At 38.4% G+C, this 71,779-nt stretch overlaps 10 protein-coding genes across 10 annotated transcripts; 3 read left to right on the plus strand and 7 right to left on the minus strand.

The window, feature by feature from the left end:
• Window positions 1-19,544: 19,544 nt before the first annotated feature.
• Window positions 19,545-20,665, minus strand: LOC139430588 (histone H1-like). The gene has a single exon (XM_071197763.1). The coding sequence runs from the start codon at window positions 20,593-20,595 to the stop codon at window positions 19,813-19,815; it is 783 nt and encodes a 260-aa protein (XP_071053864.1). The 5' UTR covers window positions 20,596-20,665; the 3' UTR covers window positions 19,545-19,812.
• Window positions 20,666-24,941: 4,276 nt separating this feature from the next.
• LOC139430520 (histone H3) lies at window positions 24,942-25,494 on the minus strand. Its single transcript, XM_071197616.1, has one exon. The coding sequence runs from the start codon at window positions 25,414-25,416 to the stop codon at window positions 25,006-25,008; it is 411 nt and encodes a 136-aa protein (XP_071053717.1). The 5' UTR covers window positions 25,417-25,494; the 3' UTR covers window positions 24,942-25,005.
• A 4,858-nt stretch (window positions 25,495-30,352) lies between these two features.
• On the minus strand, window positions 30,353-30,979 carry LOC139430566 (histone H2A-like). The gene has a single exon (XM_071197725.1). The coding sequence runs from the start codon at window positions 30,899-30,901 to the stop codon at window positions 30,527-30,529; it is 375 nt and encodes a 124-aa protein (XP_071053826.1). The 5' UTR covers window positions 30,902-30,979; the 3' UTR covers window positions 30,353-30,526.
• Window positions 30,980-31,138: 159 nt separating this feature from the next.
• Window positions 31,139-31,661, plus strand: LOC139430567 (histone H2B). Its single transcript, XM_071197726.1, has one exon. The coding sequence runs from the start codon at window positions 31,236-31,238 to the stop codon at window positions 31,605-31,607; it is 372 nt and encodes a 123-aa protein (XP_071053827.1). The 5' UTR covers window positions 31,139-31,235; the 3' UTR covers window positions 31,608-31,661.
• Window positions 31,662-50,702: 19,041 nt separating this feature from the next.
• LOC139430565 (histone H1-like) lies at window positions 50,703-51,594 on the minus strand. Its single transcript, XM_071197724.1, has one exon. It carries the CDS (start codon window positions 51,520-51,522, stop codon window positions 50,737-50,739), a length of 786 nt encoding a protein of 261 aa, XP_071053825.1. The 5' UTR covers window positions 51,523-51,594; the 3' UTR covers window positions 50,703-50,736.
• A 1,378-nt stretch (window positions 51,595-52,972) lies between these two features.
• Window positions 52,973-54,883, minus strand: LOC139430471 (zinc finger BED domain-containing protein 5-like). The gene has a single exon (XM_071197523.1). It carries the CDS (start codon window positions 54,881-54,883, stop codon window positions 52,973-52,975), a length of 1,911 nt encoding a protein of 636 aa, XP_071053624.1.
• A 3,690-nt stretch (window positions 54,884-58,573) lies between these two features.
• On the minus strand, window positions 58,574-59,125 carry LOC139430801 (histone H3). The gene has a single exon (XM_071198106.1). It carries the CDS (start codon window positions 59,046-59,048, stop codon window positions 58,638-58,640), a length of 411 nt encoding a protein of 136 aa, XP_071054207.1. The 5' UTR covers window positions 59,049-59,125; the 3' UTR covers window positions 58,574-58,637.
• A 166-nt stretch (window positions 59,126-59,291) lies between these two features.
• On the plus strand, window positions 59,292-60,556 carry LOC139430557 (histone H4). The gene has a single exon (XM_071197708.1). It carries the CDS (start codon window positions 59,339-59,341, stop codon window positions 59,648-59,650), a length of 312 nt encoding a protein of 103 aa, XP_071053809.1. The 5' UTR covers window positions 59,292-59,338; the 3' UTR covers window positions 59,651-60,556.
• A 926-nt stretch (window positions 60,557-61,482) lies between these two features.
• Window positions 61,483-62,009, minus strand: LOC111421013 (histone H2A-like). The gene has a single exon (XM_023054117.2). The coding sequence runs from the start codon at window positions 61,911-61,913 to the stop codon at window positions 61,539-61,541; it is 375 nt and encodes a 124-aa protein (XP_022909885.1). The 5' UTR covers window positions 61,914-62,009; the 3' UTR covers window positions 61,483-61,538.
• A 3,385-nt stretch (window positions 62,010-65,394) lies between these two features.
• LOC139430598 (histone H2B) lies at window positions 65,395-65,851 on the plus strand. Its single transcript, XM_071197775.1, has one exon. It carries the CDS (start codon window positions 65,395-65,397, stop codon window positions 65,764-65,766), a length of 372 nt encoding a protein of 123 aa, XP_071053876.1. The 3' UTR covers window positions 65,767-65,851.
• Window positions 65,852-71,779: the final 5,928 nt, after the last annotated feature.

Below are 71,779 nucleotides of genomic sequence, written 5' to 3' on the forward strand. Positions count from 1 at the left end.
AAAGGCGTAATCCAGAGCAGATAAGTTTCTTTTGAAATTAAGAGCGCCCTTTTTAGGGTTGGGTTGGGTTTTCCAAACCGTTTTGAGGTGGCAGAAATGCCTCTTAAAATGGAGAAGAAAACTTTATCCGCATCGTGTGTAGACTTTCGCTTGTTTGCAAGCGTGGTCGACACACACATCGATAAGAACGGGACATTGAGACCCGTTCCACCAAGCCGTCCGCCTTCCCCGTTGAAAGCGGCGACTAAATCTACGCGTAAGGTCAGACCCGCCATCCCCGTGAAGGCGGCAACCAACGCTACCCCCGTTCTTGGCAAGACTGCCTCCCCTGTGGCGGCGGCAGCCAAATCATCAGGCCGCACCGCCTCCCTCGTGAAGGCGGCGACCAAGAAACCAGTCATTGGCAGAACTGCCTCCCCAGCGGAGGCGGCAGCCAAGGCTGGTATACTAGGCCGTACTGCTTCCTTAGAGGATGCGACGACCAGCGCGGCAGGCCGCACCGCCTCCCTCGAGCAGGTGGCGACCAAATGCACACCTAAGGTTAGTACCGCCATCCCCGAGAAGGCGACAACCGAAACAACCCCCGTCCTTGGCAGCACTGCCTCCCCAGTGGAGGCGAAAGCCATAGCACCATCAGGCCGTACTGCTTCCCTCGAGGATGCGACGACCAGCGCGGCAGGCCGCACCGCCTCCCTCGAGGAGGCGGCGACCACCTCCACTCCGAGGTCATTCGCCGAGGCGTTGGCTTCCATCCCGGCGGGTAAAATGGATGTCGACGTGGCAGTCGGTCCATCCAACGGGAAAAGGAAGGCCAGCAGCGACCTGGAGGACGAGTACTCGGAAGCCGTGCGTCCTCGATTGGAACGCGTTTCCAAGCGGGTCCCCCCGGTAATCCTCCATGCGAAGGAAAACTGGGATTCCATTTCGGCGGAGATGGCGAGACTTCGGATCGCCTTTTCGAAAGCCAGAGCGGTTCCGCAAGGAATCAAGATTGAGCTCCCCACCGCGGAAGCCTATCGCGCCCTGGTGAAGATGTTGATGGCTGGTAAACACCAGTACCACACATTCTCTCTACCGGAGGAAAAGCCGTTAAAGGTGGTTTTTCGAGGCGTCCCTACCAGTATCGGGGAGGACAGCATTGCTGCCGACCTGAGAAAACAGGGATTCTGGCCCGATACGGTAAAACGTATGCGCCAGGGCTCTGAAAGGAGGCCGATCCCGTTAGTCCTGTGCGTTTTGAAAAAGACCGCGGACGCCAAACGGATCTTTGACCTCAAGACGGTCATGGCTTTAACCATAACTGTCGAGAGCGCCAAGAAGAAGACGGAAGTCGGCCAGTGTCATCGCTGTCAGCGTTACGGCCACTCCCAACGAATGTGCAACGGTGCACCTCGTTGCGTGAAGTGCGCTGGTGACCATCCGACGGCTTCCTGTGCCAAAGCAAAGGATGCGCCCGCCAAGTGCGTCCTTTGCGGTGGCCCTCATACCGCCAACTACAAAGGATGCCCAAAACACCCGAAGGCGGCGGAAACGAGGGCGCCGGCGGCAGCCCCAAAGGTCAAAGCGACCGTTCCCCCGAAAGCACCTATTCAGGCGCAAAAGGGGGACAAAAAGGCTCCAGTAGTCGCGGCGAAACCCGTGAAAGCGGTTAGTAGTCAGGCGAAAAAGCCGAAAGGCAACGCTAACGTTGCCCCCAAAGCGAACGCTCCAGCTACCAAGGTAGTTCGGAAAGAGGTCGCGGCGCCCAAAGCTAAGCTCAACGAGCCGAAGCAAAAGGCGACCGACGACCCCCCGAAGCTGTCGAGGTCGCAGAGGAGGCGTCACAATAGGAGGCTTCGTAAAAGCGGGTCGATCGCGGTGGCTGAAACACCATTCCCGGTCAATGTTGCGGCACAGGCGGCGGTTGAACCCCCAACCGACCCCCTCGTCAACATACTGGCGATGATGAGCGAGGTCATCCAAATCGACAAATCCGATAGGGACGCGCGAGTTAAGTTGTGCGTCCAAATCATGTCCGAGATGATGAAACTCTTATGATGACTCATCGAAGACCGAGAGTACCGCATTCGCTTGAGTTGGCTTATTGGAACGCCAACGGCCTTGTCTGTAAACAGAATGAACTTCGCGAGTTCGCCGAAAGGTACGACCTTGACGCGATACTCATTTGCGAAACCCATCTGCGAGCGGGCGACAGGCCACGGCTGCCCAATTATCGCTTCTATCGAAACGATAGAGTTGGTGCAAGAGGCGGCGGGACAGCCATCTTTGTAAGGACCAGTTTGGATCATTACGAAGATCTGACTCCCCCTCTTCAACATCTCGAAGCTACTACGATTGTGGTACGAACACTATCGGGGTGCGTCCGCTTGGTCGCCGCCTACAATCCGCCGAATCGGCGGTTGTTGGAAGACGATCTAACGGGTGTCTTGGATACGGACAAAGGCGTGGTTATCGCCGGCGACCTAAACGCTAAGCACCCATCGTGGAACAGTCGGATCGCAAACGCGAACGGTAAAATACTGCGGAGTTTTACCGACGAGACGGGCATTGTCACCGATGCCCCCGCCGACCACACGTATTACCCGTCGAACGAAGGGCAACGATCTGACGTTTTGGACGTGGTTGTAATCAAAGATGTCCGACTAGTTCATAGAGTTACCACGCTCAACGAACTTAGTTCCGATCATCTCCCTGTGCTGCTGCAGCTAGGAGACGTCCCGGACGTTCGCGTCCCGGTTGAACGTTCCACTGTATCGTGGCCGGCTTTTAGCGACCACTTGCACCACAATATGGGACAAATACGACCGATCCACAACGCTCAGGAACTGGATGAGGCTGTTGAACGACTCACGGTCGCAATCGAGGATTCTCTTCGATACGCGACCAACACGATTCCCGTAAAGGACCATCGATGGGTGCTTCCGGCGCACATCAGGGAACTTATGCGGGAGCGTGATCGCGTCAGGCGGACTTATCAGCGCAATTGGGATCCCGATCTCAAGCGTCGCTATAACCGTCTGCGCGGTGATGTGAGAAGGGAACTCGCGGAGTTCCGATACGCGTCTTTCGACGCCAAACTCGACGCCCTGAACACCGAAGACGATCACTCCTGTTGGAAGATGGTCAAGGTGCTGAAGGGGAACACGACGCGCATGCCGCCCATTCACGGTGAAACCGGAATGGCTTTCACTCTCGAAGAGAAAGCAGAGGCTCATGCCGATAACTTCGAAAACCAGTGCAGCCCGCTATGCGACGATGACGAAGATGAAGATTTCATCGATCGAGTCGAACGCGTAGTGAGTAGGCGGCTGGCCGTAGAAGATCGTCGGCATATCGAGCACGCTTCTCCGACCGAGGTGAAAGAGGCAATCGCGAGATGTAAGTCGAAGAAGGCATCGGGGCCGGACGGGATAGAAAACGCTGCTTTAAAGGCCATGCCTTTAAAAGCGGTCGTTTCGCTGACGGGAATCATCAATGCGGCGTTCCGGCTGCGGCATTTCCCTACCAAGTGGAAATGCGCGGACGTCGTCGTGTTGCCGAAACCCGGGGCGAACCTAACGTTCCCGCAAAGCTACAGGCCCATCAGTTTGCTTTCTTGTCTCGGCAAGGTATGCGAGAGGATCGTCCAGACGAGGCTACAAAGATCAGTTCAAGATCTTAAGCTCATTCAGGACGAACAGTTTGGTTTCCGACCCAAACATTCGACCGTACACCAGGTACTGCGACTTGTCGAATACATAACCGAAGGCTTCAATCGAAAGCAAAGCACTTGTGCGGCGCTTTTCGATGTTGCCAAGGCATTCGACAAAGTATGGCATGAAGGACTTTTGTTCAAAATGCTAGAAGCGGGCGTGCCCCTGGCGTTGGTTCAATTGATCGCGTCCTATCTTGGCGGTAGGAAGGCGCGCATCAAATTGAACGGTACGCGTTCGACAGAGCGAATCCTAACTGCTGGCGTCCCTCAGGGGTCGTTGCTTTCACCGATACTCTTTTGTATCTTTGTTAGCGACCTACCCCGGTGCGAGGGCACTCAGTTAGCGATGTACGCCGACGATGTATGCATCTACAGCAGATCTTGGTCCCCCGAGATCGCCGCTCGTAGACTGCAGACAGCATCGGATCAGCTGCAAGACTACTTCGCAAAGTGGCGGGTCAAAATCAACGCTGATAAAAGTACCGCAGTACTCTTTACTCGGCGTAGACAGAGACCCCCCGATGCGTTGGTACTGCGAGGGAACGAGCTTCCCTGGCATTCCGAAACCAGGTATTTGGGTGTCATTCTGGACTCTAAACTAACTTGGAAAAGTCACATCGAGGCCATGGCGAACCGGGCGAAGGTAGCTCTGGTCAATCTGTACGCTCTGATAAATCGCCGAAGTAAGTTGGATCCTCTCCGGAAGATTCGACTCTACAAAGCGGTTATCAGACCTGCGATGACATACGCTTCTTCAGTCTGGGGTTACGCCGCGCACTCGCACGTGCAAAAACTCCAAGTGGTTCAGAACAAGGTCCTAAGGATGGCATTCGATGCTCCTTGGTTTGTCAGTAATGCGACACTGCACAATGATTCCCAGATGGTGACCATCGAGGAATTCATTCGGAACAAAGCCAGTACCGAGTTTACGCGGCTCGAAGACCACCCAAATCCCCTCCTAGCGGGATTAACGGATTACGACGTTGAACACCTTCGCCATAAACGGCCAAGGCTGCTTCTCGTCTGACGATCCGGGAACCCGACTGTCCTTTCCAAATCCACTTCCGATATCGCTAATTTAGCGAATATTAACTAATATATTTTCCGTCTGTTTTAGATCCGATGAAGAGGGTTAAGGAAGATTCCAGGAACCTCAAGAGGCCCGTCAAGTTCACCGTTCACCGTTCACCGAGGTGAAAGAGGCAATCGCGAGATGTAAGTCGAAGAAGGCATCGGGACCGGACGGGATAGGAAACGCTGCTTTAAAGGCCATGCCTTTAAAGGCGGTCGTTTCGCTGACGGGAATCATCAATGCGGCGTTCCGGCTGCGGCATTTCCCTACCAAGTGGAAATGCGCGGACGTCGTCGTGTTACCGAAACCCGGGGCGAACCTAACGTTCCCGCAAAGCTACAGGCCCATCAGTTTGCTTTCTTGTCTCGGCAAGGTATGCGAGAGGATCGTCCAGACGAGGCTACAAAGATCAGTTCAAGATCTTAAGCTCATTCAGGACGAACAGTTTGGTTTCCGACCCAAACATTCGACCGTACACCAGGTACTGCGACTTGTCGAATACATAACCGAAGGCTTCAATCGAAAGCAAAGCACTTGTGCGGCGCTTTTCGATGTTGCCAAGGCGTTCGACAAAGTATGGCATGAAGGACTTTTGTTCAAAATGCTAGAAGCGGGCGTGCCCCTGGCGTTGGTTCAATTGATCGCGTCCTATCTTGGCGGTAGGAAGGCGCGCATCAAATTGAACGGTACGCGTTCGACAGAGCGAATCCTAACTGCTGGCGTCCCTCAGGGGTCGTTGCTTTCACCGATACTCTTTTGTATCTTTGTTAGCGACCTACCCCGGTGCGAGGGCACTCAGTTAGCGATGTACGCCGACGATGTGTGCATCTACAGCAGATCTTGGTCCCCCGAGATCGCCGCTCGTAGACTGCAGACAGCATCGGATCAGCTGCAAGACTACTTCGCAAAGTGGCGGGTCAAAATCAACGCTGATAAAAGTACCGCAGTACTCTTTACTCGGCGTAGACAGAGACCCCCCGATGCGTTGGTACTGCGAGGGAACGAGCTTCCCTGGCATTCCGAAACCAGGTATTTGGGTGTCATTCTGGACTCTAAACTAACTTGGAAAAGTCACATCGAGGCCATGGCGAACCGGGCGAAGGTAGCTCTGGTCAATCTGTACGCTCTGATAAATCGCCGAAGTAAGTTGGATCCTCTCCGGAAGATTCGACTCTACAAAGCGGTTATCAGACCTGCGATGACATACGCTTCTTCAGTCTGGGGTTACGCCGCGCACTCGCACGTGCAAAAACTCCAAGTGGTTCAGAACAAGGTCCTAAGGATGGCATTCGATGCTCCTTGGTTTGTCAGTAATGCGACACTGCACAATGATTCCCAGATGGTGACCATCGAGGAATTCATTCGGAACAAAGCCAGTACCGAGTTTACGCGGCTCGAAGACCACCCAAATCCCCTCCTAGCGGGATTAACGGATTACGACGTTGAACACCTTCGCCATAAACGGCCAAGGCTGCTTCTCGTCTGACGATCCGGGAACCCGACTGTCCTTTCCAAATCCACTTCCGATATCGCTAATTTAGCGAATATTAACTAATATATTTTCCGTCTGTTTTAGATCCGATGAAGAGGGTTAAGGAAGATTCCAGGAACCTCAAGAGGCCCGTCAAGTTCACCGTTCACCGTTCACCAACGAACGCTCAATGACCTTTAATAATAAAAAAATATATACCCCACGAGTGTATTAATAAAAATTGGATATCCATTAAAATCATAATAAACCAATTAAGGAAAGAAAATCAAATGAAAGTAATTACATATGAAATCACATACAGTATGTCCGTAAGTAGCGGATATAGGCGATAAAATTATTATAAACGGTTTATGGAAAAATCCTTGAAACGGGAGTTATGCAGCTGCATCCCGATAGCATACATAGAGACTCGAAATGAAACGGTATACCGAGAATTTAATGATAAACGAAAAAGTATAAAGGGACAAGAGCAGCCGATTTCCAGCCGATTTCCAGCCAATTCTTAGTCCATCGATCACATTTTCAGGACAGCAAGAAAAGCACGAAAAAAGAAGAACAAATGAACCTCATACAGTGAGTAATTTTAAGATTAACGTGTTAAACCTTTTCCAAAAATTATTTTAAACCATACAAACTTTGTAAACTCCGATTTATCAATTATTGGCACTTGGACAGAATTGATGGCAGTCAAAATTCAAATTAACCCGACGATCAGAATATGTTCCATTCAAGAGGTCAACTCAACTTACTAAATCATTTTTAGACACTTAGGACATTGTTTAAAATAATTGATTACCATAGTAAGTCATGGCTACCGCTATTTTTATTATGTCATCAAATTTGTAGAGTTAAACTTTAAAGTAGATTTCGTAAGAGTACGTCATGATGAATCATATCGAATGCCTTAGAAAAATCAGTGTATACGACATCCACCTGACCGCCCCTATCCAAAGAGTCACAAATCACCACAGTAACCACCCCGAGATTGGTAATCGTTGAACGACGCTTGATATATTGATATGGTGACACAAATGATTGAATCTGCAGAGAAATCAGATCATCATGTAAATAATCCGTTGAAGTACCTTAGCGAAATTGGACAATAACGATATCGATCGATAATCAGTAATGTTGGTACGTTCGCCATGTTTGAATATAGAAACAATGCGCGAGCGCTTCCAAAGTTTAAGAAATGAGCAACTGCTTAAGGGTAGGTTAATTATTAAATGAAGCGGAACTGCAAAAACTGTACAGCAATCACGAATGAAAAATGCAGGAAGATCATCATCACCACCATATAATCACCATCAGTAAGTTTATCAGGTAACCTTTCTAGGAAATGAAGAACTTGTGCTTCGGTGACATCAGCAATAAATACTGGAGCATACGTAGAGTGTACATCAACCATGTTGTCAGCAGACACCAGTATATACTTTAGAAAATTGATCTGTAAAAGCATTAACTATTTTATCAGGATCAGTGTAGGTGGACTTATCATACATCATTTTGCCAGGAAGTCCGGAGGTCGTTGCTTTCTCTCTTATATAACTCCAAAAGTTACGAGGATTAGAACTAAGCGATTTTTCAGCATTAATAGTAAAGGAACTATACGCATCAGAGATTTTCTGTTTAGTCAAACATCTCAGTCTTTTATATTCCGCTGGTAAATAGGGTATGAGGATCTACGACACAATCTCTTAGGAACAACTAAATCCAAAATCTCATACAACTTTGTATAGAAAGCTGACAAAGGCATTAACCTGCACATTTAGAAAAGACCAATCCGTATAATGTAGTTCATCATACAAACCAGGAAAGTTGGTTCTTCGCAAATTATAGCGACCACTCAAAGACGGAAACTTCGGCAAACCATCATTTGCCATCAGTAAGTTCAATGTAATATCTAAGGCGGGATGGTACTGACCCTCGTAAACGAAGGGACAATCATCATGAACAAGATCAAACCGATGATCAGTATTTGTCAGAACCAAATCCAATAGACGATTGTCACAGTTTAATGCATGATTGAGTTGACAAAGGTCCAGAAAGTCACAAAAATTACGAAATAACTCCATTTTTTCACATATGATTGATATGCCAGGTGCCTTAATATATTCAGGCAAATTAAAATCACCAAGGCTAAGGACAAGAAAATTTAAATCTTTATGTTCTAAGGCGTCCAAGAAACATAGCAACTCAGGTTGTGGATTATCAGGAGGTATCTACAACCAGGATATATAAGATCACTGACCATAAAGAACACTTGCAAATCAACACATCGACAAGTGGTACTAAAGACTGAATATCTGTAGATTCAACCGATTCAACATCATGATGACTAGATACAGCAAGCAGAAGTCCTCCACCTCTATTATGTCCAACCAAATCAAGCTTACGATCAGCTCCCACGACGCTGTACTTATCCAAGAATAATTCATTGGATCCAAAATCCGAATTTAAATTAGTTTTTACCAAACCCTTTTCGCCAGACTCAGTTCTTGTTTTTAATTCAGTCGAGAGACATTGAGACAGAAATGTTCTTAAATTTATTATGGGATTTCAAATTCCTATTACGAAATATTACGAAAAACAGTCTTAAAAGAATTATAATCCGACAATTTTACTCGTATAGGCCTACATCTCGCGCTATTAGAAGCGTAAAATTTACCATAGCGAAAACGCTGAATAATAGGTTCAGTAACCCCAAGTGCGTAAATAGTTTGCCCAGAAAGGCAAAATGCTCATCACCTTGTTCCTTACGTGATAAGCCGTCGGATTCAGGAATATTATAAATCATCAGTTTATTCTTCCTACGCGCGCGTCCCATCACTTCGTGTATAATTTTTTCGGAATCAAAATCGTTTAAAGAATGTGAAGATGGCGAAGTAACATTTGATTTCAGAGCAGCAATATCCATCTGAAGAGAGATTATAGTGGCTTTCAGACTATTTAAGTCAAATTATAATCCACTATAATCTCTCTATAATCCCCTTACTAATTACGGCAACGCGAAGCTCCAACATAGACTCACACTTCGGTAACAAATATATATTAGAATAACTAGAATATGACACATGTCACAGAAGTGACTTAATGTTACTTTCTATTTTTAGGAACAAGAAAGAATTTTTTAATAACAAGATGTAGAAATTAGAAACATGAAACAGACATATCTGTTTGGATTGGATCTAATTAACAACAGCATCGGGTTAGAAGTTAAATTACGACAACCAGAAGACGTCGAAATCGCAGAAGCATATGCATTAGAAATTGCAAATTACAACACACAAAAGCAACGATTTCTTCAAAACATCCGACAGCCAATAACAAAAAATAGTTTCAGTCCTACTCCTATAGTAGCGCAAAAGCAGATTTCAACAGAAAGAAGACCAGTGATGTCGTCATATCAGACTCGTTTGATTACGCAAGTCAAGGTAGCTTTAGAATGTTAGATCTATTGCGTGGTGTGCGGGTCTGAACATTATTAACCTCATATGAACTTCATCACGAACCGTAACTGTCATTAAACGGTGTAGGCGTTGTAATAAACTCATCATTCAGTACTTGAACCTGACGTGAAGTACATTTCGTTAAAACACACGCTCGCGATTCAAATGGCTAATTTATCGTACGTCTACCTTTCAAAAGTTACCTCTAAGCCGCGGAGCGGGGCGTCATTCAAACTCATTCAAAAAAATTGCATTATAGAAGCAGTTGTAAACACTAAAACTTCAAATCAATGCAACACGCTGTTTTTTTTCTAACAACCTTGTCGAAACCGAGAACGAAAACAGACCGGATCACCGGCCGATTATCGCCCAGCACTCCCGAATATTGAATATTAATTTAGGTTTTAAAATTCATTATAAAGAGTAGTGAGAGTTTTTTTTTGCACCCTCATAAAACACCGTCATAAAACTAAATAAAGGAGGTGGGCGCATTTGCGTTTAAGCTTGAAATGAAATTTGCAAGCTCTTTGGATACGTCACTGGTTAAAATTTAAACAATTGACTAAGGTCAATTTTGTTTCATGACTTCTTTCAGTCGAATGGAACAAAGATTCACTAAAAATGAAAAACGTTCCTTATCATATCTCGATTTTATGCGCGAAGACGAGTCTCCCAACGCTCTATAATAGGATTACAGTTATACGGGCGTACGTAATTAATAAATATTTTGAATATTAAAGGTAAATGAACGCAATCGATGAGATGTAGGATATAATCACAAAAAGAAATTGCAGAAGACTTGCTCCTCGCGTACATAAATCAATAAAAAAGACGTGAACTGTAAAAATACTAACTTACCGTAAATAAAAACTGTCAGCAAAAGATAACACATAAACTAAAAAAATATATTTCAAGAATTAAAAAAAACCCTGTTTAAAAACACAAATACGGTCTCAAATAAGTTCACTCGGTAACTTCTGTTTAAACAACACAACACAGTTGCTAGAATAAGAATGAATATTTTAGCCTTCTCAACGGTCCAGGAAACATCTCTGCTAGGATGGAGTAGGGGTATTTACCCAACTCACATTTCTCCAAAACCGACCTCTTCTGTAAATTTTTTACATCTGTTTTAGGGTTTTACGAGTTGACCTATCCAAAACAATGATATTTTTCTTAATCTTTGTATCAATATCCTTTTTCACAACTGCTCTATTTAATGCTTCCTCTGACCGAAAATAAGAATCCCATTTAACACACAAATTTAATGGATTTGAAAAAGGGTATTTAACAGGAACGGTTATGGTTGGAAATGGTTTTATATTTATAAAGCGTAAATAGTTTGCGTAAATGGTTTATTTTGCTTGAATAATTTTATTTCAATAATAATATTTATTAAAGTAAATAAAGAAAAAAATATAGTTGATATAGAGCACAAAAAAATATAAATGGATGTAAATTGAAATGAATCAAAACTAATGATAATAATATTGCATAAGTAAAGTAAAAAAGTAATGTTTTTCTTTTAAGAAAAAGAGATAATGGAAATACAAGGTTCTAAGAAGATAACAAAAAAAATAAAGTAAAATAATATCGGGTGGCGAACAAGTGACTCACACAACAGACAAGTTTGAAATCGGAGATTTCGTGTATTTTAAATTTAAACGAAAATGGGAAGCTCGCCATTTGAAGAATTTTCGTTAGATTTGATTTTTACTAGAATTATTGCTCCACAATTAATCGAGTATGACAGCAAATAGGTATGATTGAAGAATTCTGCTGAGGTTGGTAATTTTATTTATTTACGGTTGGTATCATTGCTTTGATTTGTGTTGTCGCAAATGGATGACAGTTTTCTTTGTACAGGCTGTTCTACATAATTCAATTTTTCAAACATTTTTTTTAATCCTTTATTTTTCATTTAGAACCTCAAAGAGTATTTATAACTCCAAACACCGGAGAGGGAGGAATTCATTTTCTTTAAACCGCGTTTATTATTGTTTAATAAAATGGATCCAAATTGTGTTGAGGTGAGTACGCTTCTTACTGCGTAATTAATTACGTTAGATTTTATTACGTTTATTTAAAAGGAATTGGCCACTTCCATAATTGAGACGAGTGAATATGGATTGGACGAGAAAGCAGCTACTGCTGAAATGATACAGTTCTTTGCTGATGTACATACATATAATGTATGATAAAGAAATGTTGAGGTAATAATTTGTTTCTTTTAAATTATAACTCCATCTAATTATTTATGTTTAAAAGGATTCTGGTTATTTATTGATTAAGATGGATCTAGAAGATGACCTCAACTTTTACATAAATCCGAACAAAAAGGAAGAAAAAAGGATTTAAAAATATCTTCAAGCGATCATTATCCAACGCAACTTGAGAGTAAGATTGCAATATTCCAAGTTTCTATCATAAAGGTTTAATTATACATATATTTTAGGAATGTTTTTGTTGTTTTAGTAGCTTGCATTATCAAGGGATGAAACCGTATTATAAGTTATATGCAACAAGTGTATGTATTTCTGGAGATAATGCAGTGAAGAAAGGATTTTTATCCAGTTTTGCTTATTGTCAAGTATTTAATTATCAAGTGGTATGTATTAAATATAATTTTTCTTTTAATTTTTAATTTTCAGTATGCAATTTCTATAATGTTCTTATCTAGAATTTTCGATCAAGTAATTTTTTTATATCAATCCATAATTTAAATCAAAAGAAAAATGAAAATCAAAATCAGGCTACTAAAAACTAAGACAAACAAAAACAATACATACTTAAACAAAAACAAGCAATGCATAGGAATTGCAAAGTTTATATAAAAATTCGAATTTGCTCCCTTTTTTCATTTCCAATTTGTTGCTACTGAAGCTAAGCAGTACACAGCACATAAAAATTGTTTTAAAGTTGGGAGAAGGTTCTCCCTATCAGGCCATTGCAAAGTAGTAACATTGGATATAACTTCCTCAGAAAGCAAGATGATTCTCTTCTATCGTCAATTTATATTTTGTTATATGCTAAATTTTTAAATGATGAATGCGTTTCTTCAAGTACACTTCCTAATTCCTTTCACATTTTTATAGCATCAGATAGGGAAGCATTTTTTTACAATTAGTCAAGTCCCATGGATTTTGGCTTTAATATTAGGTATTTTTTGGTGGGTATATTGTAGGATAAATTTCCTTTTTATTTTCTTCACTTACTTTTAACAGTTTTTCCCATTAACTTACATACAGTATGTCCCCGGATCGAGTTACAAAGAGGAAAAAAATGTTTGTTACTGATTTTTCAAACTTGTCTCAGCATAAATAATGCGTCGGATATGTTCAAACTACTAAATCGCATGAATCTTATACTCTAACTATAAAAGTTAACTAATTATTTCAATTTTTATGTAAAAATTGGACTTTTTTCTATTTATGATATGTAACCATAGAAACCATAAAAGTTACAACTTATGTTGGTGAGATTAAGTCTTTTCATGTGATGTTAACCGTGAAAGAGAGAATTTATTTAGTACTGTGCTATGGTACTAGTGAATCATGTTTTCGTGTAGTTATACAAAAATTCCAGCAAAAATATCCGGACACAAAAATATCTCATGTTGGGGCTCGCAAACTTATCAAAAAATTTTTGGAAACGGGTTCTGTATTATCCATAAAGAGGCAGACAAAGAGACTAAATGAGGAAGACGCTGCTTTTCAGATAGCTTTTCAACAAATAACATTGTTTCTTCCCAGCATTGTAGTTATTGGAGCGATGTAAATCCAATTATCCTTAAATTTTATACGGTCACCAGCACATAGTCCTGATCTTACAATTATGGATTTTTATTTTTGGGGACGATTGAAACAAATTGTTTACAGTGAACCATTACAAGATGATGCAGAACTATTAAAACTAAGAATAATTAAAGCGATAGAAACTCTACCACTGGCGGAAATTCGTACTTCTTATAAAGAATTTAGAACTCGTCTTCAAATGTGTGCCAAATTGGGAGGGAATTTGTTTGAATGAGGATTTGTTCACTTACAAATAAATAATATTACTTACTATTTTATTCAATTAGCCATATTTTAATTTGATTTGTCCGTATATTTTTCACTAACATAAGTTGTAACTTTTATTTTATTTTATTGGTTTCTATTATTTTTACATAAAAATGGGAATAATTAGTTAACTTCTATAGTTAGAATATAAAGTTCGTGCGATTTAGTGGTTTGAACATATCCGACGCATTATGTATGCTGAGATAAGTTTGAAAAATCAGTAATAAATTTTTTTTTCCTCTTTGTAACTCGATCCGGGGACATACTGTATAATATGTATTTGCAGGCAATCCAGTATACTGTTAATTTTGATTAAAGAAAGGAAATTATAATTTTTTCTCGCCCTGGTTTAAAGTAACATTTAAGGTGATCCAGAATGCGTTTAAACACTTTCTGATAATTTTAGAATTTCATAGAAACGTCTAGGTAACTACGGAAAAGTTTTGTCTGGAGATTTTTTGACATCTGAGATCATTTCTGAGTATTAAGAAATTCTTAAAAATATCTGGATATTCGAGGAAAAGCATTGATAAGTTAGTTTTCGGAGACTTGTTGACATCTATTAGTGTCGTCTGGGAATCGCTAAAAGTACCTTCTCAGAAATCGTTTAGACACTTTTTGGCATATTTGGGTGCCTGAAAATCTACGTCAAATTCACGAAAAGTCCTTTTAATGTGACGTTTTAACGATGGGCAATGATGACGAACATTGCGTCAAATCTGGCGGTGCGGCGTCAGACTTTTGTTTTTGGGGCTTTTTGAAATCTTTTCCCGCAATAAACCTCGTCTTTCTCAAGGCCTACAACTTTTATCATTTTCATATAGAATTGCTGCGGATCAGTTATTAATTAAATTTCAATTTATTATTCATTCTTACATATTTCCAACAGTCTCAAAAAGTTGTACCTACTTAAAAATATTAAATTAAAGAACAAGGCTGCATGAACCACGTTGTACCACTTTTAGTTTTTTGTTTTAGTCCTTTTTGCATGAACTCTTTAAATCCCGCTCTTTACTCCCACCTCCCAACATCTCTTGACTAATAATCTTTCTTTAGTTTAATTCATTTTTTCTTTAGACCGATAAAATGTTTGTGCTCATTTTGATGATCTCTCTCCTACTTACATTTGAATCTAATATCTTTGATGTCATCAGGGTTAGCGAAACGTGGCTCAAGTCGACCTTACCTTCTACTTTATACCCTCTTCCTAATTACTATTTGTTAAGAAATGATCGTATATTCTCACGTGGTGGGGGAGTGGCTTTGTTTATTCGAAACACTTTGCATGCTACCATCGTAGAAACCTCCCATGGAACGTTGCCGAATGTGGAGTTTTTGCTTGTAGGGCTGAAAACTGATTATAATAAAGTATTACTCGGTGTTTTTACTGCCCTTCTTCTATGAACTATTTTGATCAGTTGGGGGAGATTTTGGAAAGGCATTCACTTATCTATGGGACTATCCTGTTAATGGGGGATTTTAATACCTGTCTGTTGAGAAATGATACTCGCGGTGAGAAACTTCAGTTCGTTACTTCTTCCTTAAACTTATCTATCTTACCCTCTCTGCCTACTCATCATCTTCCTACCTCACATTCTCTTCTTGTTCTTATTATTACATCCTGTCCAGACGGCATACTTACACATGGTCAGCTACCTGCCTTCCAATTTTCCATCCATGATTGATGACTAATCTATTGTGCTCTATGGGTGCAGCATCTGAGTCGTTCTCGGCGTGTTGGGACTTACCGTGATCTAGGGCGAGTTGAAACTAATTTGCTCTTGTCAGATGCACTGATGATTGATTGGCTTCCACTGTATCGTTTAGCAGATATTGATGCTAAAGTGGACTACTTTAATTCTAAAATCATTAATCTCTATGATAAACATGCCCCACTTAGGCAACGCAGGATGAGACACCCGCCTGCACCTTGGCTGAGTGATGAGATAAGATCTCTTATGCGACTGTCTAACCGTGCAAAGTCGGTATTTAAACGTACACCCTCTAGTACTAATCGGGAAAATTATCGAATTTTACGCAACCGCTGCGCTGTAATCATAAATGCAAGTATGCTAAGAGATCTTATTTCTACCAGAGGCTGTCTGGAGTCGCGCCGAGAACATTTTGGAGGACTATGAGATCTCTCGGAGCGATTGACTCTTCGTCTGTCCAAATGTATCTTGATTGTGAGTCGATGGCAAACTTTTTTGCAGAGCCTCTCCTGAGCATCGATGACGTAACTACGGCGGCTACAATTAATGAAATTCTTACCTCTCTTAAATCTTGCTCCTTATCTCTTACGCTTGTGACCGCGACCGAAGTAGGTGATGCTTAGACTTATTCGAAGGCAGTGTATTGGGTCCGGTACTTTTTTCTTTGTTCGTTAATAGTGTTACTAATAATATCTCGTGTAATTATCATTGGTATGCTGACGACCTCCAGATATATACTACTACAACTGTTGCTGACTTTCCGGAAGCTATTGTGCGACTTAGTAACGATCTACAGTGTATGATAAATGTTAATAATATCTAATTATCACTACTTGCCATATTCAGTAAATATTATTCTTGATTGTTCTGTTGGGTCATTTGGCATTTGTGCGATAAAATGATCCGTTTGCTGATACTGCTCATACTGCTTATACTGTTTAAGTTTATCCATTGTTCGACTAACAATCGACCATGGGATTTTATGTATATATATTTGTTCTTATTTTTTTTTCTCATTGTTTTTTCTTGTTGTGTACCTTATGTAATTTTATATTCTTATTTGTGGCAATAAATGGTAAATAATAATAATAAAATAACATTAGGTATTAACGTTATCATTAACAAAGATGTTAAAAGATGAACGAAATACATATAATGAAGTTGATAGTTCCGAGATAATCTTAAGATAGGGGCAAGTGCACTGAGAGCTTTAAGTGCAGTTACGGAACGGTAATTTTAATTTTATTTCTTTACTAACAAATCAATTTTAATTGTTTTCGTAGATACCATTTCCTATTCTTTCGTTTAGAACTCGGATCCAAATTATTTCTCATAATGTACTAGGTATAACAAGAATTGGGTTCTTGCTAAAGAAGCGATGATTTTTTATGCTTTCCCAGAGAAAAATCAACGTTCATGTTAGGGAATATTAATTGATATGGTAAATTATCTCATTTATTTACCATTGGTAAATGTTTAAGTAATTAGTTAATTCAAGATTATTTCAAATGTTCTTTTGCCGATGCGATTATCAGTAAAATGACTGGAACATCATTAAAACCAAGAGTTGATTCCAAAGAAATCACTTATAACCCGGAAGCGGTCGTTGAAATCCTTGATGAAATGGCAGTAGCCTTCTTTACGGAGTTGTGGATATAATAAACATCATAATAAACAAGGAAAAAGGAAATGTATTGAACAAGGGTATTATATGGACTTAAAGAGGCACCAAAGTGTTGGGATGAACAATTTGATCAATGGATTCAAAAGATCAAAGTATGATTTGTGTCTATACCCAAAGAAAGACGTGTACACAAGAAACAATAGAAAGGTTAAAACACGAATTTAAGGCAAAACATGTAGGAGAATTAAATAAGTTTTTGGGAATGGAAATAATAAGGGAAGAAAATACTTTGAGAAGAATATATTGATAAAATTTTGAAGAGATTTAATACGACAGACCGCAATGTTAAGAAAACGCCAATGGAAGTAGTAGCAACCATTTCAACAACCGACACAAAAACTTTAAAAACTCCCAAAATGTCGTAATAATTACCAAAATTACCCTCGTGATGTTTTCACTCCACTCGTCCCAAAATATATAAAAAAAAATCAAATGTTAAACCCATCATCTGCGACCTCTCGTAAGGAATGGGAAAAGTAAAAGGAGTAGGAATCTCGAGTTCCGTTACTGAATTAAAATTATTTAGTAGATATTAAGGTGATTAAAAAAAACGTAACAGAATGTTGTTTTGTTTTTAATTTAGTTTATAGTAGATATTAGATTTTCGTTTATGTTCAATGTTACAAAATATGTATGTTTGAAAACAACAATATTTTATTTATTTTAAAAGAAGACAATATCAGAGTGATAGGTTTTGAAATGAAATGTTTCTTTAATGTTGTTTTGTACTAAAATGTATCTTTTAGAGTAAAAGTTAGGTTAACTTTTATTAGAAGTAAGAACAAATAAAGCTAAGAACAATGGGAAGGTTCCATCAAAACTCGTTACTAACCATAGTAGATAAGTAAATAGTATGAAAGGGAGCAAATCTCTAAATCATTAATTCACTTTACTCTAAAGGTGCATACACATCAAACGAACGAATGCCGAACACCGAAAGCGAATTCGACCAATGTGTAATAGTTAATAGTAATAGTTAATACACAGGCGAATCAAACGTTTGGTTCGCCTTCGCATGCGTTCGCTCCGAGAGCGGTACGGTCATTGAGGTCTTATATATAATTTATATATAATAATAATTTATATAATTATATATAAAACCTCAATGGGTACGGTACATCAAAGAAAATCGGTTTTTGGTGTGGCCGGATTTGTTATTCGTGTGCTTAGTGTGTACAAACTTCCAAATGTTGAACAAACGAACAACAAACGTTCGTTGTTCGGAGTTCGCTATTCGTTCGCTTGATATGTATGCACCTTAAACATGCGAGCTGCATTTCGCCCGCGGCATGGCGTAGGCAGTGCAACGCAGTGTCGGTTGCTTGGCGTAGAGCGTAGAGGGAACGCCGCGCCGTATCTATAGTAATAATAGTAAAAATGGATGATAAAAGTGATCTAATGGTGTAATTTGTTCAATTAATTGAAAATTACCTATGTTTATGCAATCATACTTTACTAGAATACTCTATCGATCGTAGCGAAAAAGCTTAGTCTGCAATAGGCCCAAAAATGAAATATATTACTTCAATTCGATAAAAATTCCGGGGATATTCTTCCAAAAAAAAGGCTTGGACATCATCTGTGTTATATTTTTGAACGCGCATTTTTTGAGATAAAATTGATATGTACAGGTGTCCCAAAATTGAGATACCATGCCTAAGTTGACATTTTTAAATAGGAACCCCATCATTTTTTGTTGCATTTATGGCTTCTACGTAAAATTCTGAGTAATTTTCATGTTACACGATGATGTGTGTAATGTGCCATCTTTTTGCTCATGAAATTGTGTAAAACGCATGCAAATTATCGATATAATAGTTTCATATTTTCGGACTCGTATAGGCGTTAAAAAAATCTTAAATTTTTGAGTCATCATTCTAAACGTATATTCTGTAGGTTTTCTGTGTTAACTATGTCTGTAATTGACAATTCGCCTTTTATTATTAATATTTATTTCGAAGTATGGTCTCACAATATTTTGTCGTTTGGAAGTTCTGTTGGAGGTGGCAATGTATTATCGCTTACCAACCAGCAATCAAATGTGGAAACCAGAAAGAAGCCTCCATCACTATTTCGTCCAGCATATCCGCATTCTATTGTTGTGAACAGACCATAAACATCACAACAGCCAAACAAAATAACTGAATGATAGTTTTTATAATTAAAAAATATAATTAACGTTGGTAAAATAAATTTATAAAATTTTATATAAATTCGTTTGCAGAACTTTAGGCGTATAAGAAGCATCATGCACCGACGCGATGTTTCCATGTGCAGAAAGCCTAAGTAAATTTAATATTTTTTTAATCTATACGTATAACCCAATATAGACTTCAATTAACTGATTAGTAATTGAATTATGTAGTTACTTTGAACAATAAATAGTTTCTATTATATTTTCTAAATTTATTTTCGTTATGGCCCCTATTCTGGGTTATTCCAGAAATAAAATTATTTGAAATTTTCAATTACCACCGCACAAGTGGTAACTACTGCGAATAGAACTAATTGTAAGATGCATACTGTCGGAGTACATTATGTATAGATTAAAATTATGTTCGAATTCTTTTTCGTTATACCATTATTGGCCCTGAAAAGGGCCCTTGTGTGGCGGCTTGCGAGAAAGCCCTTAATTGTAACTGCAGAGCTCATTTTCTCTTTGGTAAGCTTCTCTTTTTCGTGGACGACGATTTCAATTGTGCAGCACCACCAGCGACTTTCTTGGCGGTTTTAGGTTTCGGCGCTTTCGGCTTTTTCGTCGGTCCCTTGGTAACTTTTTTAGCTTTTGATTGTGCTTTTCTAACCGTGGTGGTTTTTTTGACTGCGGCAGTAGCAGAGTTGGTTACTTTCTTTTCTCCGACCGTTGGCGACTTTTTGGCTTTTACCGCAGCCTTCTTTTTGCTTTCAACAACAGGGGAACCGGATACCAGCGTTGTTTTTGTCTTCGCAGCTGAGGAGGATTTCTTCGTAGAGATAGCTCGAGCTTTGACCGTTTTAGATACGGCGGCGGCAGGTTTCTTTTTAAGGGAGGAAGTCTTTGCTCTGCCTGACTTTTTTGCAGAGGCCGATGCCACTTTAAACGATCCTGACGCACCTTTACCTTTAGTTTGGACAATAGCGCCTGCAGCGATGGCGGTCTTCAGGAATTTCTTAATAAACGGAGCCATCTTCTCAGCGTCAACTTTGTAATTAGAAACCATGTACTTTTTAATAGCTTGAAGCGACGAACCGTTGCGTTCCTGAAGGGTCTTAATCGCATTATTCACCATTTCGGATGTAGGTGGATGGGTGGCTTTTGATCGCTGGCTTTTCTTTTTCTTCGTCGACGAATCGGAGGAGGAACCACCGCCGGCAGCTTCGTTTTTTACGGGTGTAGTGTTTTCCGTTTCGGAAGATACGCGGATCTGTTCCGTTTGTTGTACATCCGTCATTGTAGCGACAGTTTGTAGCAAAAATATTTCTTACAAAAGCTCACATGCACGAACGTCAACTTCGTACAAATTATTCACAGTTTCCTCAGAAAATTGAACCCAACGTTGAATGTACATACCGAAGCCGAAAACCATCAAAAGTCGATTTTCCCCCGTTCGCACCGCTGGCATCACAACGGCTGTCTCGTGTTTGCAACTTTCTAGAAAAAGAGCCCGCTTGTGTTGGCGTCGCGACGTAAATATTCCCGTTAGGTATTTCAGTATAGTGGAAGAAGTTAATTCAACGTCTACGTAAAAATTTTACTTGTGGTGGTACGATTTCGTAGTGTAGCGACGGTTGAAAGTATAAGATGTCATTGACGTGACCGTCGTCGTAAACTTTAGCGTCGCCGAATTTCGCGCTTATGTAAGAACGAACTGAATTTTCAAGGAGAATAGCTTTCTTAAACGTTTTAAAACCACCGGGCGTGTAAATTTTATCAATATGTCTAAGCTTTTATCCTTAAAACGAAGACGATGCGATCGGCAATTCCACATGGGTCACGAGTTTTCTCGTTGTTTCGAACATTATTGCCGACGTCGAGAACGCGAGAAAAGTGGTATGTTGCGTCCCTAATTTAGGGATTACGTGTTCGCCTAAACTTGGTATCATGCAAATACCTTCACGTGAGTGAAAAGTGAAATATTCGAGTGTTATTTCCACACCGCCAATATCGGTCCTTACGCATTTATTCAAGTCATTCGTTCATTGCAATTAGTTCTTAGGTTAATATGGTCAATATGATACTAATTATGAATATCAAATCTAATTTCTATTATTCTATACATAATAGTAGTAGATCACTATGATTCATATGCATATATTTTTCCTTTTACACGCTTTATCATATCTAAGTGTTGAAAACATATTTAGTAGTCCTGGTTAATGTTATTAAGTGTTGTGTTTTATATTGATTATGTTTCAGTTTATTGACGAAACTTGTTTTGACCGTTATTAAATAATATCATTTTAATTCAATGGATTATTTGGAGTTTCTCATTAGACAAGAATGTCAGAAAAGATGACGCAAATACTGCGACATGAGATTTGTCTCGCAAAAATGTGTTGAATACGTTTTAAAATCAATTAGGTAACAATATCGATTAAACATGAAGGCGACTTATCTTCATCGTTCTTCTTCATTGCGACTGGCTACTAGAATATCGTCTAGATAGAAAACTACGTAGAAATGAACGACCGTTATTACAGTCGTTACAATGTAGAAGCTTTCGGAAATAACTAGGAAATAACTTTCCACCCAACTACCGAATCCACTATCAAGGCTACATAATCGAACACAGCTCCTGCCGCCAACCAGTTCCAATCATTCATATGGAATTATGGCTGTCATCCATAATCCTATTCAACTCTCCTTTACATTCCGTCTCTCTCTTCTCCTCCCATTCGGACACTCTTGCTGCAGGGTGTTCTCACTCACCAGCTATCCATCCGTCTGTCCTTCATAAACCTATAGACCGCACTACCCTCCTATAACACCTCCCTTGACCCTTACCACCTTACCCGCTCTCCTCAATCCTGCATCATCTCGAAACTCTCATCCCATTTCCACTATCCCACCCATTTTCTTCGCCCTCTTAAATACTTTCACAACGCCATTCAACTCTACACTTCTTCTCTTACTCATTATCAACCACTCTACCGTTGTCATATTGCCGTTACACACCATTAAAGGGCAAAACCACGGAGTCGTTAACGAAAAAGGCGAAGATTCAGAAATCGAAACCACCAACTCATCCATCGATATCAGAAATGGTTAACGGCGATATTAAGAATCTTGGTGAGTGCGGCGGCTCATCATTGCAAGCAATCAAAAAGTACATAAAAGATTCTTGAAAGCCGCCACCGTTTCGGGTGCTCTTATCCAGACCAAGGGCAAGGGAGCGTGGGCGAAATCCTCCACTACAGACAACAAAGAAAAGAGGACAACAACCAAGGCGAAAAGGTCCCCGATTGACGAAAGAAACGAGATTGGTACGTCACCCAAAGCAACATCAAAAGCGAAAAAGACCCCCAAAGGTCCGACGAAAAAGCCAAAAAAAAATCCTAGGGCATTTAAACTTTTCAATGTGTGCAAAGGCAGTTTACCAGTGATGTGGCGCTCTAACGCTAAAACATGAGTAACTCGCGACGTGTTGTTGTTCTCGATAATGCACCGGCACATTCACCAGATTTAGGAGCAGAATTTGGGTGGATTGCGGTGACATAAGACTGTCACCTAAGATCACCTCCCTTATACAACCCACGGATCAATTGATGATAGCCAATTTCAAGAAAGTATATGAAACACATTTATCGAAACAATTTCAAAATTCGAACGAATTCGACCGCATCGTCAGTATTCGGTCGATATTCTAATGAATACATTATATTTTTATACACAGGTGTCCCGTGACTCGACCGACAAACATATACCATATATTCCGGAGGTTATTACGATCAAAAAATTATATATCAACTATAGGTGAATCCCTCTTTATTTCGAAGATATCGACGGTATTAAAAAAATTGACTGTTAGTCTTGACGATTTACCGTTTGACAAATTAATGATTTTTGTGCTGTCTTATTAATTTAAGCCATTATGTCGCATTTTGCTAATGCAGAATATACTGATACAGTTTTCGTATATGGTTTTTGCAATGGAAATGGACATGCTGCAGCTGCGGAGCACCTCAGGTGATACCCCGATCGCATTGTGCCTCACCACACAACATTTTCAAACGTTTTTCCTTGCTTGAGAGAGACGGGATTATTCCCACGTCGTTGTATAGAAAGAGATGGAGATTGGCACGCTGAAGCAGTTTTAAATGCAGTTGAACGAAGTCCTACCAGTATTCCTAGAATATCTCATACAACGGGAATTCCTCAAACCAGCGTATGAAGAATTCTGCACTGTGATCGACTTTATCTCAATCGAGTACGGTATTGCCAGTGGTTACAAAATAATTTAGAGGTTATTTCACACGTACTTTTTACGGATGAGGCCCAGTTACAAGGAATGGTATTAACAACACATGTAATCTTCTTAATCAATCGTTGCGGCTTGTTAAATAATCATGTTATTGGGCCGCAGTTTTTTTGAAGGACGTCTTAGTGCAGACCCTTACCTTCACTTTTTGGAAGAAGAATTTCCGAATCACATGGAAGATATTCCTCTAGAAGCTCGTCGTGGCATGTGGTTCCAGGAAAATGGGGCACCACTACATTTTGGGAGATAAGCCGCACCAGTGACGGTATTTCGTAATGAAAATTTTCCGGAAAGGTAGATAGGACGAGGTGGTCCTGTACATTGGCCAACTCGGTCACCTGACTTGTCCCCTCTAAATTTTTCTCTGTAGGGTTGCCTCAAATCTCGTGTGTATAGTTGTAATCGTAAACCAGATACACGCGAAGATTTGATTGTCAGAATAGTTGAAGCTACTAATTCGCTAAAGAATGAAATGGTCATAATTAACTGGCAACATTCTATGACACGAAGGATAGCTGCGAAGGATGTTTAGAAAATGGCGGTTCTCATTTTGAACAGCTACTGTAATTTTGTGTTAATTAGCTACCCATTCATAAATAAATAAATGAATAAATTTTCTTTTATCATTTTTATTTTTATTTCGATATCTCCGAAACAAAGAGAAATTCACCTACATATATGTGATATGCCATTTTTTGATCGTAATGACCCACGGAGTGTATGGTATAAGTTTGTCGGTCGAGTCACGGAACACTCTGTGATATGTGTATATTATTTTGATTATAATATTAAAGGACTTCTGGAAAAGCTACTATAATCAAGCTGTTCTTCTGAAGAATAAGGCTTGGGCCGAGTTCACGAGAAGAACTGTAAACTCTGCGTAGAGGAAACTACTGCCGTCAGCTATTTCCGATGTATTTCATTTTCCATTAATTCTTATGGGATAATTCGGTTCGGAGTTCGTCTGTTTCCAACTGTACCACCGTAATCGTATTGCAAATCAGATACATATCTAACATTACAACCTTCGTTGTGATCATTAATATTTGAATGCATATGGAAGCAAATTAAGTTTAAATTATTTAATTAAATTTATTTCATATAAATTAAAAAAGAAATTAATTTTTCTTGGTTAAATCACATCTGAAGTTCACATTGAATTCTTATTTAAAGGCCACCATAAAAATATTACACGCTATTACGTTTAGAAACTAGAAAATGTACATTATCCGAAGTCCATACTAAAACAGCATTTTTGCTTTCATAAAATTCACAGACTTAAGAGAGCAAAACGAAAATTCTTTTTCATAAAACAAGTGATTGGTTCTGAAAAGAACCGGTCGTGTTGGGAAGGTTTGGTTGATTGATTGTAGATGATGCAAATTAGGCTCTTTCGCCGCGAATGCGCCTAGCAAGCTGAATGTCTTTCGGCATGATGGTTACTCGTTTTGCATGAATTGCACACAAGTTCGTATCTTCGAAGAGTCCGACCAAGTAAGCTTCGCTCGCCTCTTGCAAAGCCATAACGGCGCTGCTTTGAAATCGCAAGTCGGTTTTGAAATCTTGGGCAATTTCTCTAACCAAACGTTGGAAGGGCAACTTTCTAATCAGAAGTTCGGTACTTTTCTGGTAACGACGAATTTCTCGAAGAGCTACGGTTCCAGGTCTGTAACGATGCGGTTTCTTGACACCACCAGTAGCGGGGGCGCTTTTCCTTGCCGCTTTAGTTGCGAGTTGTTTACGTGGCGCTTTACCTCCGGTAGATTTCCGAGCAGTTTGTTTCGTACGAGCCATTTTACTTTATTATTAACGGGATACGTACGACGATAAAGAAAGAGGTCAGAGAGATACGTACAATGTAAATCGAACGGTATAGTTTGTCAAAGTAAACTGAGAGTTCGCTCGGTTGAAGGCTGCTTTATAACGTGTTCGTGACTGTATCGGATTGGTCGAGTCGTAGAATCGGTAGGCGTGTCCATTGCGCTTCTATATAAGGGCGCGAAAAGTCCCGGAAACGGTAGTCCCTAGTCGATGCTTGTAAGTTTGTCGTTGTACTTACATAAAAGGAAAATCGAATTATCCAAGAAAAATGACTGGTCGTGGAAAGGAGGCGCCAAACGTCATCGCAAAGTACTCCGTGACAACATCCAGGGCATCACCAAACCAGCCATCAGACGTCTTGCCCGTCGTGGCGGTGTGAAGCGTATCTCAGGATTAATTTACGAAGAAACTCGAGGAGTTTTAAAGGTTTTCCTTGAGAACGTTATTCGCGATGCTGTCACGTATACTGAACACGCAAAAAGGAAAACCGTCACTGCTATGGACGTCGTTTACGCCCTTAAGCGGCAAGGTCGTACTCTCTACGGCTTTGGGGGTTAAGAAATTTAAATTATGTACCTTTTAATTTTGACGACGATTGTTCTATATACAACATGACCACCCGGTTCTTTTCAGAACCACTATATTTATGAAAGATAAAGAATATTTTCACATACAATCCGGACAATTACGTACATACATATGTATGTGTGTATGTACATGTGTTAGGTTCGTTTCAACCACACTTCAAACTACCAATTGACGGCCGCAATCCTGCGCAGTTGAAATGTGCTGCCACGGTCCGACTGAACCGTGGACTGGTCCGCGACGTTTTCTCAAGCGTTCCAACCACAGAATATTATGTTATTCTGATTTATGTTCCAACGACCGTCAGACAAGTTCATGTATAGTCGTCCACACCAAGATCCGGAATTACGATACGGCTGTAAAAGACCCTTAACAATAGAAGGGGCAATAGTTTTATGATGGTGCACATAAACAAGTCATAAATAAAGAGGTATCTTTTGAATTCACACAAATCGGGCATGGCATAAGCATAATTTAGAAGAATCAGATAGTGATTCTGACTAAGTTCGGCCTTTAGGCTTACGTTTTCGATGTTATTAATATTATTATTATATAGTTTACTGACCAATACAGTTAAGTGTAATGAACTGAAAGAAATTCATTGGTACGTCCCTGACTTTCTAAACTATGCAGGGTTCTCGGTCTCGTCTTAGGTAGAAATGGTTAAGTACCCTTAACCGCAGAGAAGCGGGGGTCTACAATTTATGGGGTTGTAATTCCGGATCTTTTCCAATTGTACAGCCTGTCTGTTAGTATCTGTTATGTTTACTATGAAAGCGTATATTTGGATTATTTTCTATTCTTTTACATGTTTCGGGTATTTTGTTTAACAAATTTTATTTCATATTATGCATGTTTTATGATAACTTTTATAGACAAATTAATCAATAAATATGTAAACACATGCATATCTTTATTTCATTTTTCTACTATTACCGCTATTACGTTTTTTTAGTTCATTATTGTTAAAAAAATAAGTAAATGAATTTCGTTTAAAATGGTAGGTCGTGTACGCGTACAGGAACGGGGCAAATTTGTACGGTTGTTCGGTTGGAACGAACTTATTTTAACTATTATAACTTATGAAAAAACACAATGTTGTTTGTTATATTCTAAACTCGAAGAATCTATGAGTAGGGTGTTCGTTCGTTCTTATACGTAACACTTTAACAATATATGACAGAATTAACAATTTGTTTTTGTTACAACGTATATTTTCGGGTGAAATACGCACAACGACTAGAATGTCATTATTTACCATCTACCTGAAAATGTCGGGTTGAATGGTCCGTCGAAAAAAAAAACTTTAACATTCAGATCGACAGGAACAAGCAGGTAGATGGTAAATAAAGGCGCTTTAGTCATTGTACTTCGAAAACCCGAAAATATGCGTCATAGTATATATCAACAAGTTTAATTTTTGCTTATTGGTGTTGTGTGCGTGGATGTGGAAAAAATAATCGGGAAGTTAGCCCCCCATTTTTTGAATTGTAAATTTTTTATTGTTGTTCTAGATTGTTCTAGAGTTGTTCTACATTGTTCCAAAGCGGCAAATTGAAAAAATATAAACTCACGAGAAAACCGAAAAACAGGGTTCTTGACTAGCCCCCCATTTTTGGAAAAATGAAATTTTCTTTGTTGTTCTGGGTTGTTCTAGTTGTTCTAGTTATTGTTCTAGAAAATCAAAATTGTGGGATACAGCATTACGAAGTTATAACTAAAAATAGGTTTGGCCGCCGAAATGTCTAGTTGATTGCTGTGACCATAGTTTTTCTATTATCAATTCCATATTACAAATATTTACTTATTATAGCTAACGCAATCTGGAACAGCTATTATTTTCACTAGAACAACTTTCTAAAGGGTACTTTACTGTTTGAAAATTAAAGTTTTTGGAAGTTTCAGTCAGTAATTATTGTGTCAGCGGTTTTATATTACACAATAAGATTTAAAAAACATAGAACAATCTAAAATAACTCAATCTTTGCCGATTCAAATTGTTCTAGATGTGTTTCTCTTTAAAATTATAATAATAAAACATAAGTTGCGATGTAAACTGTATTTTATTTTGCAAAACTAAGTAATAAATTAATAAATAAACTAAACTAACAAAAATAGGTTGGGCTGCCAAAATGTCTAGTTGATTGCTGTGACCATAGTTTTTCTATTTTTAGTTCCATATCACAAATATATACTTATTACACCTAAGCAATCTGGAACAGCTAATGTTTTCACTAGAACAACTCTATAAAGAACACTTTACTCTTTGAAAATTAAAATTTTTGGAAGTTTCAGTTAGTAATTCTTTCATAAGTTCATAAGTAAGTTTCATTAATATCTATTTCAATAAAAAATAAAAAATATATTGTTCAAAATACTTGCGGATTCGACAGCATATTTCATAGTTTAGCATTTGCCCGTACACACAATTCATTTAGAAATCATGTTGAGAATGTTTGCACAGATTGCTTTAGTTTCCTAAAATTATTTTTAAAAACCGGTTCTAATAAAGCAACATATAACAAAAGAACTGAACTATTAACAGGAATAAATTATTTTGGAAGCCAGAAAATTGCCGGCGTAATAATAATGAATGCTATTTCAAATATTGCGTTTCTTTGCACACAACTGTTTAAAGAACAATTTAGTTATTGTAGGACTAAAAACTGCAATAATAGTTTAAACGTTGCTTTCCATAAAAACATAATTTTACCAATCGATATTGACATCGTAACAATATTTTGCTATGCACAGCTAAAACAAGTAATAGAAAACTACATGCAAACTCTAAGTAACAATTGCAAAAAAATGTGGTCTGTTTATAGAAACAACGAATGGAGAGAACAATAAAACAAAATTGAGTGATTACGCACGCAATTTGTTACTCCACAACAAATTCTATACCCCTGCAGGTATCATCAGTTACGAAGGTTCTCAATCTTTGAATGATGTAGGACAGTACCCAGCATTTGTGCCCAACAATGCCAATTGGATATTATTTAATGACTTACGAAAAAAATCCATACAAGCTGAAGAAGCTACTGAAATAAATGCACATAAATGTTTATAAACTTGTGATTTTTAGAAAATTAGGATGGTCAGATTATTCCATATTTTTTTAGTTTTTTAAAACTATTATTATATTAACGGTTGGGTTCACTGATTCAACAAAACCTGTCCGATATCACAACAACTCAAATTTAAGGTTTTTCCAGTGAAAATAACAGCTGTTCTGAATTGTTTTAATTGTTGTAAGTACTAATTTTTAACATGAAACTTTAAAAGAACTAAAGCCGCAGTGATTAAATAAACATTTTAAGTACATAGAACAACAAGAACAATTTAGAGCAACAAAAAATATGTGATTTTGCAAAATTAATGTCTATGTTAAACGTAAAACACATCTAGAACAATTTGAATCGGCAAAGATTGAGTTATTTTAGATTGTTCTATGTTTTTTAATTCTTATTGTGTAATATAAAACCGCTGACACAATAATTACTGACTGAAACTTCCAAAAACTTTAATTTTCAAAGAGTAAAGTGCCCTTTAGAAAGTTGTTCTAGTGAAAATAATAGCTGTTCCAGATTGCGTTAGCTATAATAAGTAAATATTTGTAATATGGAATTGATAATAGAAAAACTATCGTCACAGCAATCAACTAGACATTTCGGCGGCCAAACCAATTTTTAGTTATAACTTCGTAATGCTGTATCCCATAATTTTGATTTTCTAGAACAATAACTAGAACAACCCAGAACAACAAAGAAAATTTGATTTTTCTAAAAATGGGGGGCTAGTCAAAAAACCTGTTTTTTCGGTTTTCTCGCGAAATTTTTATTTTTTCGATTTGCCGCTTTGGAACAATGTAGAACAACTCTAGAACAATCTAGAACAACAATAAAAAATTTAAAAATCAAAAAATGGGGGGCTAACTTCCCGCACTCTGAAAATGTCGGGTTGGATGGTCCGTCGAAAAAAAAACTAACATTCAGATCGACAGGAACAAGCAGGTAGATGGCAAATAAAGGCGCTTTAGTCATTGTACTTCGAAAACCCGAAAATATGCGTCATAGTATATATCAACAAGTTTCATTTTTACTTATTGGTGTTGTGTGCGTGGATGTGGAAAAAATAATTAATACGACCAGTGTTAACACATCTTGCGCGACTAAACTCGTTTTGCACGGTATTGATGCCCGCTACACGGTAACACTTTGGCGGCAAAGTGCCCGCGCAATATGTGTTAACCGTGGTACTGTGAAAATACGTCGTCAGCGTTGTTGATGACGTTACATCGAAACTTTAAAAATCGAAAGTTATTTTTCGGTAAGTTTATCACTTAAGAGTTATTTAGAATTAACAATACTGTTACATTCAAAAACTTGATACAATTACACCACCGCAGCAGACATCGATAGTTCATTATTCGACTATATTTTTTGTGGCCCTGAGAAGGGCCGTTTTGTTAATATGGTGTGGCCAAGTTGTAATTAAATTAAGGTTTTTTCTCGGTCTTCTTAGGTAACAAAACAGCTTGAATGTTCGGAAGTACACCTCCTTGAGCAATCGTCACTCCCGATAGTAATTTATTCAATTCTTCGTCGTTACGTATGGCCAGTTGTAAATGTCTAGGGATGATACGGGTCTTTTTGTTGTCTCTCGCAGCGTTACCGGCCAACTCGAGAACTTCGGCTGCCAAATACTCCATTACGGCCGCTAAATATACAGGAGCTCCAGCTCCTACGCGTTCCGCGTAATTGCCCTTCCTCAACAATCGATGAATACGACCAACAGGAAATTGTAATCCTGCACGACTGGATCTGGACTTTGCTTTCCCTTTAACTTTTCCACCTTTTCCTCGACCCGACATGGCTTACAATTAGTTGACTTGGTAGCGTGCCGAAATGTTCAACAAAATGTTTCAACGTAAACGATATCGTTGTCGACAACGTTTCAATACAGAGCTGAGCGGAATACAGGTTTTTCAAATATATATACCCAACTGCGCCGACGGTTCGACCAATAGCGGCCGTCAGCCAAGCGGTAGCAACGGGAGGCGTCACCTACTGATACGACGCTACCACTTTATAAACGGCAAAAACAGGCCATTTTTATAACACTGCATACTTACTGTAGTGTACTGTCGTTACTGTCGATAGTCTTATCACCGATAAATTTTATTAACTAATCAACGAACAACAACAATGCCACCGAAAACTAGTGGGAAAGCAGCCAAAAAGGCGGGTAAAGCGCAGAAAAATATATCGAAAACCGATAAGAAGAAGAAACGCAAGAGAAAGGAAAGCTACGCTATTTACATTTACAAGGTATTGAAACAAGTTCATCCCGATACCGGTATTTCGAGCAAAGCTATGAGTATAATGAACAGTTTTGTGAACGATATCTTCGAGAGGATAGCCGCTGAAGCATCCCGTTTGGCTCATTACAACAAAAGATCAACGATCACCAGTCGAGAAATCCAGACTGCCGTCAGACTTCTGTTACCTGGAGAATTGGCAAAGCACGCTGTAAGCGAAGGCACCAAGGCTGTTACTAAGTACACAAGTTCCAAATAAATGGCGATATAAACATCCCTCGCCCTACCAAACAACGACCGGTTCTTTTCAGAACCAAAAATTAGTATCTGAATAAAGAATATTATCGCAATTTACAATATTTTTAAGGGTAGGCACACACGGTCGATTTTTAATCTGCCGATAGTTTAGTCGATGGACATAAATGTATTAATTTTAATATAGGTGCACACACAACACAACTGCAGATCAACTCGATTTTTTAATCAAAAGGAGTCGATGTGCACTTATGATTAAAAAGTTGTGCAACTATCGTACAACTCATCGAGATATACTATCGGACCGTTTTCTCGACCAAGCGAATATCGTGAGCACGTACGCCAGTAAATTATATGTATCTCGATGGTACAACTGCAATAATGCCATAGCTTCATATTGAAGCGCACACAAAGTCGATAGTTTAGTTGAGGTTTTTAGGAATTTAGGTTGCGCGCGCAACATAAATCGATTACTACTTTAAAAAAATTAAGTTAAATTATTTTCCGTTTTACTACCGCAGTTAATTATATACTACACTAAATACAGTGTGTTAATTAATTATCGTACCTGACGTCATCATTGCAAGTATGCAACCAATATCACAGTGCAATACGCATCATACGCAAATCGTGTATTGCAATACCAATATTGTGATAATGGTTGCATACTTTCAATGATGACGTCGGGTACGATAATTAATTACCACACTGTATATTAAAGTAATTCAATTACATTATTTTGAAAATTTGAATTATTTCCCGGTATTATTCAATATTCAATACAATATAAATACAAGTTGTTTCGAAATCGATATGTGTGTGCATACAACACGATTTATGAACAACTAAACAGTTTAGTCGGTTATAAATTGATGATGCATCGCGATTTCAAACCAATCCAACTAAACTGTTTCGTCGATGAATAATCGACCGTGTGTGCCTACCCTAAGTTAATAGTAGATAATATAATATATTACCTACTATTAACTACTATTAACCTACTATTAGCTACTATTATGTAAGTGCGATCCTTGTGAGTTGTATATAAGTTGTACATAAGTTGTCGAGATCGTTGATTTGTTTGATAATATCGTAATCATAAAGGTTGATAATATAAGTACGAAGGCTTTATTTATTGATATTAAGTACTGCCGGTATTAATTAAACTAAAACTAGAAGTGCGTCTTTTGAAAAAATGTTTGACGTTTCGGATGCCATGTTTCTGAAGAAGTGTTTTTCTTAAATTTAACTTCCATTCTTATTTCCTAATAAATTTACTTTACAAAACTAAAGATTGAAGAAAAAAAATAATAATTAAGCTTTAAAATTTGAATCAACACGCAAAATTAATAAAAATAAGTAAATGGGGTAATGACATCCATAGATGGAAGGAACAAAATAAATACAAAATTACCCTAAATAAAACAAAAGAAGCCAACAAGGTCAGTCGCTTGCAGAAAGGAACAATTGTTTAAAATTTCTGCCAATTTTTCCAGAAATCTTCAACCGTTCTTCGTAAAAGTTACAATTAGAAAATGACCTGGAGTTAAAACATCGTAATTAGTAGACCCTACTAATCAGAAACGGTACACATTAAGAACAGCTTCTAATTGAATTAAAACCTTTGTAAACTCTCCTTAAAATGAGTTTTTACTGATCGGACTCCAGCCTCCCATTTACCACCGAAATGAATTTTTTTTTAATCGATAGGACATGACCTAAATGAGCCGTTAGATTAACGTTTAAAAAATGCGGAAAAGTGAAAAACTTACGGAAAATTTAATAATAAGTTTCGATGTGACGTCACACACACAACACCAGCCAATCCGATGAGTAAAAATAAAATAATTTTCTCAAAATTGATGAAAGAATTAACAACTTGTCGATATTACGACGCATATTTTCGGGTGAAATACCCTTGTTTCTTTGTTATTCGACGCACAACGACTAAAACGATTTTGTTTACAATTTACCTGCGTACCCCTACCTCATTCTCTTCATTCTACAAGAAATCTTACAGAGTTCAAACCGGCAATAACGTCTTAGAGTAAAGTGAATTAATGAATTATAAATTTGCTCCCTTTTATACTATTTACTTATCTACTATGGTTAGTAACGAGTTTTGATGGAACCTTCCCATTGTTCTTAGTTTTATTTGTTCTTACTTCTAAAAGTTAACCTAACTTTTATTCTAAAAGATACATTTTAGTACTAATTTCTACTAAATAATTTTAATTCAAATTTAATTATTTATATATATTTATGTATATTCGTGTATTGTTTTGTATGTTTCTAGCAACGGAATTCGAGATTTCTACTCCTTTCACTTTTCCTATTCCTTACGAGAGGTCGCGGATGATCGGGTTAATTTTTGATTTTTTTTGATATATTTTGGGACGAGTTTTGGAAACTCGCTCTCTTTAATTTCGTTCGCTCGTGGAGGGAAAACATCACGAGAGTAATTTTGGTAAATATTACGACATTTTGGGAGTTTTTAGTTTTTGTGGCGGTTGTTGAAATGGTTGCTATAGTATATAGTATAATAAACTTCCAATAAGTTCTCTATAAGGTTGTCCTTGTTTCCTCATATTGATATTTTACTTCCATTGGCGTTTTCTTAACCTTGCGGTCTGTCGTATTAAATCTCTTCAAAATTTTGTCAATATATTCTTCTCAAAGTACTTTCTTCCCTTATTATTTTCATTCCCAAAAACTTATTTAATTCTCCTACATGTTTTGCCTTAAATTCGTGTTTTAACCTTTCTATTGTTTCTTGTGTACACATCTTTCTTTGTGCGTAGACACAAATCATACCTACTACATAGAAATAGTCGTAGTAAATGGCGCATACAGTGTAGTCGTGCTTTGTCGCCGGTGCATTATTATTCTAATATTTCTTGTAGAAATTCGCGCTATTGTACTTTTCTGTGTGAGTTAAACTCGCTTCTGATGTAAAATTGTGTTTGTGCTGCTTAGCTTGCTATCTGTTTAATTGACTGTTAATTATCAGCTTTCTTGTAATATTTTACGCTAGTTTGTAAGTGTTCTTGACTTACTTTTGTCAGTCGGTGCATTATGGGGGAGACCGGTTCTAGTGCGTTAACCGCTCTCGAGTCCAAATTTCTCGAGAGAATGAATTCATTCGAGGGGCGTCTTGGAACCGCGCGTAATGCGGACGGGGCGGGTGAGCTGTCACTCAAACAATTGGCGGCTGATTTCGACGAGTTCCGCAAAAATATCATCTCTTGCTTAAATGAGGTGCGCTTCATGATTTCTACCCTTGAGGATCAACTGTCTCCTTATTCATGGAATTCCTGAGTCGGAGTGTGAAAATACCGATGTTCTTGTTGGTGATGCCCTAAATGAACATCCGACTTTAAATAATTTTAAATTCACCTCTGACATGCTGGATCGAAGTCATCGTCTTGGTCCTATCAGGAAAAAATCGAATATGCCATCCAAGTCCTCCCCCAGACCAATCGTTGTAAAGTTGGTGTCCTTATAATATGCGCAGAATAATATGGACCTATAAGAAACAACTGAGAGGTAAAAAGATTTTTATTTCTGAATCCCTTACTGCCCGTCGTCTTCAACTCTACCTCAAAGCCAAAGCCTTAATGGGACCTGAAAACACTTGGACCTCAGATGGACGAATATAGGTACGTTGCGTTGGCGAAGGATAAGAGGAAGGTAATACGCTGCTTTTCTGATCTGGATGAATGTCCTCGTCCTCAGCCTCGTCGCGGTGTGACTACTAGAAGTCGTGCAGCGGTTAGGCAATACGTGGCGACGTCGTCTCGGGTCTGTTAGCTTAATAGTAAATTAGAAGTACATGCATATCTTTTTTTCCTGCGTAACCGTTGCAATCACCAATGTAGAAATGCCAAAAAATTTTATTTCTATCGGAGACTATCCAATGCTAATCCGAGGACGTTTTGGAGGTTGATGTGTTCCTTAGGGGCGGTCGAGTCTCCCTCTGTTCGGGCTGCTTGTGATGTGGGTTCCTTGGCGAGGTTTTTTGCTGACCCTCCTCTGCTCATTAGTGGTGGGACTAGGATGACTACTATTTCTGAAATTCTTGTCTCATCTAAATCCTCCTCTTTCTCCTTTGTCCTGGTCACAGCTTTAGAAGTCCGCGATGCCTTGAATCACTCGAAGTCTACGAGTGCGGGAGCTGATGGAGTTGGTCTCAAACTTCCTATACTGGATATTGTTCTTACTCCTATTACCCACGTTTTTAACTTCTCCTTTGAACGATCCTCATTCCCTTCAATCTGGAAGGTTGCTCATGTTGTCCCCATACCTAAATCCAAGAGTCCCTCAAGTTTAAATGATTTTCGCCCAATCACCATTTTATCTGTTCTATCCAAAGCTCTCGAGCACCTTGTTTATCTACAAGTTCAAGAGTATTTACAAGAATTTAACTTGCACAACGAGTTCCAATCGGGTTTTCGTAAGGGTCATAGCACGACAACAGCGCTTATTAAGATTACAGATGACATTAGGTATGCTTGCGACAAACGTTGTGTTACAATCCTTGTACTACTTGATTTCAGCAAGGCGTTCGATTCGGTTGATCACGATCTTTTGTTAGCGTCACTAGCTGCCCTTGGATTTACCTCTTCATGTTTATCTTGGTTTCAATCTTACCTTTCCTGTCGTTCCTTGTGTGCGTGCTGATTCTGCGCTCTCGTCTGCTTGTGATATTAAATGTGGTGTACCCCAGACTAGTGTGTTGGGTCCGTTGCTCTTTTCGATTTTTATTAATGCCGCCACCCACTATATTTCTTGTAATTATCATGTGTATGCTGCTGACCTCCAAATTTACACTACGACAACTATTGATGATTTTCCTGAAGCAATTGCACGTCTTAATCATGATCTTTCCAATATTTTGGATTGGTCCAAACGTTATAACCTTAAATTAAATACTGCTAAAACTAAAGCAATTGCGTTTGGCAGTCGACCTTTACTGGCAAAGCTTAATGATTTTTCATCCATTCACTTAATGCTTGACGGAGACATTATTCAGCTGTCAGACACGGTTAGAAACCTTGAGGTGGTTATGGATTCTACAATGTCCTGGAAACCTCAAATTCAATCGGTCTGCAGAAAGGTCTATCATTGTTTCCACTCACTGAAAAGTCTCCGTTGCTTCCTTCCTCCCATGATCCGTCGTAATCTTTATTTTTCCCTGATTTTCCCCCATATAGATTATGCTGACACGGCATATAATGATCTTTCGGTAACACTACGAAACAAACTGCAAAGACTTCAAAACAACTGCATACGGTATATCTTTGATCTCGAGAGATCTCAACACATAACTCCATACCGTAATTATTTGCAGATATTAAAAAACTATTTAACAATTCGTGAAATAAAGTTTACAATCTGCCAATCATAATATTATTCTCTTATTTCTAATAGTTTCTAACAGTTTCTGCTTAAATGCTGAAATAGTTGTTTGGCTTCTAATTTCGTTATCTAAATTATTAAACAAAATAAACAACATAAAAAATAAACAATCCTGCGAGTATGAATGACTAACCTGTCTAATATACAAACTGTTGCGAGATCTTGTATTATAGGTATGTATGTCGGATACTTTTGACACTTGCAAATATCAAGGTAACAAATTATTAACCAATTTATATACAAAACACATATTTAACATATACAATCTCTCTTTCACAGAATAAAAACATAATTCTAGTAAACATATTACAACCCAAAATCGCTCGCATGGCCCTATTTTGTATGATGTGTAAACTTTGCATTTCCGATTCCCCAGCATAATAAACAATTGTAGAATAACACTCAAAAATTGGGCTAATTAATGACTTATATACCACAATTCGAACGTTTACAGATAACAACCTACAAATTCTACAAAAGTAATTCACTTTATCTTTAACATTATCAATAACATTTGCGATATGGTATTTAAATTTGAGATCTTTATCAATATATACTCCTAGGTATTTTATAATATTTACATACTCAATCACATCACTATTTAAAGAAACCTTATTAAAACAATTAATTCCGCACTGACCGAGAATCATAGCTTTAGTTTTACCCGTATTCACAATTACTTTATTAATTATTAGTCATTTTTCCAAGTTACGCAAGATCACATTCATTTTATCTGTAGCTGAATTGATGCTGCTGTCTTCAACTGCTATAAGTGTGTCGTCAGCAAAAAGATTAGGGCCTCACCATTACAGACGGATACAATGTCTTTGATGTATATGATAAACAGTAACGGACCCAGTACCGTTCCTTGTGGAACTCCAGAAGTTGTTCCTATTTCTGTAGATAGTACATCCCCAAATTTTATCTGTTGAACTCGATCGTTAAGGTGGCTTGTAAACCACATAATTGTCCTACTTCCAACTCCAATACATCGTAGCTTATGTAGCAAACGTTCTCTATCTACCCTTTCGAAGGCTCGTTTGAAATCTAAAAAGACAGCCAATACAATCTTGTTTCGTGTATCCAATACATATTTCCATTTGGATATAATCAGTTGTAATGCAGTCTCACAAGAATGGCCGTCTCGGAACCCCGACTGATAGTCAGAGAGCACTTCATTGCGAGAAATAAAATCCTTCAACTATTTATAGACCACTTTTTCCATAATTTTAGCTGATAACAAAATTATATTGACAGGTCTTTGATTTTCGCATTTTCTCGACTGGAATTATTGTAGTCTTCTTCCAGATCTTAGGAAAAACACAGTCTCTTATAGAAGAGTTCACGATCAGTAAAAGTTGATTTATTATCAAAACACCGATTGCTTTCTTATGTCATCTTCAGAATTGCCACCTTGTTCTTCACAATCAAACACCAAGGTATCTGTATTGTATATTTCAACGCTTGCCGTCGCATGGTTTACCCACTAGATCTCAGTTAGATTCTGTACTTATGTTCCCGACCCATAGTACCGAGATTTACCATAAATCGTTTGCTGTGCAGGCGATAACCCTTCGGAATAGTCTGCCTACCGAGATCCGTAATATTCCTCACATTGTGACATTTAAAAACCATCTAAAACGTCATTTATTTGCTCTCCAAGTATCTTCCTGAAAACTTTTTCTTCTCCCTCTTCTTCATTTTCTTCTGTTCTTCTACTTTTACTTTTCTTCTCTTCTTCTTTTATTCCAGCAACTATCATTATGCACCGTTTTTAGTGACCATAAGTTTAGCACAGCAGCTTGCCATTTATTTATTGTTTTTCTTATATAACTTAGTATATGGCGTTGTTTGGAAGATATCGCTTACGCGATAAATCGACCCTGTTGCCTGTATTTATGCATTAAGTTAAATGTATACATTTTCTTTAATTTGTATTTTTTGTTTCTTATTATGGCAATAAATTTATTTATTATTATTATACTTTGATCTTTTGAATCCATTGATCAAATTGTTCATCCCAACACTTTGGTGCCTCTTTAAGTCCAAATAATGCTCTTGTTCAATACATTTCCTTTTTCCTGGTTTATTCTTTCTGGTATCTTTATAAATACATTGTTAGCTAGTTTACCATTTAAAAATGCTCTAATTGTTTTATTGGCTAATTATTATTAATCGCATGAACCATAAACATTCTTATCGTTGATCTTATCATGGATACTGGTGCGTATATTGAATTCCATTCCTCATTTTTGAGTTGAAAACCTAGGTGCCAACTAGTCGTCCCTGTTTCATCGCATAAAACATCTCGCGACATTATTATTTTGTAGTTTATCGGGTCCCATATTCTATAGCCAGCTGTACAATATCCAACCAATCTTCCCAACTTTTCTCTATGTTTTATTACATTTACTAACAAAACCTTCACATATATCCAACCATTACCACTTCTTCCCTTCTATATTCCAGTCTTCCTAGCCTCCAATACATCAACATTAGCAATTTCAATTTCTATTTTTCTGTTAAATTCTAGTTCTACATCCTTTAAATATCTTTCCATTCTTTCGTTTACCATGTGTTGCACCGTTGCTTACTGAATCAATAATAAATGTAGTTCTAAATTCTTCTAATTCACAATTATAAGCAATAAAACTGACCTCCTTTTCTGCAATATTTGCTTCAAATCATCTTCCACTATTTCCTCGCATTCTCGAAACTCTATTTCCTTTTTACTTTTACAATCTACCTTCTTGTTATGTCCAATCACCGGCGCAATGTATCAGACCTTTCTAAAAGTTTTAAAGATTTGGATCTCTACTTGTACTGGAATAGATGGACACCTTTGGTTTTAGTAGTTGATTTCACACTTAGAGCATATCCCTAATAAAGAGATCAGAAGATGCACAAAGGTCAGACAACTGATATGGTATGGACACGTGGTGTACGCCTGGTGAAGACTTGGATGTAAGGAATAAGAAATGAAGGACAGAGCCACTGGAGATGAAAGAAGCCAAAGGCTTTCCAGTATTACTTTTGATTTTCCCGTGTCTTCTTAAGATGTACACAAAATTTAAAACCCAACACTTAAATTAACAAAATATATTTATAATTGTAAATGCATTTGTTTTATTGACGACATTCCCGACTAGTTTCAACCATTTTTCTAATGTTTATTACCACCACTTCTTCCTTACACTCTTTCAACTGCCTTAATGGCGTAACAATTTCATTTTCCGTGGGAGGATCGAATTTTCTTAAAGCCGCTAATTTCGCTAAACCGTCGCGTCGTTAATGTGGTATTGGACGTTATTATTCTCGGTTATGCATTGAACTGTAGCTGAATTTTATCATTTGTGTTTTCAAATAATTTTGGATAACGTTTAATTCTTTGGTACAATTTATCGTGAAGTTCGGTTAAGCTTACGCCGCGCGCCGGCGCCACGCCGTTGTCTGATATTTTGTTCATTATCATTAATAGATTATTAAATAATCTAATTATTATTAATAATGTCTAAATTATTAATAATCTAATTATTATTAATAATTAGATTATTTAATATTTAATTTAATTGTTTAATTTATCAAGGATTAAAATAAAATAAGTGATTTCTTTGGAATCAACTCTTGGTTTTAATGATGTTCTTGTCATTTTAAACCACGGCGAGAAAAAATTATAATTTCCTTTCTTTAATCAAAATTAACAGTACATATAGTGCATTGTCTGCAAATACATATTATATGTAACTCAATGGGAAAAACTGTTAAAAGTAAGTGAAGAAAATAAAAAGGTAATTTATCCTACAATATACCTACCAAAAAATACCTAATATTAAAGCCAAAATCCATGAGACTTGACAAATTGCAAAAAAGTGCTTCTCTATATGATGCTGTAAAAATGTGAAAGGAATTAGGAAGTGTACTTGAAGAAACGCATTCATCATTTATAAATTTAGCATATAAACAAAATATAAATTAACGATGGAAAAGAATCATCTTGTTCTCCAAGGAAGTTATATCCAATGTTACTGCTTTGCAATGGCCTGATATTGAGAAACTTCTCCCAACTTTAAAACAACTTTTATGTGCTGTGTACTGCTTAGCTTCAGTAGCAACAAATTGGAAATGAAAAAAGCCAGCAAATTAGAATTTTTATATAAACTTTGCAATTCCTATGCATTGCTATTTTTTGTTTTTATTTAAATATGTATTGTTTTTGTTTGTCTTAGTTTTTAGTTGCCTGATTTTGATTTTCATTTCTCTTTTGATTTAAATTATCGATTGATATAAAAAAATTACTTGATTGAAAACAAGAAATTGCATACTGAAAATTAAAAATTTAAAAAAAATTATATTTAATACATACCACTTGATAATAAACAAGACTGGATAAAAATCACAGCTTCACTGCATCATCTCCAGAAATACATAAAAAATACATATACTTGTTGCGTATAACTTATAATACGGTTTCATCCCTTGATAATGATAAACCTTGATGATAAAAACTTGGAATATTGCAATCTTACTCTCAAGTTGCGTTGGATAATGATCGCTTGAAAATATTTTTAAATCCTTTTTACTTCTTTTTTGTTCGGATTTATGTAAAGGTGGAGGTCACCTTCTTTATCCATCTTCATCAATAAATAACCAGAATCCTTTTAAAAATAAATAATTAGATAAATAATTTAAAATAAGGTAAAAATTAAAAGAGGTCTTTCTCAGTTTTTTTTTAAATAAATATACTTAGTACCGGTTTCGATAATTACTTATCATCATCAGCTAAATCTACAAGCGAAATTATAATTAAAAGTATATAGAATTAAATAAAACAAATCAATAAAATAAATAAACTTACAGTCAAATAAATAATAAAAGTCACGATATAAAATGATTTCAAAAATAAAACAACGGAAAATAAAGATGTAAAGTAGACGACACTGAACGACACTACAGGTTAAAATGGAGCAATCACATAAGAATAAAACAAGATTCACAGATATGTTAAAAACTAGAATTTTAAATATGAGTATAAAGGATTATAAATGGAGCAAAGCTGATCAGAAGAAAAGAATAGAAAGAAATTAGACTTATTAGAACAACTTGATACTTCGCCCATGAAAATCGGAATGTAAATGACAGAGTTATAGCTCGGGGCATTTTTTATCTGACAAATCAAAATTTAGGTCTAGGTCGTTTCTATTTATAGTTAAGTCAAGAAAATTGATTTTTCTATCATTTTCAATTTCTAAAGTGAATTTCAACTTCTCATGAATATTGTTTATATATTTTAACATTGCTATAAGATCTTCGTTGGTACCTTCCCATAGACAAAAAACATCATCCACATATCTAATCCATTTTTTGATGTTGTTAGAATAAGGATTAAGTTTGTTTATAATACATATAATTATTCTCCTTATAATCTAGATATATGTCGGCGATAAATCGAGATATAGATAGATCCATAGGTAAACCAATTTCAAGTTTATAAAATTTTTCGTTAAATTTGCAATAATTTTGTTAAGTAATAAATTTGACAAGTGATGTGATATCAGAAGCTATATTTGTGTATTTATAATGTTCCTCAAGTAATTTATAAATAATATCAATAGTAAAATCAGTATCAACATTTGTGTAAAGATTAGATACATCAAATGAGATCATAATATTGTTCTTAGGGTTTATGTGTTTTATTTTATTAATAAAGTCAAGTGAATTTTTTACATTTTTACAATTGAGGATTAAAATTTAATTTTGTAAAAATATCGTAAATAATATCAGTAATTTTTGATGTAGGTCATTCGTAACAAGCAGTAGTAGGTCTTAAAGGTAAATCGGACTTATGAAGTTTTATCGTGGAACATACACTCAGGTGCAAAAAAAACGCAACAAGCTAATATCTGGTAAAGTTTGAAATGTGATAACCTTTTTATTTTTTGTTCAATTTTTATGATTTTTTCATCAAAGTGTAGATAAAAATACCTAATTTCATGTTCAATATCCAGCCTTTTGTTAAATGCTGGTCATTTAGTCGGTATACAGGGTTAATTGCAACGTCGTTCTAGGATCCTAATTTCAAAACACCTGTGGAATAATTTAGTGTATAAATTGTTTCAAAATATAATTTTTGTTAAGAACCATTCGTTCCCTACATTTTGTATTTTGGTTCATGTCTCTAAGTGCATTCGTTCATTTTTAAGAGCGAAATGAATTTGTCACTAACAATTTACTTAAGATACGTTACATTCTAATAAGTAACAGTTGTAATAATTGTTCATTGTTATTCTAATGACAGTTTGATAGCATCAGTTTGTGAGACAACTAATGAAAAGAAAAAAGGTAAGAAAAGCAAACAAGAAAAAATTAAAAAGACAGAAAATAAGAGATATTATTAATGCAAAATAATTCAATTGTAACCTAAAACCTAACCCTATGTACCACTTTTTTACAAGATATTTATCTTAATACTTTATGTTACGATCTCTAGCTCTTATCACAGCTTCCATACGTCGATTCATGGTGTCGATAATATTACAAATGGACTGGTGCGTAATGTTTTGCCATTCTTCTTGAAGAACTATTCGCAGTTCATGTGCAGAAGCTGGAGCTACTTCGCGGTCTCTCATCCGCCTACCAAGCATATCCCACACATGCTCGATGGGATTTAGATCGGGCGAACATGCTGGCCATTCATTGAGGTATTGTGTAACACACATTACTGTATGAGACAATGCATTATCCTGCATTAGGATCAAATCAGCGCCTATAAACTCACTAAAGGGTTGCACGTAATTAACCAATATTTCCTCGATATATCGGTGGGCAGTTAATGATCCATCGATGATGACTAAATCAGTGAAGGCTTCCCCTTTTATTCCTGCCCACACGATTACTGAAGCACCTCCATAGCTCAGACGGGGGCTGAATGTGCATTCCGCAAACCTTTCTCCATTTCTTCTCCACACTCTTTTCCGCCCATCTGGAGAATGTAAGCAGAACCTGGATTCATCGGTAAAGAGAACATTGTTCCATTGCCTCAAATCCCAATGTAACTGTTCGGTGGTAAATTATAGTCTAGCCATCCTGTGGCGCGGAAGCAATTTGGGTCCAACTGCTGGTCTGCAAGCTGTCAACCCAAATTCCTTTAGTCTTAGGCGAATTGTCCGCGCACTCACATTTGTACCTCGGACCTGTTGAAGCGCATTTTTCGTCTGTACTGAGGTTAAATGACGATTCCGCAAAGCTATAACACGTATAAATCTGTCATCAACAGCAGTGGTTTTTCGTTTTCTACCGCTTCCTGCCCTTCTCTTATTTCTTCCAGTTTGAGTAAAACGTTCTACCACTCTTTTAATAGTGGAGCGATGAGCATGAAGAATTCTTGCAACATATTCATAATTACGCCCATCTTCAACAAGAGCAACAGCTTTAGCGCAATTTTCAGCACTTAAAATCATGGTACTAATCTTCTGTACAAAAAATCACTGTCCAACTGTCATTAGAATAACAATGAGCAAAGCCACCTTATTAAAAAGTAACGTATCTTAAGTAAATTGTTAGTGACAAATTCATTTCGGTCTTAAAAATGAACGAATGCACTTAAAGACATGAACCAAAAAAACAAAATATAGGGAATGTAGGGGTTCTTAACAAAAATTTTAATTTTGAAACCATTTATACACTAAATTATTCCACAGGGTGTTTTAAAATTAGGATCCTAGAACGACGTTTCAATTAACCATGTATACCGACTATATGACCAGCATTTAAGAAAAGGCTGGATATTGAACATTAAATTAGACATTTTTATCTACAGTTTGATGACAAATTTCAAACTTTACCAAATATTAGCTTGTTGCGTTTTTTTTGTACCTGAGTGTATTTTCAAGTTTTTGTTTTATAGTCTTTATTTGTACTGAAGGATGTTTAGGATAGTTATTATTTAATTTTTCACTCTTTTTTAAAATAGGAATTATTTCATTTTTGATATCATTATAATAAGGTAATTTATTGATAATACAATCTATTTCTATGGCGTTTAGATGTAAATTCGTTGGTGGTTTTAAGGCAAATTTATGACCTTTGTTTAGTAAGTTGATTTCGTTATTATTGAAATGTATATTGGTTAAATTAGTAATATATTTTAATTTTAATTCATTATCTCCATCTATCGAATTGAAATTATGATTATCAGGGTTATCCTGTCTTTTGAAAATATTATTAGAACGTTATTAGTATTAACTAACCCAAATTATAAATTCTCCGTTTTCCAATTGTACATCTACAGAATGCTTAGATATTCTATTAACCCATTAAGAACGCACGAAAAGGGGCGTAAACGCACCTTTTCGTATTTTTTTTTTTAATCTAAATTAAAACAAATTTTTTCTATTTATTTCATTAAACCATTAGTATTAAGTCTAAAGAATCTTGTAAAATTGTTAGTGTTAACAAAATGCACTGCATTGTATTTTAAAAAAATACAGAATATTGCTAATTTCGAATGCCACAGCATTGACTTAGAAAAAAGAACAAAATTTGTTTATACATTAATTATAACAAAACTGTTTCTATGGTAAACACTTCCCAAAATGTTGTTTTAAACATGGTATAAATATATTTATCTACGACTGCTTGGATAAGTCATCATTACCGCACTCATTTGAGGTGTTTTGAGTTACGTAATGAAGTTCATTACCGCACTGGTTTCATTACCTAACGCATTTTTAAAATAATCAGAACAGACTTAATTTATTGAAACGAGCACCAATACAAAAGAAAAAGTGTTATCTACTTATAGAGAAACAATACTATTTATTATAAACATTAATTGTTATGTTTTTACATTTCAAAACACTTATTCCAGATGAGTAAACATGTTGAAGCTGACAATTAAAAATAGACAACAATCATTTCAAAATATTTTTATAAATGTCAAATAGACTTTTTTAAAGAAATTGATTTTTTAGTAATTTTTAGCAGTCGTAGATAAAATGCTGTATATCACACGTGGGCTAGAGCATAATTACAGTACTCGTGTGAATTCTCCACACTTGTATTGTAATTATGTTTCTAGCCCACTTGTAATATAAATAACTATTATTTTATCCTAAACGAAACAATTGTAATAATGTTATAAACATTGAGGGTGCGTATACGCACCTTTGGCTGAAAACAAATATTATTGAAATAAAGTGAACTAATAGTTGTAGTTTTAGTTTTTTTGTGAACCTTAAAATTAATTTTCAATCAAGACTGCAACAATGAGGTAAATGGCATAAAATAAATTAACTAAATTTTACAGTTTAGCAATTTATACGCGTCACAGATGAATGTTATGGACGAAATAAATCTAAAGAGATTTATTGGTATTTGTATTCTGTCTGGATATCACACGTTGCCACATGCGGATATGTACTGGTCAAAAGATAATGAAGTAAATAAATTTACAACAATAAAACAAAATATTCATTTATTGGACAATACAAAATTGAATAAAAATGATAAATTTTCCAAGTTAAGACCTATATTTGACATCATGAATTGAAAATTTATGAAGTTTGGAGTTTTTGATCATTAATCTGTCAATAGATGAAGAAATAGTTCTGTATTTTGGACGACATTCCTGTAAAATGTTCATCAATGGTAAGCCCGTTAGATTTGGTTTCAAGTTGTGGTGCCTATATTCTTACGATGGGTGTCTATATCAATTTATTCCATATGGTGGGAAAGAACAAGAAAAACCTGACAAATACCTTTCTTAGGGAACGAGAGTTGTTTTAAAGTTACTAAATCCACATCATAGAACATTCTTCGACAACTTTTTTTCGTCATACTCTCATTTCGGTATTTTGAAAGAAAAGGGTGGCAAACTGTCCAATCGAAACAAAAAAAGTTATGAAGAAAAAACAACGAGGTTCAAATATTTGTGTATTTGATTCCAATTTGGATGTATTGATGGTACAGTGGAACGACAACTCGGTCGTCACAGTAATTACCAATGTTTGTAAAGTACTCCTGCAGTTACAGAATCAAAATAAGAGGGAAAAAATGGTAGTGGCCATTGTTTATCAACATGATAGATAGCGCAGTAGTCAACAGCTGGTAAATTTTTAAAATGGCAAACAGATCTAAAATGTCGCAATTACATTTTCGCTCCTCATTGGCTATAAGTTTGATGAAATTCGAAGGCCAATCTGAATTAACAAATGTTAACTGTTCTTCTTTTTACGGTAGAACATCAAGGCAAAGTTTACCGCAAGAGATAACATAGGGCATATAATAAAAAAATCGGAAGCCAATTCGAGAAAAAAGTGTAAAGTTTGCAAAAGTCATACAATATACTTGTGCAAAAAATGTAAAGTACACCTGCGCGCTGATTGTTTTGAATATTTTCATATTAATATATAATTTTAGTTATTAAATTACTCTGATTTTCCAAAGTTTGAATAAATTATTTTTTTCTAAATGACACGGTTATTTGCCAAAGGTGCCTATACACACCCCCATTTATTTGAAGCATAATTGATTTTTTTTTTTTAGAACATACTTCAAAATTATCATATTTAACATAGTTTATGTAATATTCAATTTTTAAAAATAAAAACTGATTTTTGTGGTCGTGGCTATAAATGGGTTAATACAACTTCTATACAAAACGAATTTAATTTCATAAATAAACTTGCCATAGAAAATAACTATCCCCCAAATATAATTAACAAAATACTATATATAGTATTTTATAATAAAATCAGACCCATTGTTCACTATGGATACTAATAAACACACCACATATCTATATAATGACATAAATTATAAAATTAAACGTATTCTAAAACAGAATAATATCAATATTGGTTTTAAAAATAACTACAAACTTATAGATATATTATCAAACTTCAAAAGCAAAGAACATGTGTTAAATAAAAATGGTGTATATTCTATTAAATGTAAAGAATGTGATGCTTTATACATCAGTCAAACAGGTAGAAAACTCGCAAAAAGAATTAAGAAACATAAAAATACTTCTTCATCAAATGTTTACCAGCATAAAATGGAATTTAATCATAACATCGATAACTGTAAGAAGGGTAAAAAATTAGACTAAATAGAGAAGTTGTGAAAAAGGATATTGATACAGAGATTACGAAAAATATTGTTTTGGATAGGTCAAGTCGTAAAACCCTAAAACAGATGTAAAAAACTTACAGAAGAGGTCGGTTTTGGAGAAATGTGAGTTGAGTAAATACCCCTACTCCATCCTAACAGAGATCTTTCCTGGATCGTTGAGAAGGCTAAAGTATTCATTCTTATTCTAGCAACTGTGTTGTGTTGTTTAAACCACTCGGTAACGTATTTGAGACCGTATTTGTGTTTTTAAACAGTGTTTTACTTTTTTTTTTTGAATTCTTGAAATATATTTTCTTAATTTAAAGTGTTGTCTTTTGCTGTCAGTTTTTATTTACGGTAAGTTTGTATTTTTACAGTTCATGTCTTTTTTATTGATTTATGTACGCCAGGAACAAGTCTTCTGCAATTTCTTTTTGTGATTATATCCTACATCTCATCGATTGCGTTCATTTACCTTTAATATTCAAAATATTTATTAATTACGTACGCACGTATAACTGTAATCCTATTATTGAGCATTGGGAGACTCGTATTCGTGCATAAAATCGTGATATGATAAGGAACGTTTTTCATTTTTAGTGAATCTTTGTTCCATTCGACTGAAAGAAGTCGTGAAACAAAATTGACCTTGGCCAATTGTTTAAATTTTAACCAGTGACTTATCCAAAGAGCCTGCAAATTTCATTTCAAGCTTAAACGCAATTGCGTCCACCTCCTTTCTTTAGTTTTATGACGGTGTTTTATGAGGGTGCAAAGAAAAAACCACAACGACTGTTTATATACAGGTGTCCCGTTAAGGGTACGGAGTGGCTGTATCTCGACAACGGTAAGGCCTATAGGTTTGGGAAAAAAAATCCTTATGAGCAAAGTGAGCAAGAGAAATAGCTGGATATTATTTGGAAGTTCGTAATTCGACCGCTAGGGGGCGTAACTACCATATAGAAACATAAAATTCCCGCTATCTTAGAAAGTTAGACGATGAGCTATAACTTTGACATCATTTAGTAGCTTGGATAATACCGCATCGCTTTTGTTCTGCGATATTTCTCATATCTGTCATAATAAGGGAGGGGGAGGCCAAGGCGTTTTCAAATGTTTACATTTTAATATCTCCTGGACCATTCAACCGATTTGAATATTGCCAATAATTGATAAATCGGAGTTTACAAAGTTTGTATGATTTAATATAATTTTTGAAAAAGCTTTAACACGTCAATCTTAAAATTACTCACTGTATGAGGTTCATTTGTTCTTCTGTTTTTCATGCTTTTCTTGTTGTCCTGAAAATGTGTTGATGGACTAGGAATTGGCTGGAAGTCGATTGCTCTTGTCCCTTTTTACTTTTTCGTTTGCTATTAAATTCTCGGTATACCGTTTCATTCCGAGTCTCACGGTTCTTCATCTTATCATATTAGTTTCTTAAATTCTATCGGGATGCAGCTGCATAACTCCCGTTTCAGGGATTTTTCCATAAACCGTTTATAAGATTTTATCGCCTATATCCGCTACTTACGGACACACTGTATGTGATTTCATATGTAATTACTTTCATTTGATTTTCTTTCCTTAATCAGTTTATTATGATTTTAATGTATATCTAATTTTTATTAATACCCTCGTGGGGTATATATTTTTTATTATTAAAGGTCGGTTGCTTGGCGTAGAGGGAACGCCGCGCCGTATAAATAATAATAATATGTTACACGATAATGTGTGTAATGTGCCATCTTTTTGCTTATGAAATTGTGTAAAACGCATGCAAATTATCAATATAATAATTTCATATTTTCGGACACGTATAGGCCGATTAAAAAAATCTTAAATTTTTGAGTCATCATTCCAAACGTATATTCTGTAGGTTTTCTGTGTTGACTATGTCTGTAATTGAAAATTCGCATTTTATTATTAATATTTCTTTCGGGGTATGGTCTCACAATATTTTGTCGTTTGGAAGTTCTGTTGGAGGTGGCAAAGTATTATTGCTTACTAACCAACAACCAAATGTGGAAACCAGAAAGAAGCCTCCATCACTATTTCGTTCAGCATATCCGCATTCTATTGTTGTGAACAGATCATAAGCATCACAACAGCAAAACAAAATAACTGAATGATAGTTTTTATAATTAAAAAATATTATTAAAGTTGTTAAAATAAATTAATAAAATTTTATATAAATTCATTTGCAGAATTTTAGGCGTATAAGAAACGTCATGCACTGACTGTCTATGATGAGTGTCTCCGTGTGCAGAAGGCCTAAGTAAATTTAATAATTTTTTAATCTATACGTATAATCCAATATAGACTTCAATCAACTGTTTAGTAATTGTATTATGTAGTTACTTTGTATTATATTTTCTAAAATTATTTTCGTCCTGGGTTATTCCAGAAATAAAATTGTTTGAAATTTTCAATTACCACCGCACAAGTGGTAACTACTGCGAATGGAACTAAGATGCATTCTGCCGGAGTATATTATGTATAGATTAAAATTATGTTAGAATTCTTTTTCGTTATACCATTATTGGCCCTGAAAAGGGCCTTTGTGTGGCGGTTTATGAGAAAGCCCTTAATTGTAACTGCAGAGCTCATTTTCTTTTTGGTAAACTTCTCTTTTTCGTGGACGACGATTTCAATTGTGCAGCACCACCAGCGACTTTCTTGGCGGTTTTAGGTTTCGGCGCTTTCGGCTTTTTCGTCGGTCCCTTGGTAACTTTTTTAGCTTTTGATGGTGCTTTTCTAACCGTGGGGTTTTTTTTTACTGCGGCAGTAGTAGAGCTGGTTACTTTCTTTTCTCCAACCGTTGGCGACTTTTTGGCTTTTACCGCAGCCTTCTTTTTGCTTTCAACAACAGGGGTACCGGATACCAGCGTTGTTTTTGCCTTCGCAGCTGAGGAGGATTTCTTCGTAGAGGTAGCTCGAGCTTTGGCCGTTTTAGATACGGCGGCGGCAGGTTTCTTTTTAAGGGAGGAAGTCCTTGCTCTGCCAGACTTTTTTGCAGAGGCCGATGGCAGTTTAAACGATCCTGACGCACCTTTACCTTTAGTTTGGACAATAGCGCCTGCAGCGATGGCGGTCTTCAGGAATTTCTTAATAAACGGAGACATCTTCTCAGCGTCAACTTTGTAATTAGAAGCCATGTACTTTTTAATAGCTTGAAGCGACGATCCGTTGCGTTCCTGAAGGGTCTTAATCGCATTATTCACCATTTCGGATGTAGGTGGATGGGTGGCTTTTGATCCCTGGCTTTTCTTTTTCTTCGTCGACGAATCGGAGGAGGAACCACCGGCGGCTGCTTTGTTTTTTACGGGTGAAGTGTTTTCCGTTTCGGAAGATACGGGGGTTTGCTGTTCCGTTTGTTGTACATCCGTCATTGTAGCGGCAGTTTGTAACAAAAATATTTTTTAGAAAAACCACGTGCACGAACATCAACTTCGTACAAGTTATTCACAAACATTTTCCTCAGAAAATTGAACCCAACGTTGAATGTACATACCGAAGCCGAAAACCATCGAAGGTCGATTTTCCTCCTTTCACACTGCTGGCATCACAACGGCTGTCTCGTGTTCGCAACTTTCTAGAAAAAGAGCCCGCTTGTGTAGACGTCGCGACGTAAATATTCCCGTTAGGTATTTCAGTATAGTGGAAGAAGTTAATTCAACGTCTACGTAAAAAATTTACTTGTGGTGGTACGATTTCGTTGTGTAGCGACGGTTGAAAGTATAAGATGTCATTGACGTGACCGTCGTCGTAAACTTTAGCGTCGCCGAATTTCGCGCTTATGTAAGAACGAACTGAATTTTCAAGGAGAATAGCTTTCTTAAACGTTTTAAAACCACCGGACGTGTAAATTTTATCAATATGTCTAAGCTTTTATCCTTAAAACGAAGACGATGCGATCGGCAATTCCACATGGGTCGCGAGTTTTCTCGTTGTTTCGAACATTATTGCCGACGTCGAGAACGCGAGAAAAGTGGTGTGTTGCGTCCCTAAGTTAGGAATTACGTGTTCGCCTAAGCTTCGTATCATGCAAATACCTTCACGTGAGTGAAAAGTGAAATATTCGAGTGTTATGTCCACACCGCCAATGTCGGTCGTTACGCATATACTCAAGTCATTCGTTCATTGCGATTAGTTCTTAGGTTAATATGGTCAAAATGATACCAATTATGTATATCAAATCTAATTTCTATTATTCTATACTTAATAGTAGTAGATCACTATGATTCATATGCATATATTTTTCCTTTCACACTCTTTATCATATCTAAGTGTCGAAAACATATTTAGTAGTCCTGGTTAAAGTTATTATGTGTTGTGTTTTATATTGATTATGTTTCAGTTTATTGACGAAACTTGTTTTAACCGTTATTAAATAACATCATTTTAATTCAATGGATTATTTGGAGTTTCTCATTAGAGAATAATATCAGAAAAGATGAAGCAAATACTGCGACATGAGATTTGTCTCGCAAAAATGTGTTGAATACGTTTTAAAATCAACGTAATTAGGTTAATTAGGTAACAATATCGATTAAACATGAAGGCGACTTATCTTCATCGTTCATCTTCATTGCGACTGGCTACTAGAATATCGTCTAGATCAGTGGTCTTCAAACTATTTTGAGGCGCGGAACCCCTTTACAGTTATATATATTTCAACGGAACCCTTAAGAAAAAATTAATATCAAATTATTACTTATGTGAATTTTAGAATGTTAAACAAGTAAATTGGTAAAAAATACATATTTTCATTGTTCGTTATTATAAAAGTACAAAAATAAAACACAAATGCAAAATTAAAAGAAAATTAGATTGCATGCGCTAATGGCTGGGGTGAGCCTGTTTGCCCTTGCATAATATATTAAAATCTGGTAAAATATTTGTTATTTGTAGACGCATCTCATTTTCTGCATCGAGCCTATTTCTGTATTTTGTTTTCGTTGCTACATATATTGAAAATGAATGTTCGCATAAATAGGTAGAAACGAAAGGCAGTAATATTCTAATCGCTCTTGTTGATATTTCTGGATATTCTGCGTACAATTTTATCCAAAATTCTAGTAAACCTTTTCTCTCAAATGCACATTTCAAAACTGAATCCGTTGATATATCTATTAATGGTTCTCTTTCTTTCAACATTAAATTCCCAGATTTATTGTAATATTGAAATGGATCTTTAATCCATTCATACGATTCTGTTGTTTCTGGGAAGTATATTCGTATTGTCCGTTTTAATTGGATAATATGTTCCTCAATCAGTTGTCGAACATCATTATTTATGACTAATTCATTTTCGATTAGAAAACTGTTTAACATTTGGAAACATTGCACGTTATTTGATTTAACGTAAGATTCCCATAAATCTAATTTCAGTAGTAATGAATTGATTTTATCATGCATTTTAATAATGTTGATATTAATTCCTTGAAGTGATTTATTGTATTCATTTAAAACAGAGAATATATCTGCCAAATAGCATACGGTTTGTAACCATATTTCACAATTCAATTTTGCTGCATATTTGTGATTATGTTCATTTAAAAATAATCTGACTTCATCTTTCAACTCTACAAACCGAGTTAAAATTTTACCACGTGAAAGCCAGCGTACTTCTGCATGCAATAACAAAGTTTTATGCGTACTAGATAGCTCCTCACATAGCAAAGCAAATAATCTGGAATTTAGTTGCTTCTTTATAAAATTTATAATTTGCACTGTTTCTTCCAACGTATCTTTGAGTTTTTGCGAGATACGTCTTACCGCTAATTGATGCCTATGAAGACAACAATGGGAATGTTTAATATGGGGAGCTAGTTGAATAATTCGCGATATTGCTCCTTTTTCGCGACCTAATAAGGATTTTGCTCCATCAGTACAAATATGCGCGCATAAATTCCAACTTATTTTATGTTTTTCCATGTACAAATTAATCAGTTTAAAAATTTCTTCTCCAGTCGTCCTTCCTACGAGGGGTTTACAGAAGAGCATATCTTCTTGCACTGAAGAATTAAAAACATAGCGTACCAGTACAATTAACACAGCTAATCCTGCAACATCTGTGGTTTCATCCAACTGCAATGCAAAAGGATGGTTCGACGTTTTCAGACGATTTATTAAATCATTTTCACAAAATAATGCCATTTCTTCAATTCGTCTTGCAATTGTGGTGTCCGATAATGGAATGCTGTTCACTTCTTCCAGATAAGTCTCTCCAAATTTGCAAGATATTACATCCTTAATGCAGGGTTTTATTAATTTTTCGGCAATTGTGTAAGCCTCTCCTTCTCTTGCAATGCGATAGCTAATGCGGAATGAAGCTTCAAGTGATTTCGCGTTATCAGAGAGCACATATTTACAAAATGTCTTTGTTTTCTTCTTCAATTCATCATTTTTACGTTTGAAATATTCAACACTTTTGTTGCAAAGATTTGCATGGTTCGTTTCAAGGTGACGCTTTAATTTTGCTGGATTCAAACTGCTGTTACATATTACCTTTTCACATACTACACAAAGGCCATTCGGTTCATTTGCATCTCCTACCCAGGTAAATCCAAATTGTAAATAATTTTCATCATATTTTCGCGTCTTTATACCTTCAGATATTTTAATTTTCTTTGTTATAGGTACTTCTTGAACTTCATCTAACAATGTAGTGTCATTTACATTACTTGCAGATGTTGAAGGACTTTCAGTAGTACGTTTTAACGTTCCCGTTTTTAACCAAAAATCCATCTGCAAAGGGATTGCAAAATTTAAAAATATACTCCTTACAACCAATTAGGAGATGAAGTTTTATACGAAAATGATTTACTATATTTTTTTCAACTATGTAAATTTACATTTACATGGATAAAAGGCAAAAATTATTTTTCGAATAAAAATTTGAAATAGAAAATTTTAAATATTATAAAACACTTACCTTTGCTTTCGCAATATAGATCATATAACAATAACCAAAATAAATGCAATAGTGCCTGTATCGCCTTACAGTCTTTACACTACTGCGGCTACTGCAGCTACAAGCTACAACTTGCAAACGTGAGACAGAGATCAGCTGACTCCAGCGATTGTGACGTAACATTTACAGCGTGAAATTTTAAAATTATAAACACGGTTTCATTTTTATAACTATACATCTTTATGAAAAATTTTGAATTTTTAAAATTAGTATACTTATTGAATAAGTAGGGGTTGACTTATTGACTTATATAAAGAAATATTTGGGCATGGCCCACGGAACCCTAGGGGATAGCCCACGGAACCCCAGGGTTCCGCGGAACCTAGTTTGAATATCGCTGGTCTAGATATACAAAAGGGAAATTTAAGCTAGAAAGAACTTCGAATTGCATATCATTTCCGTGGTAAATGAGAAGGCTGGAGTCCGATCGAAAACTACGTAGAAATGAACGACCGTTATTACAGTCGTTACAATGTAGAAGCTTTCGGAAATAACTAGGAAATAACTTTCCACCCAACTACCGAATCCACTACCAAGGCAACCCACAAAAACCTAACACTACTCCCCTACATAATCGGACACAGCTCCTGTCGCCAACCAGTTCCAGTCATGCATATGGAATTATGGCTGTCATCCATAATCTTATTCAACTCTCCTTTACCTTCTGTCTCTCTCATCTCCTCCCATTCGGACACTCTTGCAAGATATGCTGCAGGGTGTCCTCACTCACCTCACATACCACCCATCCATCCATCTGTCGTTCATAAACCTATAGACTACTCTACCCTCCTATATCACCTCCCTTGACCCTTACCACCTTACCCGCTCTGCTCATCCCTACATCATCTCGAAACTCTCATCTCAATCCCACTATCCTACCCATTTTCTTCGCCCTCTTAAATATTTTCATAACACCATTCAACTCTACACTTCTTCTCTTACTCATTATCAACCACTCTACCGTTGTCATATTGCCGTTACACACCATTAAAGGGCAAAGCCACGGAGTCGTTAACGAAAAAGGCGAAGATTCAGAAGTCGAAATCACCAACTCATCCACCAACATCAGAAATGGTTAACAGCGATATTACGAATCTAGTTGAGCGCGGCGGTTCATCATTGCAAGCAATCAAAAAGTACATAAAAAAAATCTTGAAAGCCCCCACCGTTTCGGGTGCTCTTATCCAGACCAAGGGCAAGGGAGCGTAGGCGAAATCACGATCGGCGAAATCCTCCACTGCAGACAACAAAGGAAAAAGGACAACAACCAAGGCGAAAGGTCCCCGATTGACGAAAGAAACGAGACTATTACGTCACCCAAAGCAACATTAAAAGCGAAAAAGACCCCCAAAGGTCCGACGAAAAAGGTTCTCGATAATGCACTGGCACATTCACCAGATTTAGGAGCAGAATTTGGGTGGATTACGGTGACATAAGACTGTTACCTAAGATCACCTCCCTTATACAACCCACGGATCAATTGATGATAGCCAATTTCAAGAAAGTCTATATGAAACACATTTATCGAAACACTTTCAAAATGCGAACGAATTCGATCGCATCGTCAGTATTCGGTCGATATTCTAATGAATACATTATATTTTTATATACAGGTATCCCGTGACTCGACCGACAAACTTATGCCGTATATTCCGGGGGTTATTACGATCAAAAAATGATATATCAACTATAGGTGTATCCCTCTTTATTTCGAAGATATCGACGGTATTAAAAAAATTGACTGTTAGTCTTGACGATTTACCGTTTGACAAATTAATGATTTTTGTGCTGTCTTATTAATTTAAGCCATTATGTCGTATTTTGCTAATGCAGAATATGCTGATACAGTTTTCGTATATGGTTTTTGCAATGGAAATGGACATGCTGCAGCTGCGTAGCACCTCGGGCGATACCCCGATCGCATTGTGCCTCACCACACAACATTTTCAAACGTTTTTCGTTGCTTGAGAGAGGCGGGATTATTCCCACGTCGTCGTATAGAAAGAGATGGAGATTGGCACGCTGAAGCAGTTTTAAATGCAGTTGAACGAAGTCCTTCTACCAGTATTCCTAGAATATCTCATACAACGGGAATTCCTCAAACCAACGTATGGAGAATTCTGCACTATGATGGACTTTATCCCAATCGAGTACGGTATTGCAGTGGTTACAAAATAATTTAGAGGTTATTTCACACATACTTTTTACGGATGAGGCCCAATTACAAGGAATGTTGTTAACCATGAATATCGTTTTTCCGTCAACGTGTGGTGCGGCTTGTTAAATAATCATCTTATTGGGCCTCATTTTTTTGAAGGACGTCTTAGTGCAGGCACTTACCTTCACTTTTTGGAAGACGAATTGCCGAATTACATGGAAGATATTCCTCTAGAAGCTCGTCGTGGCATGTGGTTCCAGGAAAATGGGGCACTACTACATTTTGGGAGATAAGCCGCACCAGTGACGGTATTTCGTAATGAAAATTTTCCGGAAAGGTGGATAGGACGAGGTGGTCCTGTACATTGGCCAACTCGGTCACCTGACTTGTCCCCTCTAAATTTTTCTCTGTAGGGTTGCCTCAAATCTCGTGTGTATAGTTGTAATCATAAACCAGATACACGCGAAGTGTTGATTGTCAGAATAGTTGAAGCTACTAATTCGCTAAAGAATGAAATGGCGATAATTAACTGGCAACGTTCTATGACACGAAGGATAGCTGCGAAGGATGTTTAGAAAATGGCGGTTCTCATTTTGCACAGCTACTGTAATTCTGTGTTAATTAGCTACCCATTCATAAATAAATAAATGAATAAATTTTCTTTTATCATTTTTATTTTTATTTCGATATCTCCGAAACAAAGAGGAATTCACCTACATATATATGATATACCATTTTTTGATCGTAATGACCCACGGAGTGTATGGTATACGTTTGTCAATCGAGTCACGGAACACTCTGTGGTATGTATATATTATTTTGATTATAATATTAAAGGACTTCTGGAAAAACTACTATACGAGTTCACGAGAAGAACTCTAAACTCTGCGTAGAGGAAACTACTGCCGTCAGCTAATTCTTATGGGATAATTCGGTTCGGAGTTCGTCGGTTTCCAACTGTACCACTGTAATCGTATTGCGAATCAGATACATACATATCTAACATTACAACCTTCGTTGTGATCATTAATATTTGAATGCATATGGAAGCAAATTAAGTTTAAATTATTTAATTGAATTTATTTCATATAAATTAAAAAAGAAATTAATTTTTCTTGATTAAATCACATCTAAAGTTCACATTGAATTCTTATTTAAAGGCCACCATAAAAATATTACACGCTATTACGTTTAGAAACTAGAAAATTTACATTATCCGAAGTCCATACTGAAACAGCATTTTTGCCTTCATAAAATTCACAGACTTAAGAGAGCAAAACGAAAATTCTTTTTCATAAAACAAGTGATTGGTTCTGAAAAGAACCGGTCGTGTTGGGAAGGTTTGGTTGATTGATTGTAGATGATGCAAATTAGGCTCTTTCGCCGCGAATGCGCCTAGCAAGCTGAATGTCTTTCGGCATGATGGTTACTCGTTTTGCATGAATTGCACACAAGTTCGTATCTTCGAAGAGTCCGACCAAGTAAGCTTCGCTCGCCTCTTGCAAAGCCATAACGGCGCTGCTTTGAAATCGCAAGTCGGTTTTGAAATCTTGGGCAATTTCTCTAACCAAACGTTGGAAGGGCAACTTTCTAATCAGAAGTTCGGTACTTTTCTGGTAACGACGAATTTCTCGAAGAGCTACGGTTCCAGGTCTGTAACGATGCGGTTTCTTGACACCACCAGTAGCGGGGGCGCTTTTCCTTGCCGCTTTAGTTGCGAGTTGTTTACGTGGCGCTTTACCTCCGGTAGATTTTCGAGCAGTTTGTTTCGTACGAGCCATTTTACTTTATTATTTAACGGGATACGTACGACGATAAAGAAAGATCAGAGAGATATTTATGTAAATCGAACGGTATTGTTTGTCAAAGTAAACTGAGAGATCGCTCGGTTGAAGGCTGCTTTATAACGTGTTCGTGACTGCATCGGATTGGTCGAGTCGTAGAATCGGTAGGCGTGTCTATTGCGCTTCTATATAAGGGCGCGAAAAGTCCCGGAAACGGTAGTCCCTAGTCGGTGCTTGTTAGTTTGTCGTTGTACTTACATAAAAAAAAATCGAATTATCTAAGAAAAATGACTGGTCGTGGAAAGGGAGGAAAAGGTCTTGGGAAAGGAGGCGCCAAACGTCATCGCAAAGTACTCCGTGACAACATCCAGGGCATCACCAAACCAGCCATCAGACGTCTTGCCCGTCGTGGCGGTGTAAAGCGTATCTCAGGATTAATTTACGAAGAAACTCGAGGAGTTTTAAAGGTTTTCCTTGAGAACGTTATTCGCGACGCTGTCACGTACACTGAACACGCAAAAAGGAAAACCGTCACTGCTATGGACGTCGTTTACGCCCTTAAGCGGCAAGGTCGTACTCTCTACGGCTTTGGGGGTTAAGAAATTTAAATTATGTACCTATTTTAATTTTGAGGACGACTGTTCTGTATTCAACATGACCACCCGGTTCTTTTCAGAACCACTATATTTATGAAAGTTAAAGAATATTTTCACATACAATCCGAACAATTACGTACATACATACATATGTATACTTCAGACTACCAATTGACGGCCGCAATCCTGCGCAGTTGAAAAGTGCTGCCACCGTCCGACTGAACCGTGGACTGGTCAGCGACGTTTTGTCAAGCGTTCCAACCACAGAATATTATGTTATTCTGATTTATGTTCCAACGGCCGTCAGACAAATTCACGTATAGTCGTCCACACCAAGATCCGGAATTACGATACGGCTGTAAAAGACCCTTAACAATAGAAGGGGCAATAGTTTTATGATGGTGCACATAAACAAGTCATAAATAAAGAGGTATCTTTTGAGTTCACACAAATCGGGCACGGCATAAGCATAATTTAGAAGAATCAGATAGTGATTCTGACTAAGTTCGGCCTTTAGGCTTACGTTTTCGATGTTATTAGTATTATTATTATATAGATTACTGACCAATACAGTTAAGTGTAATGAACTGAAAGAAATTCATTGGTACGTCCCTGACTTTCTAAACTATGCAGGGTTCTCGGTCTCGTCTTAGGTAGAAATGGTTAAGTACCCTTAACCGCAGAGAAGCGGGGGTCTACAATTTATGGGGGTTGTAATTCCGGATCTTTTCCAATTGTACAGCCTGTCTGTTAGTATCTGTTATGTTTACTATGAAAGCGTATATTTGGATTATTTTCTATTCTTTTACATGTTTCGGGTATTTTGTTTAACAAATTTTATTTCATATTATGCATGTTTTATGATAACTTTTATAGACAAATTAATCAATAAATATGTAAACACATGCATATCTTTATTTCATTTTTCTACTATTACCGCTATTAGGTTTTTTTAGTTCATTACTGTTAAAAAAATTAGTAAATGAATTTCGTTTAAAATGGTAAACTGTGCTTGCAGCGCCAATTCTCGGCAAGGTTCCGTTCCAACGAACATGCGCAAAAGAAAGTCGTGAATAGGTCGTGTACGCGTACAGGAACGGGGCAAATTTGTACGGTTGTTCGGTTTTAACGAACTTTTCTTAACTATTATAACTTATGAAAAAACACAATGTTGTTTGTTATATTCAAAACTCGAAGAAGCTATGAGTAGGGTGTTCGTTCGTTCTTATACGTAACACGTTAACAATATGACAGAATTAACAATTTGTTTTTGTTACAACGTATATTTTCTGGTGAAATACGCACAACGACTAGAATGTCATTATTTACCATCTACCTGAAAATGTCGGGTTGGATCGTCCGTCGAAAAAAAAAACTTTAACATTCAGATCGACAGGAACAAGCAGGTAGATGGTAAATAAAGGCGCTTTAGTCATTGTACTTCGAAAACCCGAAAATATGCGTCATAGTATATATCAACAAGTTTCATTTTTACTTATTGGTGTTGTGTGCGTGGATGTGGAAAAAACAATTAATGCGACCAGTGTTAATACATCTTGCGCGGGATGCGACTAAACTCGTTTTGCATGTTATTGATGCCCGCTACACGGTAAGACTTTGGCGGCAAAATGCCCGCGCAAGATGTGTTAACCGTGTTGCTGTGAAAATACGTCGTTAGCGTGACGTCACATTGAAATTTTAAAAATCGAAAGATATTTTTCGGTAAGTTTATCACTTAAGAGTTATTTAGAATTAACAATACTGTTACATTCAAAAACTTGATACAATTACACCACCGCAGCAGACATCGATAGTTCATTATTCGACTATATTTTTTGTGGCCCTGAGAAGGGCCGTTTTGTTAATATCGTGTGGCCAAGTTGTAATTAAATTAAGGTTTTTTCTCGGTCTTCTTAGGTAACAAAACAGCTTGAATGTTCGGAAGTACACCTCCTTGAGCAATCGTCACTCCCGATAGTAATTTATTCAATTCTTCGTCGTTACGTATGGCCAGTTGTAAATGTCTAGGGATGATACGGGTCTTTTTGTTGTCTCTCGCAGCGTTACCGGCCAACTCGAGAACTTCGGCTGCCAAATACTCCATTACGGCCGCTAAATATACGGGAGCTCCGGCTCCTACGCGTTCCGCGTAATTGCCCTTCCTCAACAATCGATGAATACGACCAACAGGAAACTGTAATCCTGCACGACTGGATCTGGACTTTGCTTTCCCTTTAACTTTTCCACCTTTTCCTCGACCCGACATGGCTTACAATTAGTTGACTTGGTAGCGTGCCGAAAACTTCAACAAAATGTTTCAATGTAAACGATATCGTTGTCGATAACGTTTCAATACTGAGCTGAGCGGAATACAGGTTTTTCAAATATATATACCCAACTGCGCCGACGGTTCGACCAATAGCGGCCGTCAGCCAAACGGTAGCAACGGGAGGCGTCACCTACTGATACGACGCTACCACTTTATAAACGGCAAAAACAGGCCATTTTTATAAGCTCAACGAGCCGAAGCAAAAGGCGACCGACGACCCCCCGAAGCTGTCGAGGTCGCAGAGGAGGCGTCACAATAGGAGGCTTCGTAAAAGCGGGTCGATCGCGGTGGCTGAAACACCATTCCCGGTCAATGTTGCGGCACAGGCGGCGGTTGAACCCCCAACCGACCCCCTCGTCAACATACTGGCGATGATGAGCGAGGTCATCCAAATCGACAAATCCGATAGGGACGCACGAGTTAGGTTGTGCGTCCAAATCATGTCCGAGATGATGAAACTCTTATGATGACTCATCGAAGACCGAGAGTACCGCAATCGCTTGAGTTGGCTTATTGGAACGCCAACGGCCTTGTCTGTAAACAGAATGAACTTCGCGAGTTCGCCGAAAGGTACGACCTTGACGCGATACTCATTTGCGAAACCCATCTGCGAGCGGGCGACAGGCCACGGCTGCCCAATTATCGCTTCTATCGAAACGATAGAGTTGGAGCAAGAGGCGGCGGGACAGCCATCTTTGTAAGGACCAGTTTGGATCATTACGAAGATCTGACTCCCCCTCTTCAACATCTCGAAGCTACTACGATTGTGGTACGAACACTATCGGGGTGCGTCCGCTTGATCGCCGCCTACAATCCGCCGAATCGGCGGTTGTTGGAAGACGATCTAACGGGTGTCTTGGATACGGACAAAGGCGTGGTTATCGCCGGCGACCTAAACGCTAAGCACCCATCGTGGAACAGTCGGATCGCAAACGCGAACGGTAAAATACTGCGGAGTTTTACCGACGAGACGGGCATTGTCACCGATGCCCCCGCCGACCACACGTATTACCCGTCGAACGAAGGGCAACGATCTGACGTTTTGGACGTGGTTGTAATTAAAGATGTCCGACTAGTTCATAGAGTTACCACGCTCAACGAACTTAGTTCCGATCATCTCCCTGTGCTGCTGCAGCTAGGAGACGTCCCGGACGTTCGCGTCCCGGTTGAACGTTCCACTGTATCGTGGCCGGCTTTTAGCGACCACTTGCACCACAATATGGGACAAATACGACCGATCCACAACGCTCAGGAACTGGATGAGGCTGTTGAACGACTCACGGTCGCAATCGAGGATTCTCTTCGATACGCGACCAACACGATTCCCGTAAAGGACCATCGATGGGTGCTTCCGGCGCACATCAGGGAACTTATGCGGGAGCGTGATCGCGTCAGGCGGACTTATCAGCGCAATTGGGATCCCGATCTCAAGCGTCGCTATAACCGTCTGCGCGGTGATGTGAGAAGGGAGCTCGCGGAGTTCCGATACGCGTCTTTCGACGCCAAACTCGACGCCCTGAACACCGAAGACGATCACTCCTGTTGGAAGATGGTCAAGGTGCTGAAGGGGAACACGACGCGCATGCCGCCCATTCACGGTGAAACCGGAATGGCTTTCACTCTCGAAGAGAAAGCAGAGGCTCATGCCGATAACTTCGAAAACCAGTGCAGCCCGCTATGCGACGATGACGAAGATGAAGATTTCATCGATCGAGTCGAACGCGTAGTGAGTAGGCGGCTGGCCGTAGAAGATCGTCGGCATATCGAGCACGCTTCTCCGACCGAGGTGAAAGAGGCAATCGCGAGATGTAAGTCGAAGAAGGCATCGGGACCGGACGGGATAGGAAACACTGCTTTAAAGGCCATGCCTTTAAAAGCGGTCGTTTCGCTGACGGGAATCATCAATGCGGCGTTCCGGCTGCGGCATTTCCCTACCAAGTGGAAATGCGCGGACGTCGTCGTGTTACCGAAACCCGGGGCGAACCTAACGTTCCCGCAAAGCTACAGGCCCATCAGTTTGCTTTCTTGTCTCGGCAAGGTATGCGAGAGGATCGTCCAGACGAGACTACAAAGATCAGTTCAAGATCTTAAGCTCATTCAGGACGAACAGTTTGGTTTCCGACCCAAACATTCGACCGTACACCAGGTACTGCGACTTGTCGAATACATAACCGAAGGCTTCAATCGAAAGCAAAGCACTTGTGCGGCGCTTTTCGATGTTGCCAAGGCGTTCGACAAAGTATGGCATGAAGGACTTTTGTTCAAAATGCTAGAAGCGGGCGTGCCCCTGGCGTTGGTTCAATTGATCGCGTCCTATCTTGGCGGTAGGAAGGCGCGCATCAAATTGAACGGTACGCGTTCGACAGAGCGAATCCTAACTGCTGGCGTCCCTCAGGGGTCGTTGCTTTCACCGATACTCTTTTGTATCTTTGTTAGCGACCTACCCCGGTGCGAGGGCACTCAGTTAGCGATGTACGCCGACGATGTGTGCATCTACAGCAGATCTTGGTCCCCCGAGATCGCCGCTCGTAGACTGCAGACAGCATCGGATCAGCTGCAAGACTACTTCGCAAAGTGGCGGGTCAAAATCAACGCTGATAAAAGTACCGCAGTACTCTTTACTCGGCGTAGACAGAGACCCCCCGATGCGTTGGTACTGCGAGGGAACGAGCTTCCCTGGCATTCCGAAACCAGGTATTTGGGTGTCATTCTGGACTCTAAACTAACTTGGAAAAGTCACATCGAGGCCATGGCGAACCGGGCGAAGGTAGCTCTGGTCAATCTGTACGCTCTGATAAATCGCCGAAGTAAGTTGGATCCTCTCCGGAAGATTCGACTCTACAAAGCGGTTATCAGACCTGCGATGACATACGCTTCTTCAGTCTGGGGTTACGCCGCGCACTCGCACGTGCAAAAACTCCAAGTGGTTCAGAACAAGGTCCTAAGGATGGCATTCGATGCTCCTTGGTTTGTCAGTAATGCGACACTGCACAATGATTCCCAGATGGTGACCATCGAGGAATTCATTCGGAACAAAGCCAGTACCGAGTTTACGCGGCTCGAAGACCACCCAAATCCCCTCCTAGCGGGATTAACGGATTACGACGTTGAACACCTTCGCCATAAACGGCCAAGGCTGCTTCTCGTCTGACGATCCGGGAACCCGACTGTCCTTTCCAAATCCACTTCCGATATCGCTAATTTAGCGAATATTAACTAATATATTTTCCGTCTGTTTTAGATCCGATGAAGAGGGTTAAGGAAGATTCCAGGAACCTCAAGAGGCCCGTCAAGTTCACCGTTCACCGTTCACCGTCATTTTTATAACACTGCATATGTACGTCGTCATTACTGTCGAAGTTGCTGTCGAAAATCTTGTCACCGATAAGTTTTACTAACTAATAAACGAACAACAACAATGCCACCGAAAACTAGTGGGAAAGCAGCCAAAAAGGCGGGTAAAGCGCAGAAAAATATATCGAAAACCGATAAGAAGAAGAAACGCAAGAGAAAGGAAAGCTACGCTATTTACATTTACAAGGTATTGAAACAAGTTCATCCCGATACCGGTATTTCGAGCAAAGCTATGAGTATAATGAACAGTTTTGTGAACGATATCTTCGAGAGGATAGCCGCTGAAGCATCCCGTTTGGCTCATTACAACAAAAGATCAACGATCACCAGTCGAGAAATCCAGACTGCCGTCAGACTTCTGTTACCTGGAGAATTGGCAAAGCACGCTGTAAGCGAAGGCACCAAGGCTGTTACTAAGTACACAAGTTCCAAATAAATGGCGATATAAACGTCCCCCTCCCTACCAAACAACGACCGGTTCTTTTCAGAACCAAAAATTAGTATCTGAATAAAGAATATTATCGCAATTTACAATATTTTTAAGTTAATAGTAGGTAATATACATATGTAAGTGCGATCCTTGTAAGTTGTATATAAGTTGTCGAGATCGTTAATTTGTTTGATAATATCCTCCTCATAAAGGTTGATAATATAAGTACGAAGACTTTCACGGCCGGTATTAATTAAACTAGAACCTTTCGAGTAAAGATGTGCTTCTTTTGAAAAGATGTTTGTTACCGGAGATGGGAGGGACAGGAAACACGTGATGGAGTCAAACTCTCAACAACACTTAACAGGGTTTTTTATTTAAAATATTTTTTCACAAGATTAGTAGTAACGATATTTGTAATATAATATCCTCTGAGTCGAACGGCCTTCCTGTTTATCCCAGCTTGATGAATTCCAACCAATGGGGTGCGTCCGACCATTCGGCGCGGTCTTCCCAGTGTTCGAAGGGACGGTAACCATCCCCTCAACAACCCCCGACAACCCTCAAGAGCCCATCAGTTTGCTTTCTTGTCTCGGCAAGGTATGTGAGAGGGTCGTCCAGACGAGGCTACAAAGATCCGTTCAAGATCTTAACCTCATTCAGGACGAACAGTTTGGTTTCCGACCCAAACATTCGACCGTACACCAAGTACTGCGACTTGTCGAACACATAACCGATGGCTTCAATCGAAATCAAAGCACTTGTGCTGTGTTTTTCGACGTTGCCAAAGCGTTCGACAGATTATGGCATGAAGGACTTTTGTTCAAAATGCTAGAAGCGGGCGTGCCCCTGGCGTTAGTTCAATTGATCGCGTCCTACCTTGACGATAGGAAGGCGCGCATCAAATTGAAAGGTACGCGTTCGAGAGAGCAAATCCTAACTGCAGGCGTCCCTCAGGGATCGTTGCTTTCACCGATACCCTTTTGTATCTTTGTGAGCGACCTACCCCGTTCTGAGGGCACTCAGTTAGCGATGTACGCCGACGATGTGCTAGACTACTTCGCAAAGTGGCGGGTCAAAATCAACGCTGATAAAAGTACCGCAGTACTTTTTACTTGGCGTAGAAAGAGACCCCCCGATGCGATGGTACTGCAAGGGGACGAGCTCCCCTGGCGTTCTGAAGCCAAGTATTTGGGTGTCATTCTGAACTCTAAACTAACTTGGAAAAGTCACATCGAGTCGATGGCGAACCGGGCGAAAGCAGCTCTGGTCAATAAATCGCCGAAGTAAGTTAGATCCTCTACGGAAGATTCGACTCTACAAAGCGGTTATCAGACCTACGATGACTTACGCCTCTTCCGTCTGGGGTTACGCCGCGCACTCGCACGTGCAAACACTCCAAGTTGTTCAGAACAAGGTCCTAAGGATGGCATTTGATGCACCTTGGTTTGTCAGTAATGCGACACTGCACAATGATTCCCAGATGGTGACCATCGAGGAGTTCATTCGTGACAAGGCCAGTACCGAGTTTACACGGCTCGAAAACCACCCCAATCCCCTCCTAGCGGGATTAACGGATTACCACGTTGAACACCTTCGCCACAAACGGCCAAGGCTGCTTCTCGTCTGGCGATCCAGGAGTCCGACTGTCCTTCCCAATTCCACTTCCGATGTCAATATTAATTAGTGAAAATTTTGTAATATATTTTCCGTTTGTTTTAGGTCCGATGAAGAGGGTTAGGGAAGAAATTCCAGGTACCTCAAGAGGCCCGTCATGTTCACCGTTCACCCTCAAGAGGCCGCGCCGGGTTGTCGGGCTCGTTGTCGGCGTGGGAGGTGCCGAACGAAGATCGTTCACGTGGACCTTGGTGGCTTCCGCGGTGTTGAACCGTCTAACCCAATAAGTGTTGGTTTCGGCGGTACTGATAATGATGTGAGGTCCGTTCCAACGTGAATTGAATTCGTGGAGGAACCTCTCCTGCGTTCCGTTGCCGGTATCTATGCTCGTTCATATGGGCGCGTCGTATTCGTTCTTGTCTTCTATCTTCTCCGTTAGGGGCTTGGTTGGGTGCGGGATCTTCGGCGAACCATTCTCTAGGTTTACGGAGTCGGAGTGCATTTTCCAGGTTTACGGAGCTCGTAACCCAATAGCATAAGAGCCGGTGTTTGTTTCGTTGCGGCATCCCTTCGAGAACGGATGTTGAATAGAGCGGTTTGCAGGTGTTTGTCCCAATTATTACGTATATGACGTAGGCATTTTTTTAAGTCCTGTTTTCGTCGTTCTGTCGGGTTGGCTTGGGGGTGGTATATCGGCGTAGTCCATTGAAGACATCCCCACCGTCGGAGTGCAGCATCCCATTCGATGGATATGAATTGTAAGCCGTTGTCGGAAAGGATAGCCCTGGGGTATCCGAATCGTGGGAATACTTCTATGTCCATTACACGGATGACGTCTGCGGTGTCCGTCCTTTGGATGGGGAACGCCTCCACCCAGCGACTGAACAAGTCTGTGATAACCAGTATGTGGCGGTTACCAGTAGTGGTAGCATTATATGGTCCCATTAGATCCACCGCAATCACATCCCAGGGTATTGTGGGCTCATGTGGCCGAAGAGGCACACGCCCAACAGGTGCGTACGTGTTACGAACATCGTCGTCCACGTTTAGCCAGTGACGTGCTATGGCTCGTGCAGTTTCTTCCGCTCCTGGGTGAATCGCGGTACGCGAATAACACGTGCTCCTGCATGTCTGTGGGTACGACGAGTCTGTTGCCGTCATCATTTCTTCGCCAAAGCAGGCCGTCAGCAACCACGTATTCCCTTAGGATTTTTTCTTCGGTCGCGTTCGTAGAGCCGTTAGTATGTATATTATTCCACGCATGGATGAGGTCTTTTGCGTGATGATTCTTTTTCTGGTTTTCTTTAATCATGTTGGCCAGGTCCGCCACAGCTATGGCGGCGACGAAAGGTTGTTCTTCTTACGTAGCTGGTACGGTTTTGTTTCCAGGTGGTAACATTCTGTTTATGCCTCGCCGTTGTCAGTCAGTGTTTGTTGTGCCGGTTCTCTTGACAAGAAATCTGGTAATTCGTTCTTCTCGCCCGATACTTGTTCTATTCCGAAGTTGAATTCTTGCAATAATAGGGACCATCGTGTGAGTTTGGCATTTTGGTTAGAAAAAGTTTTCAGCCATAGCAAACTACGGCTTTCGGTTCGTAGTGTGAAAGATATCTTCTAGATAGGGTCGGACATGTTTCATGCCCCAGACTACAGCCAGGCACTCAAATTCGTTTGCATGGTACTTCTCTTGCGTCGGATTAAGTCGAGCGCTCGCAAAACCGATGATTTCTCTCTGGTTCTCCTCTTCCTGGTATAAGACCGCTGCGATCCCTTTGGCGCTGGCGTCTGTTTGTAAGACGAATCGTTTTTTGAAGTTCGGACGATGGAGGTGGAGGGGTTTTTCCAAGTTCCTTTTAATGTTTTGGAATCCTTCTTCGGTTTCGGAGGTTCATTTGAAAGGCTTATTGCCATGGAGTAAATCTGTCAGGGGTTGAAGAATTTCGGCACATCGGCGTATGAATTATCGTAACCAACCGCAGAGACCCAAGAAGCTTCTCAGTTGTTTCTTTGTGCTGGGTTGTGTGGAATTATTGATTCCTTCCACGTAACAGTCAAGGGCTCGATACCACCAGGGACGATGCGGTGGCCGACATATTCTATCGTCGTCTTCCCAAGTTGACACTTTTCTGGTGAGATATGCAAATCGTGGATATGCAATTTTTCGAAAACCAGATGTTGTGAAGTACGTGTTCTTCCCAGCTCTTGCTGTATATGATGACATCCGTCGAGGTAGACGAATGCAAACTTCCTGAGATACCCTGGTAGCACTTCCCTCGTTATTACATTCTGGAAGGTGGCCGGCGCATTCTTGAGGCCAAAACGCATCACCTTAAACTGATATGTTGCCCCGTCTGGTGTGGTGAACTCTGTTAGGTGTTTGGATCCTTTTGCCATCGGGATCTGCCAATATCCGGATTTCAAATCCAACACGGAGAACACTGTAGCTCTGCTGAGGTCTCGCAGTGCTTCAGATATGATAGGAAGGGCCGATGATTCATCTTTAGTTTGCGAATTTAATTTTCGATAATCCACGCAAAATCTCGCGGCTCCGTCTTTTTTCTTTACTATTACCATCGGTGATGAATAATTCGACTGGCTGGGTTCGATAATGCCTTCCTCCAGCATCCTTTCCACCTCCCGGGCAATGATTTCCTTGGTCTGTGTAGGATAGCGATACGGGGGTGATTGGAAAGGTTTCGAGTAGAATATCAGTTTTAATTTGTGTTGTGTTGATCCTGTAGTCGTCCCGATGTTGTTGGAAAAGAGGTTTCCGAATCTCTTTATTGTGTTTTCTAACTGTTGTTTGTATTTTTCTTGTGATATTGATTCGGTCCGTGGGAATCTTGTTGGTGATAGCTTGGGAAGTTGTCCAAAAAATGTTTGTCTTTGCTTCCTTCCAGCGTAAAGACATCTTAGCTGGAAATCCAACAGCACTCCCTCACGAAGAAGCCAGGGTTCGCCGAGAATGATGGGGTGTGACAGTTGCGGGACCACCAGAAATTCTTCAGTAAATTCAACGTTGTCGATTGAAAATCTGACGGTTATCGAGTCCAGGATTTCGAGTTTGCTGTTGGGGTCTGCTAGTTTTGCTTGATAATTCTCTTTTAGGTAGCTACCAACGATATCAATAGCAATGAAATTGGCGGTTGCCCCTGAATCTACAAGAGCCGTGGTTTGCTTGTTGTTGATGTGTACGCATAGGGTTGCTTTCAGGTGGCTGCGATCGCTCTGTCCTTCCAGCCCTATCAATGGGTTGATGATGTTTGTCGAGTTCATCTTGTTGACGACAGGTTCCGCTGTTTGCATATTCGGGTTCATCGTAGGGGTAGGTTCCTCTTCTTCGGAAGAGCTGCTTGGTGCTTCTCGGTACGTTATTGAGCGGGATTGATCCGCAATACGTAAACTTCTTCTGAATTATGAGGTAGAAATTTTCGGCATCAGTGCAGAGGAACGTTGGGCGCCAATTGTTACCGAAGATGAGGGGGAGAGGAAACACGTGATGGAGTCAAACTCTCAAAAACACTTAACTTGGTTTTTTGTTTACAATATTTTTTTTACACAAGATTAATATAGCAACGATATTTGTCATCTAATGTCCTCTGAGTCGAACGACCTTCCTTTTTATCTCAGCTCCATGAATGCCCACCAATGGGGTGCGTCCGACCATTCGGCGCGGTCTTCCCAGTGTTGGAAGGGATGGTAACCATGGTAACATGTTTGACGGTTCGGATGCCATGTTTCTGAAGAAGTGTTTTTCTTAAATTTAACTTAACAAAAAAAATTTCACTACGAATCGTAGTCGCATAGATATGCTAAAATAGCCAACCCAAAAATTCCAAAATGTCGAACTAATAACTTAGCAAAAATTCACTCACACTTCTTCTCTTTACGAAGTCTGGTGATAAAGAGGAAGACCTCTCGCTAAAATCTTTCCAAAACCGGTACTAAAAAAAAAGTAGAAAAATTAAAGATCCGTCAATATCCTTTAAAATCGATGATTTTTTTTTTAACCGATGTGAAATTGCCTGAAAAACACGTTAAAAATAAAAATGATTGCCGGAAAAGTGTCAAAGTGACCGAAAAATCACTTTAAAATTTCGACGTGACGTCACGTTTTGTGACGTCACGTTATTTTTAACAACAGTACTGTTAACAGTAGTCCAAGACAATGTTTTTTTCCGCATCCACGGGCACAACACGAATAAAGTAAGTAAAAATTAAATAATTTTTTCAAATTTAATGTAAGAATTAACAACTTTTGGACGCACAACGACTAAAACGTCCTTATTTACCATCTACCTGCTCGTGTGGATCTGTTTCTTTTACAACCCTCCCTTACCCCGAACCCAACCCGACATTTAAGAATCTCTATCTCAAATTCTAATACCTACACAAAATTCTG

Source organism: Onthophagus taurus, chromosome 7 (genome assembly GCF_036711975.1).
Source record: "Onthophagus taurus isolate NC chromosome 7, IU_Otau_3.0, whole genome shotgun sequence".
Taxonomy (NCBI): domain Eukaryota; kingdom Metazoa; phylum Arthropoda; class Insecta; order Coleoptera; family Scarabaeidae; genus Onthophagus; species Onthophagus taurus.

What these genes read in the sequence shown, in the direction of transcription:
- LOC139430588 (XM_071197763.1), bottom strand. Translation starts at nt 20,595, where the DNA reads ATGACGGATGTACAACAAACGGAACAGATCCGCGTATCTTCCGAAACG.
- LOC111421013 (XM_023054117.2), bottom strand. Translation starts at nt 61,913, where the DNA reads ATGTCGGGTCGAGGAAAAGGTGGAAAAGTTAAAGGGAAAGCAAAGTCC.
- LOC139430801 (XM_071198106.1), bottom strand. Translation starts at nt 59,048, where the DNA reads ATGGCTCGTACGAAACAAACTGCTCGAAAATCTACCGGAGGTAAAGCG.
- LOC139430520 (XM_071197616.1), bottom strand. Translation starts at nt 25,416, where the DNA reads ATGGCTCGTACGAAACAAACTGCTCGGAAATCTACCGGAGGTAAAGCG.
- LOC139430567 (XM_071197726.1), top strand. Translation starts at nt 31,236, where the DNA reads ATGCCACCGAAAACTAGTGGGAAAGCAGCCAAAAAGGCGGGTAAAGCG.
- LOC139430565 (XM_071197724.1), bottom strand. Translation starts at nt 51,522, where the DNA reads ATGACGGATGTACAACAAACGGAACAGCAAACCCCCGTATCTTCCGAA.
- LOC139430598 (XM_071197775.1), top strand. Translation starts at nt 65,395, where the DNA reads ATGCCACCGAAAACTAGTGGGAAAGCAGCCAAAAAGGCGGGTAAAGCG.
- LOC139430471 (XM_071197523.1), bottom strand. Translation starts at nt 54,883, where the DNA reads ATGGATTTTTGGTTAAAAACGGGAACGTTAAAACGTACTACTGAAAGT.
- LOC139430566 (XM_071197725.1), bottom strand. Translation starts at nt 30,901, where the DNA reads ATGTCGGGTCGAGGAAAAGGTGGAAAAGTTAAAGGGAAAGCAAAGTCC.
- LOC139430557 (XM_071197708.1), top strand. Translation starts at nt 59,339, where the DNA reads ATGACTGGTCGTGGAAAGGGAGGAAAAGGTCTTGGGAAAGGAGGCGCC.